The sequence below is a fragment of the Ictidomys tridecemlineatus genome, unplaced genomic scaffold (genome assembly GCF_052094955.1).
Source record: "Ictidomys tridecemlineatus isolate mIctTri1 unplaced genomic scaffold, mIctTri1.hap1 Scaffold_510, whole genome shotgun sequence".
Classification (NCBI taxonomy): Eukaryota; Metazoa; Chordata; class Mammalia; order Rodentia; family Sciuridae; genus Ictidomys; species Ictidomys tridecemlineatus.
This window is the reverse complement of record NW_027523339.1, coordinates 186623-247662: the sequence shown is the minus strand read 5'-3', so window position 1 is coordinate 247662 and position 61040 is coordinate 186623. Positions and strand designations below refer to the sequence as shown.

The following is a 61040-nucleotide window of genomic DNA, read 5'->3' as shown; positions in this document are numbered from 1 at the left end:
AATAAGTGATGTCAGTGATATTGAAAGTTTGTTTCTACAAACAATAAATTCAACAGAAAATATCAAAAACAAAATGGGAAATTCAGCATGTTAAGTGCATACAGAATAAGCATAGTTGTATAATTAGTTGTTTGAATAACCTGTCTTGATTTTGCTAAAAATGATTGAAATTATTTTAATATAGCAAAGTCTCCTAAATATAATAATTATATTTCCTGTGTGGCAGTGGTCAGAAGACATTTTGAAAACAGAATGAAGTTACATTATTATGAACATAACTGATAAATAAAGTCCATTGTGCAGGGATATTTAGAGTTTCATACTCTGTGTGGCAAGGTATAGTTTCACTAAAGTCAATATAAAGAGAAAAGAGAAAGATATGAAGTATTAATTTTCATTTTTGATTCAAAATGTGTCTGAAATTTAATAGCCAAATATAGCTAGAGCAATGCAAGACCTCAATTGCAATAGACATCATGCAGAGGGAGAATTCAATTTTTACCATACAGATTTCATTCAATCAAGAGAACAATGAAACAAAAATGCTGTTCAGAAAAATGCCAAACTGCTTATTGACCAGTGGAATAGAAACTATTGGAACAAAGAGAATGTTATACCTCTAGGACTTATAGAGGTCCCTTTACAAGAAGCAAGTCCAGGATTTTAAGACAATGAAAAGAGATGAAATTATATTATGATATCTTCATTTAAAAATAAGTTTCTTGAGGAAAGAAACACATATATTAATCAATTCCAATTTGACAGGTCAAATGTCTCATTTTACTAGTTGTAAATTAAGACATTACATTTATCATTAGGGTTAAAATGTAGAACTTTTGGGCTGGGGATGTGGCTCCAGCGGTAGCACGCTCGCCTGGCATGCGTGCAGCCCAGGTTCGATTCCTCAGCCCCACATACAAACAAAGATGTTGTCCACTGAAAACTAAAAAAAATAAATAAATATTAAAATTCTCTCTCTCTCTCTCTCTCTCTCTCTCTCTCTCTCTCTCTCTTTAAAAAAATGTAGAACTTTCATATATATACATAAGTGTATTATTTTATCCAAAATTAATGTAATGTTTATCTATAAAAGCTCCAGGTTTAAAAAAAAGGAATAATTCAGTTTTAAAAATTCTTCTTCTTAAAGTGTCTTGAAGCAAGTATAAAGTAAAAAAAAATCAGATGTTCTCTGTCACTGAAGGGTCATTTTCCATTGAAAAGCCTCTTGATTATCAAACTAACTGAAACTTTTAAATAATAATTCAAAAGTATATCTGAAAGTATACAGGGTACTTTTCATGGATGATATTTAGAACCTGAATTGTTCTATTACTGAAAAACTATGTATGATCTGGGAAGAGAGTGGGAGACAGTAAAGTGCATATAGAATAAGCAGAGTTGTATATTTCTTTTCATCTTTTGCTCTGTAAAAGATTTATTTCCAATGCGGCTCACCTTTCCCCTCTTACCTCTTGGCTCCTGTTTTCTCCTTTCTTTCCTCTTCCTTCCTTCTCCTGCCACATTTTGCAGAACTCTCCTCTGCAGTCTCTCTTGGCCTCTCTCCTCTCCATCTACACTTTGTCACTGAGACATTTCAAGAGACTTTTATTTATTTATTTGGCTCAAGTGGTAGCACACTCACCTGGAATGCACAGGGCTCTGGGTTCGATCCTCAGCACCACATAAAAATAAAATAAAGATGTTGTGTCCACCAAAAACTGAAAAATAAATATTAAAAAATTTCTCTCTCTCTCTCTCTCTCTCTCTCTCTCTCTCTCTCTCTCTCTCTCTCTCTCTCTCCCCCCCCCTCTCTCTCTCAAAAAAAAAAAATATTAGTGGGAACATTAGCTGAAACATGAAACTAAAACATCTAAAGTTCACAGCTTTGAAAGCCCCCATTACTATGGCCTCAACCTCTCCTTCAGGTCTGACTCCCAAGCAATGGTCTCTCACTTATTCTCTCGCCACCCTGGAATGCCTACTCTATTTCTGAATGTGCCCTACAATGTCTGAGTAATACATCTTTGCTCATGTAGGTTCTTCTGCCTACACCTATTGCCAAAGTAGAACACAATGATATAGATTTCAGCTCTGTTCACAGCGTCTGTCAGGAAATAATTCCAATCAGATATTGAATAACCCATTTTAATTCAATTCTATAATTGAAATGGGAAAATAATCATATCTGCCAAAAAAAAGAATATATTAATCCATTTTATATACCTATTATGCACCTATTAGTGCACATGGGAATATAAATGTGATGGACTGGATCTTTCCCCCAATAGAGTAACCTCTACTTCAGCAGAAAACAAATATTTAAAAAATATTTTTTTCATACATATTGTTAGAGAAATCATAAGGTAGAAATAACTAACCTCTGCTATGTTGGTCAGAAAGTGATTTCTTTAAAAAAGTCACTTTGACTGCAAGTGTTCCTCACACATGGATGAAAGCCTCTGCTTAGAACAGGGTGGGTCTAGTCATAGAAATAAGCTGGAGCCTAATGAGAAATGGGAGACCCACTGTGAAATATACCACAGCCGAGAATAGGTTTGGATTTTTCTTATGAAACCATTGAGAAGTCTAGGAAGAATTTAAGCATATCAGTGAGAGGATAACTTTCAAGTTTATGAAATATTACTCTGTCTGCCAGGAGGAAACCTAACTATTTATCAAAATATCTGCAAAGGTTTAGATGATAAATAACAGATTATCTACAATGTGTCTAGAGTTTGAAGAACAGATATATCATCCTTTTAAAACTTTTTTTACATTTAATATAAGTATTTTTTATGTTTTTCCAAAGTAATGTATTTGGTATTAACATAGATAGGAAATAAAAATTATTCATTTAAATATGGTTTATCAAATATTTTAATAATTATATATGCTCTCACATAATATTACTAACATTTATTAACAATTGAGAAGGCTTCTGAAAGTGAAATACATACAATGAATGTGCTTATTATTTAGTAATGATTTATTACATTAAATGATCTTTGCAATTGTCACCTTTAGTGTATATTTTATGGGTGTTTTTACTCAAAGAGAATATTAGAACAAATTGTTATCTAATTTACTTGCAGGATATCATTGAACTCTGTTTTCAAGACAGTCATTAGCAGTGATCACTTTTCTCTCACACGTTAGACTCTCACTTCCTGAGAATTAATGAGTGTAATTGATCATGGCAGACTGTTGGCATTTTCTAATGAAAAAGCAAGCTGTATCTTCCCAGAAATGGTTCTGCTCATGCTACCAGCTTGAGATGGGTTAGTTAAGGACAAATGAGGTAAGTCATTGGAAGCCTGTTATGTCTTCCTAATATCCTTCACACTGAAGATAAGTATTCAGAAATACCTCTGCTTATTCTAAGATAGGTTTAAGTTCTGTGGAGTTTTTAAGAAAAAGAAGACAAACTTATAAACACAAATTTGATACAAAAGTAAATATTTATAGTGAAAAGAGAAAGCACAGGAATGAATAGTCAACTAAAATTAGACCAATGATACATAATACAAAATCTAGGGGAAAAAATGTAGTATTGCTTAACACTGACACATCTCTTGATTATTACTTGGATGCATACTCTTTAATTAGCTCTGCATGAGACATTGATTTCTTGCTTTTATTTTCCATTTAAAGAATAGAAAGTTGATTTTTTCTGCCTTTAAATGTGGTTTAAAAAATATTGATAGTGGTATTTGTAAAATATGTGTCATAATTTACACAGTGATATTTGTTTTACTGTTTACAGTCTGGTGCTCTACAAAGTAAGGCTGGCAAATTATATTTTGTATGATTTCCAACATGAAAGAAGAAGTGTGGTTTTTATTTATTTTTTTGTACTTTACCCTCTGCATTTTTAAATATATTACTCAAAGGAATTTTCATTTTGAGGAGGCATCAAAGAGACACATTCCTTTGCTTGAAATTTTGACATGTCTGAATGTTGAAAGAATTTTCTACAAACTAGCTTCTGGTTATGTACACTTGAACTCTGCTACTTTATGTGCCACTGCTCCTATATTTCCAGTGCTTAGTACTACAGGATATGTCTACATGACGATAAAACCTCTGGACTTTGATTTTTATATAATTAAGCCAGTATCAGTCAATAAGTGAGAGGTGGAAAGTTTTTTGATTGTTATAACACATGCAAGACTAAATATAATTTAATGTCTAAAGAAGGACATTAAATTATCTAATTTACAAACTCTACAGCTCTCCAAACTCGAATATTCCAAATCAAAAATCACTTTGGCTGGACCCAAATAATGTCCATTGTTACTCCAAATGAAATAATATGTAATGGGAAAGTCAGAGAAAAAAATGATTATATTTTTAAAAAGAAGTATTTTAAGTTTACAAGAACATATGACCATTTGAACACATTACAAAGGAACTTCTCCTCCACAATATATAGACATTTTATAAGGCAGCTCCTCTCCAGCCTGATTGTGCAATAATTACTCCTTTTCATCAACTCTTTAAGAGGTGGCTATAATTATTCCTTTGCCTCAATTCTTCAAGAGCTGGCCAACTGCCCACCCCAGACACACACACACACACACACACACACACACACACACACACACACACACACACACTGTTGCACTGTTATTAGATCTAGAGTGTTTCACTATTCTTTATGAATGTTTTTTTAAAAGATGCTAATAGGACAGAATATTACAGGGACACAGCCACATCAATGTTTATAGCAGCACAATTCACAATAGCTAAACTGTGGAGCCAACCTAGATGTCCTTCAATGGATGAATGGATAAAAAAAAATGTGGCATTTATGCACAATGGAATATTACTCAGCAATAAAAATGAATACGATTATGGCATTTGCAGGGAAATGGATGACATTAGAGAAGATTATGCTAAGTGAAGTTAGCCAATCCCAAAAAAACAAATGCTGAATGTCTTCTCTGATCTAAGGGGAGTGACTCAAAATGGGGTTGGAAGGGAGAGCAAGAGAGGAAGATTACCTCTAGATGGGGAATAGAGGTTGGAGGGAAAGGAAGGGAGAAGGGGAATAGCATGGATGGTGAAAGGAGACCCTCATCATTATACAAAATACATGTATGAAGATGTGAATTTGGTGTCAACATACCTTATATATAATTAGAGATATGATAAATTATGGTATAATGGTGTATTAAGAATTGTAATGCAAAAATAAATAAATTTAAAAATTTTTTTAAAAGATACTAATTGGAAGCACATTAGATTAATATAGCTCCCATGTTTTAAGTTCCCATGTAAGCATAACAAAGCCTATAAAAACACACAGAACTATAAAATGAAAACTAGAGACTCTAAAAGTTTTGATTAACATGTTATCAAGATACATTTGTGTACACTAATGACATTTCAGCACAGATAAATAGTTCATACTTACACAGAAACTAGAGACTACCAGTTAGAAACCACCAACTAAACCTTAGCTAGGTCTTTGTACTCTAACCCAATCAAATACATTTTCTTCCTCTTTCTTCAGCATGAAAGCTCTTGCTGCCTGTATTGCTGCAGCTGAGACTCTTCTGACTCTGAGCACTGCCCAATTTGAAAATCATTCTTTACTCAAATTCTTTTAAATTTGTTTTGTCTAGAGGTCTTCTTTAAATCTGTTTTTCTCACACTGTGCCCATTCTTCTTAAATCATTCCTTTACTTAAAAATTCTTAGTACCTGGCTACTTGGATTATACCACTTTTGCTCCAAGGAGTCTGATAGACCCTCTCGTCACTTCTTATCTTAAATGTAACTTCCTCACCAAGCCTTTTTCCTACAATTCTGTTGGTATCATTTTTTTTTTTTTTGTATCACGGGATACATTGATTTCTGTTATATTACCTATCCAAATTAATAATGATATACTTATTTGTTTATTATCCAATATTCTCCTGGTTCTAAACAGTGTATACCACATAAATAAGGAGTAAGAAAGGACTTAGAGTAAAGCCCCCTAGTAAGATAAACTCACATGGTCCTCATTCCCCTTAAGATGTGGTCAAGCTCTTCCTTTGAAGGAAGGATAGGAATGGAAGCAAGGGTGAAATGAAGGACTAGCCACAGGAAGTCAGAGACTGACCTTATCTCACTAAATATGTCCCTTGTCCTCCCACTATGGCTTCCAGCTGGTTCTCTCTGGGGTGGGGGAGACACTGACTAACCACAAATTCACTAAAATCATCGTCACTGTTCCAAATCTTCCAACTCAGTCACAAGAACAGTAATTATTTCCATAGATATTTATGGTAGGGTACACACATGTTCCAAACCACAGTTGGGATCAAAATCTTTGTTAGATTCTTTTAGACAGATCATATTGTTAAACTTGAAAATGGTATTCTGGATCTATAAGATGGGGTTTTCTGAATCCCAGTTGCTATTTTAAGGCAGGATTTTATTATATTGAATGAACGAGTGCATGCACTCACAGTAAGAAGTGTTTTTCTATGATCATAAGGGCAAATATTTATGGTTAATAGTAAATGGTAACAAAATAATTTATTAAAAATTAATTTACACTGCGACCGTGTTTTGAGGGAAATGAATATGTTTGAACTTGTGAGCAGAAAATTATCCAATGTTTTAAATTACCTATTCTGTTTTTGGGAGAAATCAAGTTCAACACACTGGGAATTAGACACCATGGAAATACAATGATTGCCTCTATTTTTCTTGCAATTCTCTTTCAAAAATTTTAAAAAGAAGTTTATACGCCTTAACTCATTTGAGCATAAAGACTTTGTGAGGTCAGTCTGTTCCCATGGCGGTAGACTTGGTCAATTTTAATTCTAGCCCTCTTTCTCCTTATTTACTGCATATCACTATGAAGCTCAGAATATCACATGATGTTTGCCATGGAATCCCTGAGGTGCTAGACCAAGTCTTACAGCTGCAGGATAATAAAATACATCTCAAATTTATTTAAGCCTCAGTTTAGTAGGATATTTTTTTGATATTTACAGATAAACATAATCAAGAATGATTCACTGACATAGAGATATTATTTAACAGATGGGTACAAGGCAAGTCAATAGGACTTACAAAAGTTTATACATAGAATAAGTGTTAGCTTGAATACAAATGAGGATTCTCTAAAAAGAAAGAATGAACAAATAAACTACGAGTTTGAAATCCAAGAGAATAACTCAACTTGCATTAAAACTAATATATTGAAATACATGATGATTTATTAGGTTGAACATTTAATAGTAAAAATAGCTAACATAGTCACTTTTTCATATACATTTGCTTATTTTATTCTCAGAATAACTCTACTGCAGGATTGCTATATTATGTTCAACCTACAGGGGGAAAGTTGAGGGTGTAAGATGTTAGTGTTTTTAAGGAAGTAGTTCCAAGTGACACAGACCACAAATGACAGAACTGTCATGCAGATTCAGGTGTCTGGCTCCAGCAGTTATGCTGTTCACCGTGACCTTACGTGATTCCTCACTACTCTGCTTATCATAGCCTTATGATCATCTATGAAACAGATTTTTCATCCTAATTTTAAGATAAAGTAACCAGAGTTTAACTAACTGAAAAATAGAGTTTTGAAGTGTAATAAATAGAGACAACATATTAACACTTACATAGCATTTAAGTGTGCTTCAGGCATGGTCAAAAATAATTTGTAAATGTTAACCCACTTACTTCTCATACTACAACAGCAATTGGTGAGGCTGGAATTATTTGTTAACTCCATTTTACAGAATAGAAAAGTAAAGCACGGAAAAGCTAAGAAACTTGTCCAAAGTAACTTGGCCAGTAAGAAGAGCAGCTGGGATTCCAACTCAGGAAATCCAGCTTCAACTTTTGGCTTTTAAGTGCCTCAATAACAAAGCATATTACTTCTGCTCCACTGTTAAGTAGTAATAGCTAGTAAAATGTATAGAAGAAACAGAAAATATGTATTAAGGAAAGCTTTATGGGAATAGAAACATGAGTTGTATGCTCCTTAAAGAGAAAAGTAAGCAGCAATAACAAGTAAAATATTTACAAAGTCTGGGAATATCATGGTCAAGTAGAAGGGTAATGACATTCAATATGATCAACTATATTTAAAAATCTAATAAGCTCTAACTTACAACTTTGAGATTTTTAAAAAATCCAAAACTGACTAGTTTTTCTTTCACCAATAGTTGCTTCAGTTCTTGACCATTACCAATTTGTTCAATTCAATTCCATGATAAATTCTGTTTTCACTAGGTGTTCTAAACCCTATGAAAATAAAATTTAAAAGCTGTTTCCTCCATTCAAGTACACTGTAATCTAAATTTTTATATTATAAAACTCACCACTGTCATGTTCACAATTTCTCCTTCAATTTTTAGATCTGTCTGATTTCAAAACATTAATAAATAATTCAACAGAGGAGTTCAATAATCATTTAATTTTTAATTAATTGATTAATTTATTTTAATTAGTTGTATATGACATCAAAATACATTTTAATTTATTGTACACAATGCAGCACAACTTTTCATTTCTCTGGTTGTACATGATGTAACATTGCACCACATGTGCAGTCATACGTGTACCTAGGGAATGATGTCCATCCCATTCCACCATCTTTCCTGCCTCCATACCCCTTCCTCCCCTTCTCCCAATAAAAGTTCCTCTGTTTTCCCCATCCCCCGCACCTATTATGGATCAGCATTCATTTATCAGACAGAAGATTCGGCCTTTGGTTTTGGGATTGGCTTAATTCACTCAGCATGATGTTCTCTACTTCCCTTCATTTACCTGAAAATGTGTTAATTTTATTCTCTTTAATGCTTAGTAGTATTCCATTATGTATATATACCACACTTTCCTTATCCATTCATTTATTGAAGGACATCTAGGTTGCTTCCACAGTTTAGCTATTGTGAATTGAGCTGCTAAAAACACTGATGTGTCTGGATTAGTATAGTGTGCTGATTTTAAGTCCTTTGGGTATAGACCAAGGAGTGGGATACCTTGGTCAAATGGTGGTTTCATTCCAAGTTTTCTAAGGAATCTCCATCCTGCTCTCCAGACTGGTTGCACCAATTTGCAGTCCCACCAACAATGTATGAGTTTGCCTTTTTCCCCACATCCTCGTCAACATTTATTGTTGTCTATATTCTTGATAACTGCCATTCTGACTGGCATGAAATGAAATCTCAGAGTAGTTTTGATTTACATTTCTCTAATTACAAGAGGTGTTGAACATTTTTTTTCCTGTATTTGGAGGTTGAATGTATATCTTCTTCTGAGCAGTGTCTGTTCAGCCCATTTGTTGATTGGGTTTTTTGGTTTTTTTGGTGTTAGGTTTTTTGAGTTCTTTATATGCTCTGGAGATTAGTGCTCTATCTGATGTTTGAAGGGTAAAAAATTTTCTTCCCAAATGTAGGCTCTCTTTGCATCTTATTGTTTCTTTTGCTGAGAAGAAGCTACTTACTTTGAGTCCATCCATTTATTAATTCTTGATTTTATTTCTTGCGCTTTAGGAGTCTTGTTAAGGAAGTCAGGGACTAATTTGATATGATGAAGATTTGGGTCTATTTTTTTCTCTATTAAGTTCAGGGTCTCTGGACTACTTCCTAGGTCTTTGATCCACTTTGGTTTTAGTTGTGCATGATGAGAGACAGGAGTTTATTTTCATTTTGCTGCAGATGGATTTCCAGTTTTCCCAGCAATTATGTATTTGGCACCTTTGTCTAGTATAAGATAATTAACTGTATTAATTAACTGTATTAATGTGGGTTTGTCTCTGTGTCTTCTATTCTGTACCATTGGTCTACATGTCTATTTTGGTGCCAATACCATGCTTACCATTTTTGTTACTATAGCTTTGTAGTATAGTTTAAGGTCTGATATTGTGATGCCTCCTTCTTCGCTCTTCTTGCTAAGGATTGCTCTGGCTATTCTGGGTTTCTTATTTTTACAAAATAATTTTATGGTTTTTTTTTTCTGTTTCTATTCAGGATGACAATGGGATTTTAATTGGAATCACATTGAATCTGTATAATGCTTTGGGTATATGGCCAAAATTAACAATATTAATTTTGCCTATCCAAGAGCATGGGAGATCTTTCCATCTTCTAAGGTCTTCTTCAATGTCTTTTTTTAGTGTTTTATAGTTTTCATTGTAGAGATTGTTCACCTCTTTTGTTAAATTGATTCCCAAGTATTCTATTTTTTTTAGGCTACTGTGAATGGGGTAGTTTTCCTAATTTCTCATTCAGAGGATTTACCACTGATATGTAGAAATACTTTTGATTTATGCATACTGACTTTATATTATACTACTTTTCATTAATTGATTCTAGAAGTTTTCTGATGGAGTTTTTGGGATCCTCTAAGTATAGAATCATGTTGTCATCAAATAATGATAGTATTTCGTATTTGTATCCCTTTAATTTCTTTTGTCTAATTGCTCTGGCTAGAGTTTCAAGGAGTATGTTAAATAGAAGTGGTGAAAGAGTGCACCCCTATCTTGTTCCAATTTTTAGAGGGAATGCTTCTAATTTTTCTCCATTTAGAATGATGTTGGTCTTGGGTTTAGCATAGATAGTTTTAGAATAGATAGTTTTTGTTAATATATGTTCTTTCTATCCCTAGTTATTCTAGTATTTTGAACTGAAAGGGTGCTGTATTTTGTCAAATGCTTTCTCTGCCTCATTGATATAATCATATGATTTGTATCTTTAAGTCTATTGATGTGATCAATTATATTTATTGATTTCTGTGTGTTGAACAAACCTTGCATCTCTAGAACAAATCCCACTTCATTATGGTGCACTATTTTTAAACATGTTTTTGTATCCAATTTGCCAGAATTTTATTGAGAATTTTTGCACCAATGTTCATCAGGAATTTTGGTATAAATTTTTCTTTCCTTGATATGTCTCTGCCTGGTTTTAGTATCAGGATTATACTAGCTTAGTAGGATGAGTTTGGAAGGGTTCCTTTCTTATCTATTTTATGAAATAATTTGAGGAATATTGGTATTAATTCTTCTTTGTAGGTCCTGTAGAACTCAGCTGTGAATCCGTCTGGTCCTGATCTTTTCTTGATTGGTAGGCTTTAAATGACATCTTCTGTTTCCTTGCTTGAAATTGATCTGTTTCAATTGTGTATGTCCTCTTGACACAATCTGGGTCAATCATGCCTCTAAAAGTTTGTTGGTATCTTTGAGGTTTTCCATTTTACTGGAGTATGAATTTTCAAAATAATTTTTAATTATCTTCTGTATTTCAATAGTGTCTGTTGTGATAGTTCATTTTTCATCACAAATTTTAGTGATTTTGGTTTTCTCCCTCCTGTTCATTAAAGTGGCTAAGTGTTTGTCAGTTTTATTTATTTTTTCAAAGAAAAAGCTTTATGATTTGGCAATTTTTTTTAGTTGTTTCTTTTGTTTAAATTCCATTGATTTCCAGCCTGATTTAAATTATTTCCTATCTTCTAATACTTTGGGTGTTGGTTTGTTCTTCTTTTTCTAGGGCTTTGAGATGTTAATGGTCAGTTGTTTAATTGTTGACTTTTTCTTTTTTTTTTAAATGAATGATCTTAATGCAATGAACTTTCCTCTTAGCACTGCCTTCATGGTATCCCAGAGATTTTGGTAAGTTGTATCAGAGTACTCATTTACCTTCAAGAACTTTTTTATCTCCTCCCTGATGTATTCTTTTAACCATGAGTCATTCAATAGTGTATTGTTTAGTCTCCAGGTGTTGGACTAGTTTCTCTTTTTAATTTTATCATTGATTTCTAATTTGATTCCATTATAGTCAGAGAGAATGCAAGGTGATATCTCTATTTTAATGTATTTGTTAAGACTTGCTTTGTGGCATAACATATGGTCTATTTTAGTGAACGATCCATGTGCTACTGAGAAGAAAGTATCTTCACTCATTTCTGCATGGAATATTCTATGTATGTCTGTTAAGTCCAAATTATTGATTGATTATTGAGTTCCATTGAGTTTTCGTTTAGTTTTTATTTGGAAAATCTATCCAGTGGTGAGAGAAGTGTATTAATATCACCCAGTATTTGGTTCTTGTAGTCTGTTTGGTTCTTGTAGTTGAGAAGGGTTTGTTTGATATACATAGATGCCCCATTGTTTGGGGCATAGATATTTGTGATTGTTATGTCTTGTTGATGTATGGATCCCTTAAGCAGTATAAAGTGTTCTTCTTTATCTCTTTTCAATACCACTGGTTTGACGTCCACTTTATCTGGAAACCCTTGTTTGTTTTTGTGGTCTATGTGAGTGGTACGTTTTTTTCCAACCCTTTTACCTTCAGTCTGTGGATGTCTTTTTCTGTGAGATGAGTCTCTTGAAGGCAGCATATTGTTGGGTTTTTTTAAAATCCAATCTGTCAATCTATTTCTTTTAATTGATGAGTTTGGGCCATTCACATTCAGGGTTATTATTGAAATATAATTTGTATTCCCAGACATTTTTGATTATTTTTGGTTTTTAACTTGACTTGGTTTCTCCTTTGATTGGCCTTTCTGTTAGTGTAGTTCCTCCCTTTTTTGGTTTTCATTGTTGTTTTTCATTTTCTCCTTCTGGAATATTTTGCTGAGGATGTTCTGCAGTGCAGACTTTTTCACTGTAAATTCTTTTAACTTTTGTATATCATAAAATGTTTTTATTTCATCATCAAATCTGAAGCTTAACTTTGTTGGTTATAAGATTCTTGGTTGGTATCCATTTTCTTTCAGAGTTTAGTATATGTTGTTCCAGGATCTCTGGCTTTGAGGGTCTAGGTAGAAAATCTGCTGAGATACAAATCAGTCTCCCCCCATATGTGATCTGATTTCTCTCTCTTTGGGCATTTAAGATTATATCATTATTCTTTATGCTAGGCATTTTCATTATAATGTGTCTTGGTATAGATCTGTTGTAATTTGTTTACATTTGGTGTCCTGTAGGCCTCTTGTATGTGATTTTTCAATTTATTCTTCATATTTGGAAAATTTTTTAATATTATCTCATTGAAGAGATTGTGCATTCCTTTGTTTTGAATCTCTGTGCCTTCCTCTATACCAATAAATCTTATATTTGGCCTTTTGATGTTATCCCATAATTCTTAGATTTTTCTGTACATGGTTTCTTACCATCTTTACTGTGTGGTCAACTTTTCTTCCTGATTATATACTTTGTCTTCATTATCTGATGTTCTGTCTTCCCAGTGACCTAGATTGTTGGTGATGCTTTATATTGAGTTTTTATGTTATTGTTTCCTTCATTTCAAGGATTCCTGATTGCTCTTTTTTTTATTTTCCAGAATCTCTTTTTCTTGAAGTAATGTTTTGCTACCTGTATTTGCTCCCTTAACTCTTTGTGTGATCAATGGTTGCCTGTATTTGCTCTCTTATTTTTTTTTTTTGGAGTGATTAACTTTTGCCCGTATTTGCTCATGTAAGTCATTCTTTAACTCACAGATAATTTTACTTATGTTTATTCTATACTCCTTCTCTGACATTTCATCAACTGTGATGTCACGGATTCTGTTATTGTAGTATCCTGGTTTGTTTGGGGCACTTTCTTCCCTTGTTTTTTCATATTGCGTATGTGTATTCCTTTCTTACAGCTCAGATCTGAGATACTACAGGTTTTACACTATAATTTTGTACTATCCATGCAGATTATCTGTACCTCACCTTGGTCTTGGGCTTTCAGACCCTTCCAGTGTCCCATGGTGGATGCTACTACAACAAAAGTTGGTGGCAGCAATAGGGGAGGTAACTTGAGATAGCAGTGGAGGTATCCCAAGATGAATGCAACCACTTTCAGAGATGGGGCTAAAAGGGTGAGCATTATACTGGCTTTGGGATGCATGTGCAGAGATGCAGCTGCTTCTACTCCCTGTTGTTGCAAGGAGGAGGCTACTCCATTGCAAGGGCTATGGCAATGGCCTGGGCCTGGGTTCCAGGGTGGATTTGCAGGTCAGTGGAGGAGGTTCTAGTCCTGGGCCTGAGACCCCATGCAGGTCTCAATAGTTGTTTCTTGAGCAACTACTATTTTCCAGACACTGTGACAGATGTAGAGACAGCAGAGTTTTTAAAAATATACTTTTAGTTGTAGATGGACACAAAAAATTATTTATTGATTTATTATCATATTTTTTTAATGTGGTGCTGAGGATCAACCCCAGTGTCTCACATGTGCTAGGCAAGTGCTCTCCCACAACCCCAGGCCCAGGACAGCAGAAATTTGATAGCAAGGAGAAACATATAAAAAAGTAACTACATTGTAATGAGGCAGGCATAGTGAGGTAGCAGAATCTGCAATTTGACATTAGACAAGACAGAATGGAGGGGATGAAATGTAAATGAGAAATTTAGAAAGTAATTTCTAAGGTCTAATATTTAATTCAAGAAATACTAGTGTGACTTTACTATACAACAGTTATTGTGATCAGTGGTGGTGAAAACCCACTCAAAAATTCAGACCTGATTCTATCCTTCCAATGTTTTCAGGCTAACAATCAGCGTAGTATTACAACTAGTAACAGTTGCCAGAGAATAAAGACCTGGGGCAGTAAAGGAAGAGAGGAATGACAGACTGAGGGATAGATCATGGCAAGGTCATCTGGAATATGCAGAGTATATTCAGCCTCTAAATATGCAGCTCCAAAAAGAAGGACCAACTACAAGGAGAAAGAGTCATATCAGAGGGCACGTGGGAATCAATTCCAACACATGAATCCGATAAGATATATATTTTTCGAAAGGTCAGAGATCCAGATAAATCTGGAAAGAGCAAGAATCAGTGCATAGCAAAGATGGCTGAAAAGCACACTGTGCTGATGATTCAGAGGTATTAATTTTCTTTGAAAATAGCAGTTCAGGCCTTCCAGCGATGTCTTACCAAGTTAAAGTAGATTTTTCCTTGGCACTAATAAAGCAAAATGTCAGAACCTATGAGAATGATAGTTTATTTCACTTTACAAAGTCCTCTGCAAATAAAGGCAATGCAAACTGAACCTCATTTGAATTGCTTATATAGAATTTTAAAATGCAGAATTATAGTTCTTTGAATACACTGAAAAGCAAGAAATTATTCGCAATGAAAATGATTTCTTAACACTTTTTAGTAAATTTCAAATTTATGTAGAAGGCTTTTGCTGATAACTTCAACAAACACATTTTGTTTTATAATGTACAATGTTAGACCTTGTATGGATTAGATGATGTTGAGATGTAATTTGATATTTCTTTTCAAGGTGGCTTTGTAGCTTTAAACTTTGAGGAGTCCCTTTTGTTCCCAGGATTCAGCAATAACAAATAAAATACAAAATAGTAAGCTGAACAAATACAGGACTTGCAAAAGGTAAACACCTCTGTAATTAAACATAAAACTACAATATCAGCTTAAATTGTGCATCTACAGTCAGAAGCCTATTAAGGCTAAGAAGCACAATTTTTCTATAGCAGAGAGTAAACATACACCATAGGGGACAGAAGAAATTTGTTAGGCTCAATATATACGAGGAAGATCTAGGCCAGAAAGTCCTCCTATTAATTCTCTTGAATTATATACGTGGGGAGGGAAAAGGACATTGGTAAACCTTCTCAACCAGCTCCCTACCCAGGCTGCCCAAGGATAGCTGTGCTGTACTGACAGAGCAACTGATACTCCATCTGATACTTTAGATAAAATATAAAAACAGCCTCTAGACAATCCTGGACAGTACAGCAAATCAGGCAGATTGTGGAGGATTGTAAACTTTGAAAGGATAACTACATGAAAATATTTTTCCTTTTGTTTTGGCCTTTGATACTGGTGGGAACTTCAAGATCAGCCTTTTGGGATGTACGACCTGCTTACTTTGGTATATCAGGTTGGGTGAGGGAAAGGCAATCTAGGCATGCTCCACTGGGAAGACAAAAACACTAATGAAGCTGAGGTTGTGCACCTGTGTCCCCAAAGACAAAGCATAAACCATTCTAAGACCTACATTTTCTATTTGTCTAACTGGCTAAGAATTTTCCTTACTGCGGAACATATCAACTAAAATTTGTCTACTTGTTTCTATGAAAGTGTAAGCCAAACCAGCCAAGATGTAGGACAGAGGAGGCATCCAGGAATTAGCAGGAAGCAATTTTATTGGCTGCATTCAGACTCAGAGTGGGGCTTTCGCCACAATCAATCAATCCCTCTGAACCAGGAGTTCAGAAAATTTTCGAAATTTGTACCCAGTGTGTAGGGAAAGGGGCTCAGAGGCTCACAATCTGCAGAGTTCACATAAAAGTAGTTTGTTTTTTTTTCCTACTTTCTGGGCACCCAACTCAGGCCAGGTTTTACAAAAATAACCCCCAAGGACCTTTCTATAAAATCAGTGCCTGGGAAAGTGAGACTTTCCCTCCCCTTTTCCCACTAGCTGGTCTCCAAGGACCAAATTCACCATTTACTTTTATCTTTTGGATTATAAAGGACTTTACAAGGATATAACTACAATCATTGGAAATGCAAACGCCTCTGCCTGCGAAGGCCTTGAGTTATTATTTCTTATTGCACTCTGCTTTTGCAAACATAACCCTCACCCCCTCTTCCAAAGTCTTTTGCAGAAATTCTTGTTGATAGTCTAAGAACAATTATAGTGAGCATCTCTGGAGAAGCTTAATTAGATTTTCTCTGGAGGAGGGATGCCTCTACAGAGATACTCTAGATCTTTGGACTTACAGCAATAGCCTAGATGAATTTGAACCTCTTGACCTAACCAGGTTTTTTCTGACACAGCAAATGGATAAAATATTAAGCAGTGTGATTGAATGAGGTCAGTAAAACAAATTTATAAATGAAACAGAACCTAGCCCACAGTCTTAGAGTATATAGACATCAAGTATCCAGGGAAAGAGAGAAAGAGAGAGAGGGAGGAGAGAGAGAGAGAGAGAGAGAGAGAGAGAGAGAGAGAGAGAGAGAGAGAGAGAGAGACTGAGATGTATGACCAAAGCTCTAAGTAGGAAACAACAAAGAAACTGAAAGAGAAAAGTGATGCAAGAAGGCAAAAATCTTCAACTGTACTAAAACTATTGCTTGTATCAAGTGAAAGAATGGCAAAAAGGACCCACTGAACCTGGATGGAAAGATCATTAGCATCATCTACAAAATGGCTGCCTCACAGAAAGACAAATATCACATGATACTAATCATGTGGAATCTAAAAAGTTAATCTTGAGGGTAGAATGGTAGGTACCCAGGTACCCGAGGTTTCCCAGTAGGAGACTGGTTGAAGGGATGGACAAAGGCTAATTAACAGCTTCTAAGTTTATGGAAAAATAGGCATTCTGGGGTCCTGTTGCACAGTGGTGTGAATGTAGGTAACAATAATGCATTGTACATTCCAAAAAGCTAGAAGAAAAGGTTTTGAAAGTTTTCACCACCAAGAAATTATAGCTGTTTGATACAATAGGTAGGTTGAACCTCTTTTAGCACTATGCAACCTACACATGCATCAAAACATAAATGGCACACCATTAATATGTATAAATTTAAGTTTACATATATTAACTAAAAACAAAAGAACAATTATCTTTAAACAGAGGCTCCAGAAGTGAATGAATAGTGAAAGAAATGTGAGGAAGTTTTGGAGATGAAAATTGTAGGCAAGTGTTTTAGAAAGTTGGGATGACATTGATGACAGATAGTATTTAGAGGAGAACCTGAAATGGAAAAAAGTGCTATTTGTTTTTCCAAAGATAGGAGAGATACTAAAAAATATATATCACATAGGAGAAAGGGTGACCACAAACCCAAAGATTTTAGAAAAATAATGCAATAAAAATAGTTTACATTTACTAAGTTCTTAATATGGACCAAATAGTATTCCTCGGTTCTTTTCATCTATTCTTCAATCTTTTTCATTTTAACACTCCTCTATTAGAGGAAAATGAATCAGAATGTTTAAGAAACTTGATCATGATTTAAACTTGAATATGCTGCCTCATTAGTTTGTAAGCATAATCCTTAGGATGTTTCTCTTTATGAGAAACACAGCAACTAATGTTGAAACACTGACACACTCATAAAAAATTCAAAAATAAGACACTTTGAGTTCTGTCAACAGTTAGCTTCTTCTAAAAATTTCAGCCCCTCAGTAAAATAGATGTAATAAAAATAAATTTTAGAAAAATCAATCAAAATTTGTTATAGGCAAAATAATTGCTTCTCCAGAAAATTCAGTGTAATCCATTAAAAAGTCACTAATAAATTATGGATATAAAATTAAGAATCATGATCATCTATCAAAATTCTACAGAAAAACAATATGCTGTCCATAATGGTAAACAAGACAAAAAAACTAATATTGCTGATGGTCATATTTTAATATCAAAATCACCTTCACATTTTTTCTATTTTGAATTTCAAGATGAATAATAATAGTAAGTACTGATACATGATAATGCTATTATTGAAAATGGAAGAAACACTGTGCTAAATGAAGAAAACCAGCCTCAGAAAATCAAGGATTAAAAGTTTTCTCTCATTTTTGAAAGTTAGAACATAACAAGGAAAATAAAGATGGCACTAAGATAAATATATGGAGATTATCAGTGAAGTAGAAGAGGATAACTAGGGGAAGGGAATAGGAATGGGAAAGCACAGGAAACCAGCTATTCATTCTTTTGGCTGTTTAATAAGTATGGAGATACAGTAATACATTCCACTCCTAAATACACTAAGTAAAGAAGGAAAAATTTAAAAAAAAATTGATAAGTCAGTCAAGTAATTTTCTCTAGTCTCATTTACAGTCAAAATAATTGAGAGGTATGAATGCATCTGAGAGAAGGTGCTTCAAAATTTATTTGAACTGAACTTTTTATAATTTGAACCTTAACATAGTTAATGCTTAAGTCTAACAAGAATGAAATAATACTAAACAATGATAAATGCTTAATATGATTTTTGACAATTTCCTAACCAGTTTGAGAAATTGGGAAATTATTTTAACCATTTGTATTTAGAGTAATACAGTGTATGTTATTATTGAATTAGAAAAGATCAAAATAGAATTTTGTATAATTGTACCCATGTCCCCCAAATTAGATGACAATAAAATCAGAATTTGAAATGAAACTAGATTCTCCATTTCTGCTGGCTGGCCATATCTGCATAAGCTATAGCTAAGGACCAAGTGGCAGTTTCTAACAGTGGGCCACATCCTTCAGTGTTTCGGCAGCCCCCAGCAGCTCACCAATAATCTGTTCTTTCTAGGTTCTTGTGTTGTGGATTTGAAGACTGAAATGCACAGACAAGGATGAGTAATTTTAAGAGTAGGATTTATTCAAGTGTGAATAGAAGCAGAATTCTCACAGGACAAGAGATCCAAGAGGGGCTGCTTCTTGAGTGTGCTAGTCTGGAAGGGTTGGTATAGCACTTAGGCCAATGCTATTTGTGTTAATCAGGGTTTGGAAATATATTAATGTCATTGGCCCAAATTTATGCTAATCATGATTTCGAAAAGTACTAATGCTATTGGTTAACCCCTGAGTCCCAACTTCTATTCTGGTCTGCCCCACTTCCTTTTTTCCTAGCTTGCCTGCAATCCTACTTTCAAAGGAGGTTGAGGTCAGGGGATGGTGGATGCGTAGGAGTTCAGAGCTACAGTGCTGTGTGCAGCAAGCAGCAAGCGTCTACACTGGGCAGGCCACCAACGGGTGACAGGTTAGTGGGCTCTGGCTTACCTCAACCCTGGCTCACTGTGCCTCAGGTACAGGGCAGCAAGGAGTGCTCTGGGAGGCCATAGTCTGCCTCTACTCAATGTCCATGCTTCACCTGCCCCTGGAGCTGCTCGGCCACTCAGCCACTCTGACAGAGAGCTTGCTTCAACAAATCTCCTGCTAGACTGAGAATTCAGCGGGGTAAGTAACTATATCTAATAGTGTAGGGTAAATTTAGAGTTATATCACACATATTTTTTAGAATAGTCTTTGTTTTAGTCAGCTTTTTCACGGTGGTGCCTAAAAGACCCAACCAGAACAAATTTAAAGGAAGGAAAGTATATTTGGGGGCTCACAGTTTTACAGGTCTCAGTCCATGCACAGCAGGCTACATTCCTCAGGGCTTGAGGTGAAGCATAACATCATGGAGGAAGAGTGTGGCCAAGCAGCTCATATGATGATCAGTAAGCAGAGAGAGACTCCACCAGATACAAACACATACCACAAGAACTTTCCCAATGCCTGCCTCCTCCAGCCCTGCCCAGACAGCCTTTAGTTAATCCTGTCAGGGAATTAATTCAGTGATTGGGCTAAGGCTCTCACAACCCAATGATTTCTCTCCTAAACCTTATTGTCTTGTGTCATACATGAGCTTTGGGGAGACATATTACTTCCAAATGATAACAGTTTTATTGACAGATAATTGACCAAATAAAACTTGTATATATTTTAAATACCCAAATTGGTAAATTTTAACATAAAGCTCTATGTATTTTTTTCAAGTGTTTTAGTTTTTTTAGGAAAGTGTGTATTACTCTGGTCCTCTTATTCTATCTTGGCTAGAAATAAGAGTTTCACAAATTTTCTTTTGCAAAAGTTTCAAGAGATATTATTAGTATTTTCCTTTCTTCCTAGATTGTGACTTATAATAATACTGAGTTTATGTGTTATAATTACAGATCATGATTTTACACTGATATATAAAAAGAAAAATGAATCTCTTAAAAAATAACAAAATTTCTTTGGTAGCTCACTTCTATACTGGTTAGTACCTGCTAAGTTTTCAAAGTCAGAAAAAAGATATAATTAGGGAAAGGTAATGGTTGCTAAAACAAAAATGAGTCTGAAATTTCTTAAAACTTAAAAGTGACAAATGTTTTTGGAAGCAGAAATACTATTACCCTGATTTAATTATTATGCAGTGTATATGCGAGTTTGTGTGCATGTGTGTGTGTGGAGAGAGAGAGAGCGAGAGAGGGAGAGAGAGAGAGAATTACCATATTATATCCAAGAAGAATGTGAAAATATTATGTCAACTTTAAAAAAACACCAAAGTAAATAGCTCTACTTATATCAAATTACTATAATATCTTTCCTTTTATGTTAACTTCAAATTACATCCATACATGAACTCATTATCACTTCTCTGAGCTGATAAAAACCACACTAAGAAAACTGTAGATCCTGTTTCCCCATTCCATAGTAAGCATAAAACTGAACGCATATAATTGATATGTCCTCATATATTTTCTTGCCATGTCAATGAAGTCATACATTATTTACTGAAAATGTATTAGTAAGAAAAACCAATGATGTTTTTCATGTTAAAATATGTCTTATAAAATGTCTGGTATTTAAAACTTGTTTCACACTAAAGAATATAATATCATTAAGTAAAAAAATGTGAAACAGATGATAAAAGTAGATAATAATTTGGTACATGCAATAGATAAAGTGTCAAGTTACCCAAGAACTTATATTATTAGATTATTCCTGTGAGCTATGTAGCTTAATAACCTAAAAGTATAAAAACAATAATGTTTTTAGTAGAAGATACCTATTTTCTGTATTTCTAATAATTCTCACAACAGGCTTTATTTGTACTCTACCTCCAGGAAATGTTTTCTATTTTTTATTCTAGGCCTATTGTCCCACTGGTTATACATTAAACAATGAAAATATATATATCGAAGCAAAAAAAATGGTATAAGTTTCTTTGAAATTTTTTCCTGAAATTTCACAGATTGTAACCAAAACTTTGGATAAAGACATAAAACATAAATAATATATAACCAATATAAAATTGGAAGGCACTGGGCTGGACATATATATGAACATGTAGAAAAAGCCATATGTCCTCTAAAAAGTTCTTGTACTCTTTTATACACTAATGTAATTTACTTGTATAAAAAATTATGTAAAATTTGAAAGCATATTTAATTTCATTTGTTTTTTTAAAGCATTAAAAAAGTCACTGCTACTTTTTTTGTTCTCTTTTGTGAATACATATGCCATCCTTATTGATCACAAAATCTAAGACTGTCAAAATACACCCATAAAAATCTGGAAGAAATTTATGTACAATATGAAATGGTAAGATTAAGATAAAAATTTCCTAAGAATTAGGAGAGTTAAACATGCATTAATTAATGAATTTGAATATGTACATTATTTCATGGTGAGCTTGCTTCTTGGGGAAGCAAAAAATACTCCAGTAAATAATTAAAATATGAACCTATTTTTGAAAAAATTCTCACCTAAAAATGCATCAGTGTGAACTTCTGTTTGATATACATTACAACTGTATCAGAAAATCTCTATAAAATATAGATAAACCTACTGATATTATTCTGATGGAGTACACATACAGTAGATTCCATGGCTCAATGCCGAATATCATTGTAAGGAATCATTCACACTAAAAAGGATTAGGAGTAGACAAGACTTAGAATGATGCTAAATAAGTAAAAGAAAAAAGAAAAAAATTAAAAAGCCAGGTATTGAAAAAAATGAAGCATACAAGAGGGAAATTAAATTAAGGCCAGAATATAGGGAGTCTCCAAAAAATATGCAATAATAATTCCAGGTCACAGGCCAACACACCCATCACACTCAGCAAGTATTTCAATGATGTTAAAGCATGGCTGGTCTCCCTATTTCCTAAATGTATAAATGCTACATCATTATAATAGTCAGTAAGCACTGAATCCAGTGCTCTGTGTCAGGTAACACAAGATCTTTTCTGGTGCAGTAACATACTTAGATTGACCATCATCTAAATATTGAATCACCAAACATTTGCTCATCTTCCAAATATGAATTCCCATCACATTATAAGAGAGTTAACAATAAGGTACATAATTTTATGACAATAAAATAAAGGGGGATACAATATACTTTAGAGCATTTTTTTAAAGTCTACAATTTGATCTTAAATTTGCCTAGAAATGTAAAATCATACCCACTCCCTTCCCCTCCTACCCGGCCCTATCTAGAGTTAGTCTGTTCCTCCTATGATCCCCAACCCACCATGAATCAGCCTCCTAATATCAGAGAAAACATTCAGCATTTGTTTTTTTGGTATTGGCTAACTTCACTTAGCATTATCTTCTCTAACTCCATTCATTTACCTGCAAATGCCATGATTTTATTCTCTTTTAGAGCACTAATCTCTAGGGTATATAAAGAACTCAAAAAGCTAAGCACCAACATAATAATAATAATAATAAAAAATAACCCAATCAATAAATGGGCCAAGGAACTGAACAGACACTTCTCAGAAGATGATATACAATCAATCAACAAATATATGAAAACATGTTCATCATCATTAGCAATTAGAGAAATGCAAATCAAAACTACTCTAAGATTTCATCTCAGTTGTCAGATTGGCAGTTATTATGAAGACAAACAACAATAAGTGTGCTCTATATGTGGAATAAGAATTGTAATGCATTCCACTGTCATATATAAATAAAAAATATTAAAAAATAAAATAATTTACCAAAAAATACACAGATAAAAATAAATTGCATAAGGGCACCAAAAAATGTAAAATCATTAAAAAAATTTTATAAAGAACAATGTAGAAGGTCTTACTGTGCCTGATTTCACAGCATATACTGTAAGAGCAATCAAGACTGTGTGGAAAATGAGAAAAGTGACACATAGATCAATAGAACATTGAACCCTAGACAATTCAATAAATATATCAATTGGGTTCCAAATGAAAAAATAAATAAATAGTAATTATATCATATATTATACACAAGAATTTACACAAAATGAATCATATAATAATATATCTTATATAAAAATATAATACCTAAAGCTTTCATTTGCTAGAGAAAATTATCAAAGAAAAATTTTGCAAACTTTAGATGGTTAGACAGAAAGCAACAGCAATAAATATAAACTTAATAATATACATAATTTTTACTTCACCAAAATTTAAAAGTTATTCATCTAAAGATACCAGTAAGAAAATGAAATGGCAAAATACAAAATAAAGGAAAATATTCACAAAACATAAATTAGAAATAAATTGAAAGAACACTTAAAATTAAATAATAAAAAGATACAGTACAAATTTTTAAAAATAGGCAAAAGAGTTTAATACTTACAAGAGTATATAAATGGCTTGTGGAGATAATGTAGTCTTCATCATCATGTCTTTAGGGACATGAATCCAAATCACATTGAGATACCATTTCATACCCAGAAGAATGTGAAAAATAAAAACAAACAATTAAACAAACAGGAAATTGAAGAGCCAGTGGGATCCTATCACATAGTTTATAGGATTGTCAAATGCCACACAGACTTCTTACAAATGTTCATCACAGCTCTATTTTAAATAAAAACTATAAATAATCCAATGTCCAACAATATATGAACAAATAAACATGTAGTGATATAGTTATTGAACAAAACAGCAGTTAACATATAAATGTGGAAAAAGTTCAAACCATTATGGTAAGTGAAAGAAGCCAGGCTAAAAAAAAAAAAAAAAAATATATATATATATCAAACGAACAGGCCAAAAGCAAGATAAAACAGAAGTCAGGGGAGTACATGTTTTATAAATATATTTGTATAAAATTCCAGAGAATAAATATTTCAGCCCATTCAGACTGCTTTAACAGAACTCCATGATGAGACTGGTTTATAAACAGTAGAAATTTATTTCTCTCAATTCTGAAGTCTGGGAAGTCCAAGATCAAGGTACTGGCAGAACAGGAGTATAGTGACCTCTGATAGATAGATAGATAGATAGATAGATAGATAGATAGATAGATAGATAGATAGATAGATAGAGATAGACAGATATATACATATGGAAGACAGAGGCTTTGCTGTGTCTTCACATAGTGAAGGGGCCAAAGAGCTTTCTTGGCACCAATTCCACTAATCAGGTCTCTGCCCTCAGGTTCTAATGATCTCCCCAAATACTCTACCTCCTAATACTATCACCTTGGGGCTTAGGATTTAAACATATAATTGTAGGTGAACATGAACATTCAGATCATAGAAACAAACTAATTTATAGTGACAGAAAGCAGATAAGATATGGGAGTACAAGAGGCACTAATTATGAAGGGGCAAGAGAAGAGTAGAGAAATGGAAATGTTTTGTATTCTAACTGTGGTGATAGTTTCTCAGGTGTGCATGCATATGTTAAAAGTGATAAAACTGTACACTTTTGGTATGTGAAGTTTAGTGACCTTCAAGTACATAAATAAATAAGAGAGAAATTACATTTATTTTGTGGTAGTGGTTAATAGTGAAGAAGATATTTCTAGGAAAAATTGCCTAAATCTGATTTATTACGGCTGATTTTTCCTATAACTTGTATCTCAGAACAACTATTCCTAAAAATTACAGCATATTGAATAATTTTATGCCTCTTTACAAGATTGGGAAGATAACTTACAAAATTGAAGGAGTAATTTTTACCAGATTCTCAATAGAATTTCACCAATGCATCCATATTTAAGCTCGTTTTATCGCTTTTCTAGTAAAAAGAACTAGTAATATTTTCAGCATTATAGGAATGATGCTATTTTTTTAATCCCTATTGTTTTCCAAAATTATTAAAAGCAACTGAATTGTATAATTCACATTGGTGAAGAGGAAAATACATTTTGTCAACATATCTTTTATCTGACTGAGAAATTAGGAAATTATTCTGGAAAGATAGATTCAGTAAAATTTTAAGGGCTTTCAACACATGTCATGGTATAGTTCATGTTTTACCACTGAAAGTTTTGAACAGAACAATAACTTGACCTGGGCTTTTCTTTGAGAAGATTGATCTGGCAGTGGCTTGTGAGAGGATTGTTCTTCATAGAACATTCCTGATGGAATAATAAGTTAAGTGCCAAATTGTCAGGGTCAAACTAGTTAGAAGTATGTTACGGTTTGGATATAAATTGTTCTCCCAGAGCTCCCATGTTAATGTTCAGAGGTGATACATGAGAGCTGTAACCTGATCAGTCCATCCTAGTTTGAATGGACTGGATGGTATCTGCAGGCACATGGGGCAGGACAGGAGGAGGTGTATCACTGGAGGCATGCCTGGAAAGGTTCTTCTTCCTTTAGTCCCTTTCTCTCTTCCCACTCTCTGCTTTCTGACTGCCATGGAATGGAGCAGTGTTCCTTTAACACACCCTTCTTTCATGATGATCTGTCTCACCTTGGACCTAAAACAATGGATCTGACTGAACATGAATTAAATCTTTGAAACCATGAACCAAAGTAAAAATTTTCTCCCCCAAGTTGTTCTTGTTGGATATTTTGGTCACAGCAATGAAAAGCTGACCAACAGCAAAATAGCAGTAATAATAATTATATTTAAATTTGGCAGGGTTTATTTAGAGAGGTTAAAACAATGTTACAATGTTGATTATGGGGCAAAATGCAAAGTAAAAAAAAATATAGAAAATTAACATTATTTTCCAGGTCTGAGAGAAGAGTGTCTCCTTTATAGAAATCAAGAGAAAATTCAACCAATCATATTGGTTGAAAGAGTGCAGTCTTAAGTATTCCAGTGTTCAGATTAAGGTTAATTTAGAGAGTCCAAAGATTTTTTTAAGAGAATGTGAGTAGCATTTGTCATTTGGTGGCTGCCCAGTATCTAAATTCCCTCTGTATAAAAGGAAAGGACATTTTTGTTTTACACAAAAATTCTACACAAAAATTCAAATACTGGTTCTCGCATACTCCTTGACTCTACACCTCAGAGACTTCTTTTAAATTTAAACAAACAAATGTTCCTGCTTAGGGAAGTAGTCTGAAGGAGACATCACAAAGAAGCTAGGAGAGCTAAAGTCTCATGCCCCTACCAATACCCAGTGTCTTTGCTCACTGGTGGAAGAGATAGCGTGCACCCAAGTGTGGCTTGATCATTGGCACCATGGAAAACTCACTGGTCTTATGGATAATCTTGAAAATTTTTCCTTTGTTCCTGAATGAAATTAAGAAAAGAAAAATCATATTGAGACATCATTCGTTCAATATAAATTGTATTCATTTAAACTACATAATTCAGTAATTTTTTAATATATTTACAGGTGGCCACTGTCACCATAATTTAATTTTAAAGCAGTTTCATCACCCAGATAGTAACTTTGTGTCTATTAGCAGTCAACTCTGACATCCCTACAAGCAACTGGTAATTTTCTTTCTGTATCTACCGATTTGCCTATTCTGGACACTCATACAAACAAAATAAGGTGCTGCTTGATTCTTTGGAAGTAGCTTATTTCACTTAGCATGGTGTTTTCAAGGTTCATCCATGTAGGAGCATATATTAATATATTGCTTCTTTTTATTGCTGAATATTATATGACAATATTCTTTCAATTGTTATTGGATATTTGGGTTGTTTTAACCTTTTGGTTATTATAAATAATGCTATAATTTATGAACACTCATATGTATATTTTGATGTGTTCACATTTCCCTTGCTCTTGGCTATGTAGGAGTGGAATTGTTGGGTATACACGGTAACTACAGGTTGAGCTTTTTTTTTTATTGTTTGGCTTAATAGATTGTACTTCCCTCTAGATTCATAAAAGTATAATTGACAAAAATATTTATGATGTACAATATGTTTATAGTATAATATATTTAAAATGATTAAACCCAGTTAATTAACATATCCATCAACTCGCACACTTATTTTTTTGTGGTGATAACATCTAAGATATAATCTCAGCAATTTTCAAGTTTACATTATTGTTGATTATTAACATTATGCTGTACAATAGATCTCCATAATTTACTTGTGTTGTAAAAATTAAAGTTCTGTGGCCTTTAACATGCCTATCTCTCTCTCTCATCAGTTCCCAGCCTGGAAACCACTATTCTACTTTCTGCTTCCAAGTTTGACTCTTAGATTTTACTTTTAAGTAAGATCCTGCAGTATATGCATTTCTACACTTGTTTTATTTTGTTTGGTATAATGTCCTCCAGATTTGTCCATGCTGACACAAATGACAATATTTTCTTCTTTTGTCGGACTGACTAGTATTCCATTGCATATTTTCAACACTTTTTTCTTTATTCATCCATCAAAGGACACTTAGGAACTCTAAGGCTGTTTTCCAAATAGCTACATCATTTTACATTCTCAGCAGTGATGTATGAACATTCCATTTTCTCCACATTCTTACCAGCACATTTTATAACGTCTTTTTTATTATAGCCATCCCAATGAGTATTGAAGAGATTTTTTTGTAGTTTTGCTTACCTTTCTGATGACAATCATATGGAGACTCTTATTTGTGCTTATTGGCCATTTGTATATATTCCTTAGAGAAATGTCTTTTCACATTATTTGACAATTTTAAAAAATTAAGCTTTTTATTATTGAGTTCTAAGAGTTTTTCCTGCTTAACTTTTGAATTATGTTATTAGTCTTCTCATCAATTCTTTGTGTGACCTGGTGTTCTTCCAAGAAATTACTTCTCTGCTTAATTTGAGCATAACTGTTACCTGCTACTTGCAAACAAGAAACAGAGATGAACAATTTTTTTCCCCAAACAAAATGAAGATTTGGCTTAATAAAAATATATGAGATGAGTGAGCATATATAAAATTTAAAGGAATAACAAATGAGTGACAAGTGGGGGAACAAATAATGATTGTGTATTTTTAAAATTTGCTTTGATGGTGGGGGAAAGAGAGAAATAAGACAGTAACTTGAAGCCTTAGGAAGCTTATTTATTCAAAGAAAAAAAATTGAAGAGAAGAAGATATAGAATATGGAGTAGGTAAATAGTGAAGAGGATAAATTATGTTTTGAAAGAAAGGAGGAGGAATCACTTTCCTTAAACAAAAAGTAGTAATAATGACTTAGTGGAGGAAACTAAAGAGGCTGTGAGGCAGAGACAGGACATTCTAAAAGGGCCTTCATTCAGCAGGCGTCTGTGACATTCTGGAGAAGCAGAAGTAATGTTAAGCTAGGACCAGGATCATGTTTAATGGGAATGTCCAGGGAATGGGAGGAACAGCCCAGGTGGGAACAAGGTAAAGAATCAAAGAGAGTTAAGCTGATTAGCATTTCCCACGAAAATGACATGTTAGTTGCAGTGATGGTGAGCTCATTTTTATTCTTCCATGCAATTCTATGAATTCCGCTTTTCTTTCTCTCTCTGCCTCACTTAATAAAAATGCATCATAAGGGAATAAAGGCTTCAACAAACACTCAAACACATGGAGTGTTAAATATGTATGAATCACTGCCCTGGCTTGTTCTTTTGAAGTTGTTCCTTTGTGTGCTTTTCTTTTTCTTATTTTATGGTATCCTCTGCAGAATCTAAGCACTATGATGCAAACTGAAGTATTTCCCTTCTTTGGTATTGAAATGTAGTTCTCTAAAATGCCCAATGTAATCTTAAAATTTTAAAAAATCTATCAAATCTCTGAATTAAGCAAGCCTAAAGTGACTTCCATAAGCAATTTATAGGATTCTTCTGTATCTTTCAAAATAGATATCTCACTTGACCCCTTAATCATTGATGAATTGTTCTAGTATTATACTAAAAGAATCTTTTTCTTACAATGTTGATCAAACAAAAAAACCCTTGTAAACAAAGGTCAAGTTATTGATTTTTCTTTTCCATACTCTATTTGCCTATTTCTTTTTTATTTTGGCATAATAAAATTCACATAGGAAAGGTCTAAAATGATATGGTAAGTTAGAGATAGTGATCCTAAAATCCTGCATTTAAATCACAATAGTGATACTTATACTAATGAATAGAAGACATACCATTTAATCATCCTTGTAAAATTCCTCTGCCTGCCTTATTAGTGGGCCCTCTCTTGTTTCTGTTTTCATCCGTTTATTTTAGTGTATGAAATTAAAGCCATGCATATAAATAAAAATTTCCTGGATAGACAAAAGCTGCATAAGCTCTAAAAGATGTAGATCAGGACAGTTCTGAAAGTGAAAAAAATACTACCTTTTCACATTTCTGTGAAGTTGGGGAGTTTATATCCTACTGAACTCTTCAGCTGAAGTAGCACTCCAGGGGATTTCAAATCAGTTCAAAGTTATATAGTAAAGAGAAAAGAAAAAGAGAAATGAGTGAAATTCCTTCAGTTCCATTTCATTGTTTAGCATTTCAAAGTTTCCTTCTATTCTCTTGATTAAAGCCTTGGTTTCATTGGGTTTGTGGATTTGTCTGAAGCCAAGAATGTGTCCAAATTCACAGCAAGCATTTATATATCCAAAATTAAATCAAGAAGCTTAATTGAGAAATCTCCTGCCAATTGAAAACCAACTTAAAGTCTATTCAAATTTAGAGATTATCTATAAATAACCAGTCACATTTTAACTGGCACATGGAGATGAGTAGCCCCCAAAGGTTCTGAGAATTTGTAAACTTGGCAGTTCTCACTCAGGCCCAAGTTATTTGACCTTCAGTTATCATTTTTTCCTTTTGGATCTTCACATCATGTACTCTAAAATAAGATGGAAAACGTAATAAAATTTGATATTTTTTGAAGATTCTGTTTTACTCCTCTAAAGATATTTTAAAACATATACTTCTTTATTTATATGAAATATAGCATTTACTAAGTATCATCTATACTAGGTACATATAATGATAATATGTAATGCTTATTATGTGCATGTGGTTGTAGTGATATACAAAAGTATATTTATATGCATATACATATATACACATAATATTTCCTATTTTTATAACTACACACAGCATATAGTCATTTTACCAGAAAATAGTAATGTTCTATAATTTACAAATTTTATTCTTATATCTGACAAAGAATTATCACTGTCTTTATATAAAGAAACAGTTTTTCCACACTGTAATTCTTTATGGTAAGTCATTTAAACTGAACTCTTTTGCTTACTACTATGCTTTTTTTTTTCTTTTTTTTTTTTTTTATTGATTGTTCAAAACATTACAGAGCTCAAGACATATCATCTTTCATACATTCGACTCAATTGGGTTTTGAACTCCCCAAATACATAATACAGACTCACTTCTGTTACATACTCACATTTTTACATAATGGCATATTAGTGACTGTTGTATTCTGCTACCTTTCCTATCCCCTACTATCCCCCCTCCCCTCCCCTCCCCTCCCATCTTCCCTCTCTACCTCCTCTGCTGTTGTTCAATTCTCTCCCCTTTTTTTCCCCCCACCCCCTTGCCCCTCATGACCTCTTATAATTTTGTGTATCACTGAAGGTCTCCTACCATTTCCATATGTTTTCCCTTCCCTCTTCCTTTCTCTCCCCCCATTCGTCAACCCCCCTACCCATCTGCAGCCAAAAGGAAACCTGTCTAGCTAGAGCTGGGGGAGGGGCAAGCAGGAAAAATCCAAAGGACAGAGTGCCTGGGATCCCAATTGCCAACTGTGGGACCCCAGAGATCCAGGCCCACTGATTCGTGCGGCCTGCCCTGCAGCTACAGAAGGTGTGGCGCCCCAGGGAAGCGATTAATCAGCAAGCAGGGAGAGGCTCGGCTGCGATCAGGTGGAATCCCACCAGCCAAGCCCGCACTGACCCCCGGGCTGAGTATGGGAGTTTAGACAGGGAAGGAAGTGGTACAGTCCCATCCCCCACAGCGGACACTCCCCCAAGGCAATCAGCAGTCAGCATTTTTTTTTTCTTAATAGGCACTAAAATTTACTTCCCATTATTATATGAAGTTCCATTTGCACATTGTAACATACACAATTAAAATCTCCCCAAATTCTAATTTGTCAAAGAGCCGGAAAGTATTTCCACTTTTCATCATTTTTCTATTCTTCACCTAGATAAGAATTTTAGACAGAAGTTGAGCAGTGTGCATACTGCAAAGCCCCAATCTGGAGATTAGGATAAAATTTAAAACAAAGTATTTAATAGAATAGTTGCTTTTCTCAATTTCCTATTCTTTAACACTGAGTGAATATTTATTCTAATATTATTTACTATTGTTCACATATGATAAAACTGATCTTAAGAAAAATCAGAATTAGTGGGGCTGGGATGTGGCTCAGGCTTAGAATGCTCGCCTAGCACGTGCAAGGCCCTGGGTTCGACCCTCAACACGGCATAAAATAATAAAATACATAAAATAAAGTTTAATAAAAAAAATTTAATAAAAGAAAAATCGGAATGAGGTTAGCCCATGAAATATTTTAAGGTGCCTAGCCAAGTATCTTTCTACCATATTACAATAATTTCATTCATATTTTATTTTGTACCAGTAAACATTCAAAATTAGTCCATACATTAGTTAGTATTTTCTATTCAAAAGGAAATAACATGTGTTAAGATTTATTATTTATGTCAACCTAATGTAAATGACACTGCTGCATTCTTCTAGAATGTCAACTAGTTATAGTTCAATTTTTTCATCCCCCCCAATTTTTAAATTTTTCCTTGTGGGACCTTAGATATTTCAGAATGTGACTCGGGGAGCTCATATCTCTACTTATATTTTCTTCTAATATTTGCTTGAGGCATTAATAAAATCTGAACTAAAAGATGAAGCATACATTTGAAATCTAATGCATATTGCTAATGAAGGAAGAATAAAACATCCAGGCAAGAGATATGCAATGGAGGGACTGGAGAAGAAATAATACCATAAAATTGCTCAATAGAATAATTTACAGAACAATGAGGAAATGGAGAAAGGGTACTGGAAACAATCTTGGACATGCAATTCATACTTTATAAATTTTCTTATTTTTTATTTATATCTGACAAGTTATCAAATAATATTTCTGTGTCACTCTCCAGATTAAAGTTATGCTCACTACAGTGCAAGAATGACTTCTAGTTTTTATTACAAAAACATATAACTTGCAAATTAGGAAAACCACTCCACTATCACAAACTGACCCTTTAAAATTAGCATGGAGATGGGCAATAATGCAGCACACCTTTTAGTTAGCCAAAAGTTTAACTCAGTTACTCTGAATGCTAAGAATATTTCACTGAGTCCTACTGAAATGTAGAATTAGCTATGACAGTGACTAAATTACTGTCAATGTCATCACAGCAATTTGTATTGTGCTTTTACTTATCTAGTGGGAAAATAAGAATAGAAAGTACTTTAAAATTATTTATGCTCTAAATTCATGATGGATTTATTCAGGAGTGTTTGTTGAATATTTAATATTGATTGCAAGAAGGGCAAATTTGAATCAAGCAACAAAAATGAGAAAGATTTTTGTTTGTTTCCACCAAGAAATTTTTAAACCATGGACAGAAATAAACAACAAGTAATCTTAATGTGCTATATGATTTATATTATCATTATTTCCTCTAAATTTTGGAGTAAAAAAGATAGCAACCTTTAATTAATTAATGATAACATGGTAAGTACTAAAAATCATGGCTCATTTGATCAGATTCCAGTTTGTTCACGATTTCAAGATCATGATTATAGGTTGTGTATTGGTGTCACATCTGGAAAATTGATTTGAATATCTAAATGTGGAGGGAATGAGGAATTCTATATTTTATAAAGCAAAGAGAGGATGTGATACCTAGGTTTTTGCTTTGGGTTTTTAACTTTTCAATTAGTCATTAAGTCATTAAGAGGTGAGTATCTTATATTCAATATCATGAATAATAATAAGGTAATATATAGTTTGGGATAATTCTGTCTACTGGAAATATGTGACAATGCCTGCATACATTTTTAATTTTTACAACTGGGAAATATTACAGCCATCTAATGAGTTAAGACCAGTGGTGATAATAAACATCCTACAAATCACAGGATATCCTTGAATAACAAAAAATTATCTTTTCATATTTACCTGAATTAACATTTTCTATTTGAAATGTATACTGCTCTAGTTTAAGACCAAATTTTAAGAAACTCATGAGAGTATATTAATTGTGCTTCTGTTGAGAAAATCTGTGCTAGTTAAATTTAGCACTAAGCCTAGTTTTTCATTTGTGATATGATTAATTTAACTAGCAATGTACTTGAAATTGTAAACCTATTATATGGTTAAGTCTAAGGGTGGGGAGAGAAAAAGAAAGAAAAGTTTTCTCTAGGATAAGAAATTTTCCATTTATATTAATAATATTGTACCTCAAAGAGAAAATTCTTCATGGGAAGTTTCCTATAACCAGTAAAGTGGGGGGAAAAGTAAAATATCCTGCATTTGTGCACATCTATAATCCCAGCAACTTGGGAGGCTGAAGCAAGAAGACCATAAGTTCTAGGCCAGCCTTAACAATTTAGTGAGACTCTAAGAAACTTAGCAAGGTCCTGGCTCAAAATAAAAAATATATAAAAATAAATAAATAAATAAATAAATAAGATCTGGGATGTAGCTCAGTGGTAGAACATCCCTTGGTTCAATCCACAGTACTCAAAACGAAAAAAAACAAAAACCTTAAGGCTTGCTTAACAGGTTGTTCTGTGTAAAAGGTGGATATTAGACATGAACTTAAAGCAGATGGTTGCAGCACACACTGTTTTGTGTCCATGCCTAAAGGACCAACGTGAGGGTAGTTTTTGTCATGGTTTGAACTTTGAGCAATGCACCTGGTTGTTCCTATTGCCTAGAAGGAGAAATAGCCAGACATAAAATTCTATAGTGATTCATGAGCTGTGGTCAAATGGTTTTGCTAGATGGCAAGGTACTTGGATGGACTCTGATTGACAAATTGGCTGCAAGGGAAGAGGCATTGAAAAAGAGGTTTCTAAATAGCAAAATAATAGGAAAGCTTTTACAATCTGAAAGACCATCCAAGAGTACACATGGGAATGGAGGATTTTTGGAATCAAATGAATATATGACCAGTTCTTCAAATGCCAGTCAACCACTTTTCTAGTCTCTCTGGCCATTCTTAAATAAATTTATGAACAAATGTGTCCTATTGTTAGAAATAGATGTATCCATGGGTTAAACAACATGAGCTTAAACTTGACAAGGCCATTTTGACTGTATGCACTACTGACTGCTTAATCTACCAGCATCAGGTTCACTATTGAGTCCTCCCTGTGGCACCATTCCCTGGGGAATCAGCCAACTGCCTTGTGACAGGTTGATTATATTGGACAGCTTTCATTATGGAACGAATATTGCTTTATTCTTGGGATATAGCTTTGCTTTCCATGCATGCAATGCTTTGGCCAAAATGACTGACCATCTGTGGACTTAAAGACTACCCCATTCTCCATTATGGTATTCCATGTAGCATTCAAATGTTCATGCTCATTGAATGCATTGATCTTACCATATCTCCTTTCATCCTGAAGTAGCTGGCTTACCAGAATAATAAAACGCCCTTTTGAAGACTCAATTACAATTCAAGATAGGTGGAGATACCTTATGGGGCAGGGAATATGTATATACTTTAACTCTGCATTCAATGTAGCTAAGATTTGTGGGTCCAGGATTTAAGAGTAGATATGGCCACTGCTATCTACTATCCACCACATCACTATTATCTCTTGTGATTCACTAGCAAAATTATGCTTTCTTATTCCTATCACCTTAGGCTTTACTAGTCTTGTGGTGTTACTTTCAAAAGAAGAAATGCTTCATCAGGAAAATCTACAATAATTCCACTGAACTGGAAATTAGGACTTCCACCTGGACATTAGCCTCCTTATACCTTTGAATCAACAGGCAAAGAAGAGGGTTACTCTGTTCTCAGGTGTGATTGATCCTTATTGACAAGGGGGAATTGTACTACTGCTACACAATGACGACAAGAAAGACTCTGTTTGGAATACAAGAAATTCCTTATGAAATGCTCTAATGTTAACACAACCTATCATTAAAATAATGAGAAAAGAGCACTTGGGGAGGAATTGATTAAAATATTCATCATCTCAACTGGGATGTTGGCTGAACAATAATGTACACATATCCAAACCTATCAAATTGTGCATTGAAAATTGCTGAATTTTATTTTGTATGAATTTTACCTCAATTTAATAAAAAAAATTCAATCTGACAAAAAATTTCTGTAAATAGTGTCGAAAGATAAAGAACAGATTGGGAGAACATATTTGTAATACATCTACCCAATCAGGAATTTGTGCTGCCACCGTAAAAACAAAAACAGAAGTCTTAAAAGCAAACTTATTTACCTATTTTTTCATTCAATAGTTTTTTAGCATATGTCATACACTACACAAAACCTCTATTCTAGAGTTATTTCAGTGGAAAAAAACAAAATTGGAAAGCAGAAACACACACAAAAAAGTATGAACAACAACCTGCCTTTATAAAGCTTAGTTAAGACAGAGTATTAAACAAATTTAATACTTCTATGATTTTAATTATGATATGGCTCAGAGCCATGTTTGGCTTATCCAGAGAGACCATATAGGCTTTTATGGAATACATTTTAGTATTAGCCTCATTCAGAGCTTAAGTTTTTTATATTCCTACTCTTTTTCCCCTTTTTTTGATCTATTTTTAACTTACTTGAACTCATATATGTGATAAATAAATCAGAAATAAACAAATGTAATACAATGATAAAATGGCAGTTTCTGATTTGGTTTCATTTAAAGTTCCCAAAATCGACAATATTATACTAAGCAGCCACCCTGACGTCTCTGAATGACACAGATCAGCATTATGCACAAATTGCAAACAATGTATTATAAACAACTGCTGTCATCATTCATAACTCTAACTCTCGTAATAAAAGAATAAAATTGTCAAGGTAAGAAAAGAGGTCTGTGGATCACTTAAAAATGTGCCATATAACTATAAGTTTCCTCAGCACCAAGGAGGGGATTATTTTGAGAAATTATATAAAATGCTTAAGTGTTGGGAGCTGGCGACCGCACCCTGAAAATGGCGCTGGTTTCCTGCTTCTGCTTCTTTAGCAGTTAGAGTTGTTAGAGGTAAACAACTCCTTGTAAGGCTGAGGGGCTGGGCTCTGGCCTGCTTCCACTGCGCTGTACCTATTAGACTTTTCCACGTGGTGCTAGTTCATTGGCGGGGCTGGGTACTTAAGCCAGGGCAGACCAACCGCTAGAGCTTTTTCCTGTTTTCTTATCATGCTTCAAGGGTCCTGAATAAACTGCTGAAAGAAGAATCCTATGTCATGTTTCCCTTGCTGGCGAGGGGTCGCGACACTTAAGTATTTTTTTCTCTGCATTATGGGGAAGGACTATTTTCCCTAACCCCATATCTCATGCCAAGTGAAGAGGTGTTAGGAAATTATTCTAACAGCTTGCTATGTGTCCTAAGGAACCTGACAGGGCAAACAGGCTGGATTTTGTTGGATGTGAGTGAGAATGAAAGGCTTGGACAGGATCACCTGCTTAACAGTAGAGTTCACAGAAGGATACCACTGTCATATTAAGCTACTACCTTAGTGCATGTTCTCCAGCGGTATGTTTTCTATGGATTGAACATGAACTCTGTAGAAGGGAGGAAGTCTTTTTAAAAAACTGCAAAAAATAAAAAATAAAAAAAAAATGCTAGAAGCTAATAAAACTGGGCAGCAGGAAGAGACATAAAGGATAGAGAGAACTTTACTTGCTACCACGGTCATATTTTGATGCTGGTGTGCTCTGGCCAGTGTTCAAATACTGAATGCTTTATCATATTGTGCTTTTATAGATTCCCAAGAGTTCCAAGAGACCCTCCCATTGAGAACAACTAAACTACAGAAAATAAGGAAAAAGCCATTCCACCTGCCAGTTAGCTGCCTGCCCCCCTCAGCTCTGCACCCCACACCACTCTGCAAGCCTCCCTCCATGTATATTTCAAGACTGATGCATGATGCCCACTTTGAATGGGGTCCTCTCTAAAATTATATCAGACCACCTTTTGGACTCATGCCTTTTATGACCTTTTATATGAAAAATCCAGTTTTGTAGCTACCCCCAGTGAAATCATATAAAATTGTTCTAGCAATGAAAGAAAAGATATCACACATATTATTTTGTTCCTATCTTTTGGACTCTCAGCTGAGACTGAAGCAGAAAGAAATCAATTTTTAAATTATGTTAATAAACAAACAAATCTGAATAAAGTGTCAGTACAAAAGTGACTTAACATCAGAGGGACTATGAAAGAATAAGCAATAAAACATTGATATAGGGGAAAAGGAAATATGGTAATGAAGCATGATTTAATAATTAGAGTTGGGGTACTAAAGGAAATGATGGTAGAATTTTTATATGAATCTATAAGTACCATGAGAATAGAACAGAAGATAATAGTAAAAGTCATTCTCACCCTGCAAAAGTGGGAAAGGAAAATGACCAAGATTTGGTATGAATATTGCCATATATACACCAAGATGGCTTGAAAAACTTCATCACTTACACAATCTCTGCAGAGAGCAGGGAAGAACTCTCAAACAGGTCTGACATGACTTGAGAAAACAGAAGGAAGACTGGTCTGGTTCTTTACTGTCACAAAGTAGGTTGAGTATCACATGCTTGAGTGGAACTTGTGTATTCTAAATCTCCTCAAGGCACCCAAGAAAGAAGCACTCAGGCTTTCTTGTTGGCTTACTTATGTGTGACACATAAGAAGAAGGAGACAGAATGAGGGTTAAAAACTACCAGCAAAGATTTAAAAAGGGCTCAGTTTTCTTACCATAGATATATTTTAATAATTTATAAAAACAAGATAATTCTAAATCCTTACTAAAAGTCAGAAATCCTGAGAGACACAGAGCACGTACTATTCAGACAGAGCAAGATTTTCAACAGAAATTTTATTTGGCAGCCAGGGATCAGTGAGATGAAGCTTTTGAAATGTGGAGGAAAATTATTTTCAAGTTATTAAATCAGCTGTTAGAGAAGAACAAAAGTAATATAGAGACAGTCAAATTAAAAGAATTTATCTTCCATACTGATTTTTTCTTAGGAAACTATCAGCACATGTATTTTTATTAATTAAACAAATAAAAAAATATATATTTTTTTTTAGTCCTGAGGGTCAAAACATCCAACTAGAACTTGAAGGAAAAAATGTTCCAAGAAACAAAAAGAAAGACGGAGAGAAGAAAGAAAGGAGAAGAGGAAAAGAAAGGAAGGAAGGAGGAAGAGATGGACAAAGATTGATGTGTGTGATCCTTTTCAAGTCATATTGGAATATATAGAAGGAAATAGTGATATTCTAAAAAATTTAAGGAAAGGAAAATCTTTTAAAAATGTGATTATTGCAGACTATTTTACAATAGTGAATACTCCATATAGTCTCACAGCAATATAAATATTGATCATCTATTGACAGATTATAATGTGCTTATAATGGAAAAATGGGAGTGTAGTAAGAGAATTCCAAGTCCTCAGCTAACATATCCATATCACATTGCCAGTACACAGTAAAAGTAACATATTAGTATTATATTTATTAATATAAATATAACAAAATATTGATGGTATCACTAAGAAGCCAGAGACAGATATATTACTTTTCATTCTCCCACACACAAAAATTGCAGAGAACTATTCACAAATCAAAATAATCTAGAGGTCTCAAGAGCCATTGAAAATATGTAGCAAGGGGCTGGGGATGTGGCTCAAGCGGTAGCGCGCTTGCCTGCCATGCGTGCGACCCGGGTTCGATCCTCAGCACCACATACCAACAAAGATGTTGTGTCCGCCGAGAACTAAAAAATAAATATTAAAAAAAAACTCTCTCTCTCTCTCTCCTCTGTCACTCTCTCTTTAAAAAAAAAAAAGAAAGAAAATATGTAGCAAAAAAGTAAAGATAAATTAATTAAAGGAAAGAAAAGAGAGGGCATCAGGATATTCATTTAGAAAAGATTGCTAGAGATTGCTACTTGAAATGTCAGGAGTTTTGCATGAACTAAGAAAGAAGGAAGGCAGAAGCTATCAGTATCATTCTCAACTATGTGATAGAAACCAAAATAATCCTAACTGACTTTCTCTACAGGAGACACAAGTATCTTCTGACTCCTGACTCATAAGGGAATCCCAGAGAAGGAAACATAGCTGTACACCCCTGCCCTTTAAGAAGTAACTGCTCTTCAGTCACTTGAAAGAAGGAGCAACTATCTCTCACAATCTGTCATGTGTCCTGAACTCACATCTTTGGCACTAATTAGAGTGTCCAAGTTTTAAACACCAGCTCTGTAACTGCCTTGGGCTTTCCTATGTCTTGGACCCAAAAGCCATCACCATACGAAACAAGTTTGTAATTGTATTTCAGACTCTGAGCCAAACCTTTACTGTGTCTGTCCATTCTCTGGGCTCCTGTTCAGCCCAACTTCAGAGTCACTCTAACTCTGTGCTTACCTATGATCCTACTCTCGCGTACACAGGCTGTTTCATAAGCATTGGTATCCTCCTTCCTATGATGAATACAGCAGAAATGATGCCAACACCCCAGGCAAGAGTTACCTCCACAGCCCTGAATCCCAGAGATGTAGACCTTCCATTCATTCCCAGGCTCAAAATTCAGCTCTGTGCCTGCTTCACAAGCACCATTCATTAGACACCAATGCCACTGCCAAAAATCCATTTGCCAGACCCAGTTTCAAGAGGAATCCCCTCAATCACAACATCTCTGGTAAGAGAAAAATGGATTAAAAGGATCTTAGTGGGCATCACCACTGAAGAGCCCAGTAATAATCACTACTACTGTAGATATTCATAGCATTATTCAGTGAATAGCTTTATAATGTTTGTTGTTACTCAACAACTCAGCTTATGGAGCTGCACCGGAAACCAAAATACTGGTACCTTTACTAGGGACAAAACAATTACAATTCATTGAGCAAGTGCCCCTTCCCTACTGCAATAGGGGAAAAGTCTTTGTACAATAAAAAGAGAGGTAAATGCTTCACCAAATTGATATCAGTGTGAAACAATAAAAGACATAAAAACAAGGAATTATAGCACCAAAAAAAAGGAACATAATCTCTCAGTATCTACATCGACCCCTTCAAATGGAAATATATGAACTACTTAACAAAGTATTCAAATAATTGTTTTAAGCTCGATGAAATTCATATGAAATTCATAAATATAGAGAAACAATGTAATGAAATCAGGAAAACAACTAAGAAGTGAAAAATTTAATGGAGATTGAAATTACTATGAAATCTAAAAGTAATTCTAAAGATGAAAAATATAATGAACAATATGAAAAATATAAGAGAAAACACTAATAGAATATTTTTCAAGCAGAAGAACCTGTAAATGTGAAGATTGTTTGAAAAAATATTATCAGAGTACAAAAAAGCATAAAAAGGAATGAATGCTTATAATATTTATGGAACAGAATCAAAAGAGAAAATATTCCCATTTCAAAGACCAGTTTCATTATGAGGTATTTAACAATATTGAATCCATTCTGATTTGGTTGGTTCTATTTGGGTGTAGTGCAAGAAATCAATCATAAACATTTTAACATAAACTTTTTAAACATATAATATACTCAAAGTGCTGAAGGGGGGAAAATAAAACCTGCAACTAAGAATACTATACTTGGCACAGGTGTTGCTCAGAAATGGAAAGAGAAAGATTTTTCAGGAACAATAGAAGCTGAGAGAGCTTATCACTCTCAAATCTATCCATACAAAATGCTTTTGGTTAAATTTCCAGCACTGAAAAAATAAATAAAATAAAATAAATAAAATGCAAAATGCAGTTCTTCATCCTGAAAGAAAAGCATGTTAATTATTAGCACAAAACATATGAAAACATAAAAGAGTATATAACTCACTGGTAAAAGTTAGAAAAAGTTAAACACAGAAATTTTAATGCTATACTGATAGTATAAATCATTTATATCTTTAATAAAAGTTGAAAGGCAAAACTGTAATAAATAAAAATAGCTGCATTACTTTATTAAGAGAAATATATAATGATGTAAACTGTGACATCAAAAAATAGTGGGCTGGAATAAAAAGTGTAGTTATTTTATGCAATCAAAATTGAAGTGCTATTAGTTTTAAGATGCCTTGTTATAACTATAAAATGTTTTACATAAGCCTATGGTAACCAAAAATAAAAAACTACAGTAGAAAGAAAGAAAGGACCTGTAATACAATCAGAGAACAATTAACAAAACAGCAATATTGTTTTTACTTATCAATTGCTTGAAATATAAATTAATTCAATTCTCTAATCAGAAGACATAGAGTTGCTGAATGGATAAACAAAATACGGCCTAAGTATTTGCTGCAGTCTGGCTGAGCAAAATAACCGGGGGTGGGAAGGGGGTGGGGGGGTGACAAGCAACTTGTGAAGTTTGATACAGCGGGAGCTGTGGTGAGCCATTTCTGTGAACTGTGGCCGCCATTACAAGATGGCGCTGATAAGCGCTGTGGCCTGTGATAAGCAACTCCTTGTTTTGGGAGAGTTGGCACATTGCTGTAAACACCCTATGAGAAAGGTCCACGTGGCAGTTGTGCATTGGGGCTTGATGTGCTTTATCAAGGCTGGGGCGCTTGGGTGTAGTAGTAGCAGTAGGAGTAGTAGCAGTAGTAGTAGTAGTAGTAGTAGTAGTAGTAGTAGTAGTAGTACAGAGAAGCTTCCAGAGACACATAATTAAAGGCCTGAATAAACTGCTGAAAGAAGAATCCTGTGTCGTGTCCTCATTGCTGGCGAGGGGTCGCGGCAGTTGGTGGCCCGGACGGGGAACACCTCCTCGGACCCAGGATCCAGAACTTTCAGCAGTCAGGGTGGTGCACCGGTAAGTTCCCAGGTAAAATGGGAATCCGCAAATGAAAGCGGGGCGCTCCTCGGTAATTAAAGAGAGAGTGGGGGAAAAAATAATAAAATAAGACGCTCCTCTGTAGATAAAGAGAGAGTGGCGAAAAAATAATATATAAGACGCTCCTCTGTAAATAAGGAGAGAGCAGGGTTTTGTATTTTCACTTTCTTAATACTGCTTGGAACAGTATGGGTGCTACTTCCTCAAGCCCAATTTTGCTGGCCTTGGACGGGTTACTGCGTTCCAAGGGACTTAAAGTGAAGCGGAGCACATTACAGAGGTTTTTAGAAGAGACTGACTCTGTAGCTCCTTGGTTTGCTTTTTCAGGGAGTCTCACGATTCCCAGTTGGGACAAATTAGGGAAAGATCTGGATTTCGCTTACAAACAAGGAACTTTAAAGGGCGGTACCATTCTGCTTTGGAAATTAGTGAGGGGGTGCATAATGGATGGTAAATGCCAGAAAGCTGTGAGCGAGGGTCAGGCCGTTCTTGAGCAATTGCATGAAGAAAAATCGGAGGGGTCACATAGCGAGGTAGCAGAAAGTATTAGGAGTAAGAGTGGTGAACAGACAAGGGAGTCTGAAGTTAAACAGAGGAGAAGGCTCTATCCGGACTTGACTGAGTTAAAAACTCCCAAGGACACAAGTAGCTCGGACAGTTCTGAGGAATTGGACAAGTTATTACAACAATTACATAATAGTAAGATAAAAAAGAAAAAATGGGAAACAACAGATGTAAAAGCCTGCTGTGAGAAGGGTAATAAATCCAGTTCTGGGGAGGAAGTTGAGAACCTAGAGGAGGGCTCCATACCTGATGTTCCACCCATAGATCCACCCATTGCTCTGCCCCCCGTACGTGGGAGGAGTCCAAGGCTCCGGGAGGACTTTTCATTCTCAAGTTTGGAGAACAGTCAATACAGATCTCAGACTTTGTTGCTAGGATGGTGGATGCTGCAGGAAAAATTTTTGGCGATCTCGATAGAGCCATGCCCTTGATTAAACAATTGGTCTTTGAACAGTGTACTAAAGAATGTAAGGCAGCTATTACTCCTTATAAAAACAAAGGCATAGAGGCTTGGATGAAAGTCTGTAGAGAGATAGGTGGGCCATTAACTAATGCAGGCCTTGCTGCTGCTGCAGCAGTTACGGCTGGAGTAGCCATGGCCAGCCAGGTGCAAACTGCTGCCACTATTAATAATGTTATTCAACAAACTTCCACCATACTCGAATCTCAAAATAAAATTAACCAACATATTTTGTCAGGGATTTTAGCTGCTAAACAAAGAATAGATATACTTCAAGCTCAGAGAGAAGACTTGTCTGACCTGGTACTTTTGGGTTGCATTGACCAATGTGCGCATTTGTGTATAACCTCTGTCAGATTTAATGATTCCAGGAATGCTTCCCGCATCATCGGTGACTATTTGGCTGAGAATTGGTCCATGGCGGTGGAAGACATGATCCAGTCTCAACTGACTCAGATAGCTGTCTTGAATAACACCCGTGTTGATCCCGTGACTTTGGGTCAATTCACTAATTGGATATCTTCTGCTTTTTCCTTTTTTAAAGAGTGGGTGGGAGTAAGCATTTGGGGGCAGTATGTTGCTTTGGTGTGATTCTTTGTTTGTGGCTTCCCTGTCGTCTCAAGGCCCACAATGCTCAGGACAAGGCAATGCTCGTCCAAGCTCTTGCTGCTTTAGAAAATGGCAACTCGCCTCAGGTCTGGCTTGCGCAGCTTAAGCAGTAAATCTTTGACATGGTCGTTGCACCCCAAGTTATTCTAACATTGCACTGGGTTCGACATGTCCTTCTTTTGTCTTTCTTCTAGTGTTGGAAAGCCCTTGCACTCTGCAGGCCTTGCTGCCATTGCACGCAGATGGGTTTCCACACTAGTGCCTTTGACATGGTCATTGCACCCCAAGTTATTCTAACATTGCACTGGGTTCGACATGTCCTTCTTTTGTCTTTCTTCTAGTGCTGGAAAGCCCTTGCACTCTGCAGGTCTTGCTGCCATTGCACGCAGAAGGGTTTCCACACTGGTCTTTAACTATGGCTTTAAAGCCCGTGCCTTTCTCTCAGGGTGTCACCATCTTATTTGTGGTTGTCCTACAGAGGTAGTCCCAGCTACCCCCTTATGTTCACCATCGTCACGATACAGGATGCAAGGCAAGGCACTGCACTTGAGTGATCCTACAGTGGACCTCAAGGAGAGCATGTCCTATTGCATGCGGGTTGGACGTCCACGCCCTGTCCCACGAAAAAAGGCGTCGGCTGATATGGAGTCAGATCCAGGGAAGGGCCCCCCTAGGGCTGAGCCATACTATGCAGCCACTTCTGCACAGTGGGATAGGACCTCTACTCTCGCCTGTATTGTCTTAGTAAAACAAAAAGGGGGAACTGTGGTGAGCCATTTCTGTGAACTGTGGCCGCCATTACAAGATGGCGCCGTGGCCTGTGATAAGCAACTCCTTGTTTTGGGAGAGTTGGCACGTTGCTGTAAACACCCTATGAGAAAGGTCCACGTGGCAGTTGTGCATTGGGGCTTGATGTACTTTATCAAGGCTGGGGCGCTTGGGTGTAGTAGTAGCAGTAGGAGTAGTAGCAGTAGCAGTAGTAGTAGTAGTAGTAGTAGTAGTAGTAGAGAGAAGCTTCCAGAGACACATAATTAAAGGCCTGAATAAACTGCTGAAAGAAGAATCCTGTGTCGTGTCCTCCTTGCTGGCGAGGGGTCGCGGCAGGGAGCCACTTTATTATGGGACAGAGAAGTATATATACCCAACTAATTACACACAGCTTAACTTAATTAACAAACGATACAGCAGTCAACCAATAAGGAATCCTCATCATCTTAATTATTACACACAGCTTAACTTAACTGACATAATCTAGACACAGTAGTCAGTCATTAAGAAATCTCCATCATCTTAATGGCTCGCTGGTGTTACATGATATAGAATCAATATAGAGCTTGATTTTAATAAAATTGAAAGCCATTCCTGGTGAGAGATTCATATAAAATAAGGATAACAATGAATGTTATTAACTTTCCAGATTGTATAAGAAAATCCATGCTTAATAGTGTGAATTTGGAATGTTCTATTAAAATTAAGGCTATGACCCTGAGTGATGGCACACACCTGTAATCCTTGCCTCTCTGGAGGCTGAGGAAGGAACATTGCAAGTTCAAAGCCAGCTTCAGCAAAAGCAAGGTACTAAACAGTGCAGTGAAAGTCTGTTTCTAAATAAAATACAAAAGAGAGATGTATGTGGATTAGTGGTCGAGTGCCCCTGAGTTCAATCCTCAGTACCAAAATAAACAAATAAATAAATAGATAAATAAATAAAACTGACTATGTTCCAAAAAACTGCATAAAACAAAAGTTAATTATGTATAAGATATTGAAATCTAATAATGTATAAGATATTGAAAATCTAATCTAATATTGAAAATCTAATATGTAATCTTGTTTACAGCTAATATGACTACCAAGAATATTTAAGATTCTATTAAAGCCTATATGAACTACTAAGAAAATTTTAGGAAGGTGAATTCACTATTATAAAATATATATAGCTCTTTTATACTTTAGTAAAAGTCAATTAGAAAATCTCATCAAAAAGATACTCTACAAACCCTCAGAAAGGCTAGGAAATTTGTTATAAAATCCTCAGGCAAAATTTCAGCACACCCCTCCCTCACTCTTGAAGAAGATGAAAAATACTTATTCTTTATTTATTTATGAATAAATAAATGTTGGGGTGCAGCGGAGCGACGGAGGGGAGAAACCACACAAGAGACTCACTTCATGCAATCGCAGGGGGGAAGTTTATTGAGGATCCTGTTCCAGCGCGCTGGGACTCTGTGCTCACTCAAGAAGGGAGAGCGGCTCAGAGCCCAGAGCGGAGGTCAGGTGGAGCTTAAGTACACTTTTTGGAGAGGGTGGGGGGCTTTGCAGGCATCAGAACAAATCATCATAAGGCGCGGGAAAATTGAACAACAATTCTGAAACATGATTAGTACATACATTGGCGGGAACAATTTAGGCAGAGATGATTGGTCATTTCTAAGTGGGGTATACATTTAAACTGATTGGTTCTGGGGCCTAGATGCGTACGTGTCATGCTACCTAGAGCCCTTAGCTATTAATCAACCAGGGAATCAATGGAGACATTTACTGGGCAGTTCCCTCATTGTTCTAACAACTTTACAGGGATTACAAGTTCCGGGGATAGCAGAGGAATTGTAACAATAGACTTGTATGATTGTAACAATTGTCTTTTACTTTTTAACCCAATCCCTGCACTTTGGAAACTTTAGGATGCCTGGTCTTTTACATTTTAACTCAGGCTCTGCGGCTTAGAATCAGCTTGGAAATTTTACCTTTACATAAAGACCAGTTAAATGTCTCAGAAATTTGGTTGTGTGAAAGTATAAATACTCAAATTTTATATTTGATCTGGCATCAGTTTAAATAACTAAAAATTTCAAGTTTGATGATTTAGTTTCAAATTTAAAATGAAAGAAAAACATGAAAAAATGGATATTTCATCTTTATAACTTTAAATAAGAGAAATGAGAGGTGTCCTGCCTATCTAAACCTTATTTGTTTATTATGCATTTTTTCTACCTACCAGGCACTGTGCAAGAGATTGGTAAAATCATGCAAATCAAAAAGAAAAATATTTCACCTCCCCTGGAACACAAAATGTTACTAATCTAGAAGAAATATTAAAAGAAACATTGAAGATCCTGAGTAAGAACTTTTAAAAATATATTGTATAAGTAAGACATAATGAATACATAAAAGAAATTAATCTGGAAAATATTTGTGAAATATATGAGATAAAGAGAGTGTGTGTGTGTGCATGTATTACACCTGAATTTATAAGAAAAACATTGCATCTCTAATAGATGATAAAGAAATACAAAAAATGAAGAAGTACAAAAGAAGAGATGGAAATGATAGATAACAAACAAACATGCTTTCTTTTAGAAACCAATTTATCTGCAGCCCTTCCTGGCTTAAGTCAAGAGTATATGTTATACTGCTCTGCAAACATCCTGTTACCTGCATGAGAAATGCAGGCCCAAAAGGCTCCTCACTGCCGATTAGAACGTAAGTTACCCTGAAGGGGGGTAAATTTTGTGACCTCTAAATAAACCAGATTCCAGGACTCAAAAAGAAAAGATAATTAGAAGGAAAGTCCCCGAACTATAAAATCTGTAAGAAAAAGTTCCAGTTAGAACCAGTTAGCACATGCCAAGGTGACTCAGAATAGCCTTGTATCTTTGACACATCATTTTAATAGTAAAATGTCCCCTCACGGGCTAAGATCATGTAAAATTGGGAATTAAAAAGTCTGGTGCAATACAGTCAGTCAGAAGTCAAGAGGTGGATCTGGTAGGAACTCTGAAGTCTTTCTCAGTAGCACCAATAAAATCAAAGGACAGGAGACCAGCACTATCCCTTTTCCCTTTCCCCTCTGAGAAGACTCATTCTCACCTTGGATAGTGAATTCTTTTTCCCTTTTCCAGTTTCTTATAATAAAATCATACCTGCTACTACGTGCAAGGTGTTTGAATTCTTTTCAGCATGATTGCAAGCATCAGTGAGAAAAGACATCCTTGGTGGCTTCAGCTCCATGAATGGCCTTGCGCTGTAACAGAATCAAATTCCAGAAAGTACTAGGACATCATATAGAAAGAAGGTCAGACTTTCTCATGGTAACAGATACAAATAGGCATTTACTAAATAATAATTTTCAAAAATCATATTGTAAAGGTAAAATTTCTAAGCTGACTCTAAGCTGCAAGAGTCTGAGTTAAAGTGTAAAAGACTGGGGATTGTAAGGTTTCTAAATTGAAAGGCTTGGGCTAAAAATAATAATAATAGGCCAGGTATTGTTAAAATTCCTCGGCTACCCCCAGAACCTGTAATCTCTGTAGCTGTTAGAACAATACCTGAACTGCCCAGCAAATATTTCCATTGATTCCCTGGTTGTTTATTAGCTAAGGGCTCCAAATAGCTCAGACGTAAGCATCCAGGCCACAAAACCAATCAGTTTAAATGTGTACCCCACTCAGGGGTGACCAATCACCTCTGCCCAGACTGTTCCCGCCAATAGATGTACTAATCATGGCTCAGGGTTGTTGTTCAATTTTCCCGTGCCTCAAGATGTTTGTTCTGATGTATGCAAAGCCCCCCACCCTCTCCAAAAAGTGTACTTAAGCTCTGCTTGACCTCTGCTCTGGGCTCTGGGCTGCTCTCCCTTCCTGAGTGAGCCTTGAGCCCCAGCATGCTGGTTCAATAAAACTTCCCCCTGCAGTTGCATGAAGCTGGTCTCTTGTGTGGTCTCTCCCTCCGATGCTCCGCCAGACCCTTACAATATTAATGCTGGAAAGCATGTAATGAGTGCCAATCACTGTTATTGGCTTTCAAAATCAGCATAGCATTATCAGAGAGCAATTTCAGTATTCCTCCAATGCAATGATATATTTATATTTTTTTCTATTAACTCTGTTTTTCTGAACATAATCTAAATTACACAGAAAGTTATATGCCTACAGATGTTCAATGAAGGATTATTCTAACAAATAAAATGCAAGTTATAAAGGGTCATATATGCACAGGAAGGAATATTATGTATTTCAAATGTTGCCTCTGAAATCACCCTTATAGATAATTGTTCTATTAAATACAAATGTCAAAACCCAAATTGGACATACTCAATGATTATAGCAATTAAAAAATAACAAAAGTGGGGTTGGGATTGTGGCTCAGCGGTAGAACGCTCGCCTAGCATGGACAGGACCTGGGTTCGATTCTTAGCACCACATGAAAATAAAGGCATTGTGTTGTGTCCATCTACAAAAAAAAAAAAAAAAAAGATTCTCTCTCTCTTTCTCTTTCTCTCTCTCAAAAAAAAAAAATAACAAAAGTAAAAAATAATACAGTGGTGAGGAAAGTATTTCAAGTTAGAAAATTGTGATTTTATTCTTTTTTCAATTTCTAATTACTATTAAATATGTTTATGTTACTTATAGAAAGAAAAAAAATTACAAAACCTATGCATCAGGTATCTTTGTCTATATTTTGCCTGTTCTTTAGTAGGATTTTAAGATATAAAACTCCAGAAGAGTATACAATTCAATAAATTATTGCATCCCTGCCACTTAAGTGCCTACTGTTTTGGAGACTACCTACCTCTTCCTCTTTGTTTTATTTACCATTTTAAAAATAATGTTTCCCTGCTTGAAAACTTGTAAAATCACTAACCATTTAATGGAGAAATTGATGATCTGGTATCATTGTAAATGAAGGGGGGCAGAGGGATGCAGAAGGAGGAGGAGGAAGAGGATGAAGAGAAAGGAAAAGAAGAAGGAGGAAGGCAGGACAAAAGGATGGAAGGATATGTTGTACTTTAAAATCAGTGATTTCAGTTTGGAGAGAATTTCTGTGGTACAGTCCTTGTCCCTCATCTGATCTCTCATCTCTATCAGGTTTGTAATCCTGGCAGTATCCTGTTTTTAGCTTGAGTGCTTGTGGCAATTCACAACTGTGATGAATTGATTGGAGTTGCCTGCAGTCCCAAGCATTTATTGATTCTGTTTCTTAAAAGTGCCTGTTCCAATTATTTACCTTTATTAGGCTTTTCTTTCTTATAATACTGATGTAAAATTTCTTGTCATTTCAATAAGAACAATGATATAGTATTTTTATATAATATTGTAGTTTACAAACTTTAACTTCAACAGGTATGATATTTTATCAGGAAAAACTCTTGGCATAAACTGGGTAGGCAATGCACCTGTAATCCCAGCTGCTCGGGAGGCTGAGGTAGGAGGATCAAGAGTTCAAAGCCAGCCTCAGCAACAGTGAGGCGCTAAGCAACTCAGAGAGACCCTCTCTCTAATAAGATACAAAAGCATTGGGCTGGGGATATGTATCAGCGGTTTAGAGCCCCTGAGTTCAAACAAACAAACAAACAAAAACTCCTGGTGTAATTTTGTGTTCTTTTTTTCTGATAAGAGAAAAATGAATGAATTATAAACTAATTAATTTAATTAATTTAGGTATACTGAAGAACAAGAAATACATTAGAATTTTGTGCAATATTGCAGTGTATTGTGAATGGCTGATAACTTCTTTTTAATATCTATATAAAATGATAGAACAATAATAGGTTATGCATTTTTAATAATATTTTGAATGGGGACATGGAGATTTAGCAGAAAGTAGCTATGATTTGGAATGGAGTTAAGACACTTCTTGTTCAACTCCCTAAACTGCATTTTATATGTTCAACATACTTAATCCATATGCATTTTCTCTCTCTCTCTCTCTCTCTCTCTCTCTCACACACACACACACACACACAAACACACACACACACACACATTTCATTGTCTGCTGCTAACATTACCTTCGCAGATGAAAATATCTGTAAAATAAAATAGAGCACTGACCAAGAGACTCTCTTCTACCTTAAGGAAATATCAAGCAAGATACCTATTTAGGCATCAAAATTATATTTGTTCTCTTGTTTGAAACTACTGTTTCTTGAAGTCCTGATTTTGTGTAGTTAACTTAATTCCCAGAGTTCTAGCTTTCTAAAAGTCCAGGGTATTGCTTTATAGCACACAGTTGTATAATTTTTTTTATACCAGGGAGTACAAGCTTGAGAAAGAAGATTAATATCCCTCTAAAGAATTCCAATTAGCTGAGCAACATCATTTATGAACAGTGGCATGGTTAACTTATGAATTATTAAGTTTCATATTGAGGATAATTTGAAAAGAAGTTGCAAAAAACAAAAATTATTGCAGACATATTTTTAGTATTCCAAGAAAAATCATCATATCCTACAGCAGATGAATTGGGTGTAAGTAGTTTAACCAATTTAATCAGGATTTCTAAAAAAAGATAAAACTCTAGTCTAATCATATGAGAAGAAGAATTGCATGTCTAGTTTTTGTCCATTGGTAGAATTTATATCTTAGATTTTCTTCTTTGATATATTTGTGGCAAAGAACACTCAATTCAAAATGAAAATGAGTAAAATTATATAGTGCCTCACTTGGACCTTCACACTGAATTTTTTTTTTTATCTTCTGATGAACATATACAGGTGACAGTATTACCACCACTGTAATTTGATCAGATAAAAATAAATCAGGTATGAAAAACATAAAAATATTTGCAAGATGTTACAAAGTGTTTTAACCATTAATCTATAAAGTACTATTTCCAATAGATAAAATTTTATATAATAGATAATCCTAAAAGAGGAAACAAAAAAGAAATAAGCATATAAAAATTCAAATGAAATAAAAATCAAATAAACAAAAATTAAATGAATGTGTAACATCGTTTGTTTCCTCCTAAATTTGCAAACATTGAAAGAATGATAATCTAGTATTTTTGAGAGTGTATGAAGAGAAACTGCTGGTAGTTATTTCAAAGGATTTTAACATCAGAAACATGTCTTTTTTAAAAATCCAAACTTCCAACATTTAGCCCATGAAAATAACTAGAAATACACAAGAGTGATTTCTTATGTGTTTTTCAGTGTGTGAACATTTCATATTCCTTTTCTTTCTGTGATCAGAAGGTCATTCTCTATTGTTTTCCCTTGTGATATTTTTTCTCTCTCTTTAATATTAAACATTGAAAGACCTCTAGGACTTTAAAAGGTCAGGCATATGTTTATCACTGTGAATTTCTTGTCAGATCATACATTATGAAACATTTTTTTTTCTTTTGCTTAGTGAGGTTGTAGGATGTGGATTTCTCTTCATCCTAAAATCCTCTCAAGAAATTTGGTGGGATTATGCATCTCTTTTGAGATCCTTGCTCTAGAATATTTTTATTATTATTATTTTTCAAGCTCATGAAAGGAAATAGAAACATAACTATTTAAATGTATTTACTTGCTTTTAAGATTTAAATTAATTTTCAATTTCCATTTAAGAAAGAAATATTTTTGGTTTTAATCATAAGGAAATTCTTTCTGTATCCAATTGATCACTGGACCTAACCAATGAGAAGATAGACATACTTATGACACAACAGAACTTTCATTATGTAACCTTAGATATAATATTGGTTTACTTCAAAGAAAGCACTCTATCCATCCCACTCACATTGTAGTATGGCAGACATAGCACCTGTCTGCTTCATGAGCATCTGAGGCAGAAGCAGTGACTCCTCAGATTTTATCCACAGGATATCACATACAGTCATATCATAGTTCCTAGTGCCTGCTATGCTGGTTAAAATATATGGAATATGGATTGATTATTTTTGTTGTTGTTCAGCGAATCACACATAGTGGTTGTTTAAGAAACATGTGTGTCTCAGGTACAGCTTAGTGGTAGAGCTTAACATGCACAAGGCCCTCAGACTGATCTCCACAACCTTCCTCTCCCCACACCAAAAAGGAAAACAAAGATATAAATTATATGATAAACAAACAAAGATAAATGATTGATAGGCTTTATGTCAACTCCACTTTAACTGTTAATGTCATAAACATGAATTTTCCTAAGCTCCTTTCTCATCTTCTTCAATCAGAAAATACAGTTATTTTGATTCTAATAATAACACCAATTGGTTAGTAGTTTACTGCACAATTATAAGCACTGTGCATTTTACTAAACATCATAAATGCATTATCTCATTTCATTTTTACCATAGCCTTATGAAAAAATTTTTATTAATATCTACATTTTATACATGAAGGAAGTACGTTTTACTTTAACTAATGGACACAGAGATCAACAGGTATTAGCGACCCAGCAGGAAAATCATCCAGCATATTTAATTCCAAAGGTTGTCTACTTAACCTCTTCCCAAAACTGTTTCCTATATAGTATATTTCCTAATTTCATCTTTTCCTCCATTTTCATCACATGAGATGCCATCCCTTATCATTTTTCCTCAAGACCATTGCCATTCATTATTAAGGATCATATCCTAAAATGCAAAATGATCACAGTACTCCTACTATTATTATGTAGCAAGGGGTATTCAGCCAATCCTAAAATCTGTATTTCTACTTTGGCAAATAAGATCTTTTATTTTCTACAAGTAACTCACATTCCTAGTCTCTTTTCTTATACTTAACCTACATCCTACACTTCTATCTAGACTTAAAATATCCAAAGCATGCCATATTCTTATTATAGTTCTGTAAGGTACACATTACTATCATTTTCACACAGGAAAGGATATTGAAAAACCAATAGGCTCAATGCATTACCCAAGTCTCCTTAAAATTGAGTAGTAGGAACATAAATTTAAACAAGGAAAATGTTGATTCCCAGAACTAATGTCCAAACCAGAATACCACAATGCAACTATTAATAAATAAAGCTGAGATTTTTTTCAACTTATCCTGTTTTAATTGCATTATTCAGAATGAATATTGGAACAATATTCAGATATGTAGCAATAAATAAGATGACCACATCTTACCTGTAGGATTATGTTTCTAATACTATAGAAATTTTAATTACCAGATACTTTGAATGATTATGTGTTTGTATTTACAATAAATGACAACAAGGTCATATTTAACAAAGATGCTCTATTTCTGCTTTACTTTATTTTCTATTTATAATTAAAGCAAATCTAATTAGAAAATATTTTAATAAGAAAGGAACAAAAAGATACATTAGTTAACAGACTTATAACCAAGAATATTATCTCTTTGGAAGAAATTAAAACAACTTCTTGATATCTTCTGCATTTTAGCAATCTGAAACTTAACTAATGCTGCAAATATCCTGGATAGTTTTTCAAACCACAGCTTATGTTATTGTTCATTATTAGTTTCCTTGGGTATCAACTTAAAAAATGTATTTTGTCTAGCAAAATATATTTGTTCTCATTATTATAGCTATATCATATTTTTTGTATATTGTATTTGAAATCTGATCCTGATGCACAAGTTTCTGGGTTTGATCCTCAGCACTGCAAATAAATAAATGAGTAAATAAAATAAAATAGAATTGTGAAGTCTTTATAAATGGTCAGTTAAGAGATGCTGTGTAAAGAAACGATGCAGTCAAGATGTTTATTTTATAAAATAATGGGTTAAAATGGTTGATACATTCTCTTTGTATGTAATAACACAATAAGAGAAAATACCCAAGAAATCACACTAAAAATGGACATAATCTCAGTTATCATTTTCAAGAGAAATTCACTAATTTTATGATTCTTCTTCCAGTAACTAAATGAAGGCAGCATGTGTAATTACATGATAGAAATGATGTAATGATTAATGGGTTGAAAGGAATAGGAGAATGTGACTCATCAATGAAGATGCATTTTAAGGAAAGAGCAAAAGGTGGATTGAATAAGGGGCTATAACTTAATAATTGTCATTTCTGAAGCTTACCAAAAGAAAAAAAAAACTTTACAATGGGGGGAGGGATAAAATTATAAAAGTGGTTTCTCATGAAGTCAGTGAGCCTAAGCTCAAAACAAATATTTTGAATGGGGAGGGGTGGGAAGGGGGAAGAATGAATGTGAAAAGGATGTAAGAAGGTACTGAGTCAATAAATAAAGAATGAAAGAAGGACAAATTCCTAATATAATAGACTCCTTATTCAAACTCATTTTGGAAGGTATTTTCTGGTTGTGTTTTCCCTAGGACCAATTTTGAAGTTCACCTGTGATCTGAGGAGTATGATGATACTTCAACATTGTTTGCTTAAATGTGTGTGTGTATGTGTGTGTGTGTGTGTGTGTGTGTGTGTGTGTGTGTGTGTGTGTGTGAGAGAGAGAGAGAGAGAGAGAGAGAGAGAGAGAGAGAGAGAGAGAGTGTCTCTGTGTGTGAGTGTGTTTCCCAGTGCTGGGGATCGAATCCAGAGCCTCTAGTCCAGTATGCTAGACAAATGTTCTACAACTGATATACACTCCTAGTCCCACATATACTATTTTATTCAACCCTATTCACAACCATAGTTTCAAGAGGGAAGAAGAATATGGAACAGTAATAAAAATGCTCAACTTCCTTGGCTATCAAGGAAATGGAATTTAAAACCACAATGATATATCATTTCACTCATTAGAATTACAGTTATTAAAAAGACAAAAAGGTAACAAATTCTGGCAATGATGTAATGATGTAGAGAAAAACTCAGTATGCTTTTCTTCCCTTTTTCCATCCATCTTCCCTCCCTCTCAATCTCCTTCTATTTCACTCATCAGTGATCTTCCCTATACATTTGTGATATCTGATCCCCCACTTTTTTCTCCAATTTTCTCTAAATTATGTATATGAGAGAAAACATTTGACCCTTGAAGTTTTCTGAGTCTGTCAGTCCCATTACCATTTTTTATTGTGAAACTAAGTTGTAGTGGCTGGTCCAGATCTTGTGATCCTACAACCTGGGTCTCCTGAGTCATTTGGATAATGGTCATGCACCACTGCTTTTGACTAATAAAAAATGTTTTAAAAAATGCTTGAGATGGAAATGTCAACTACCTTTATTTGATCATTATACATTTTATTTATTGAATTATCACACTGCACACCATAGTTTTATAAAATATAAAACAAGTAAAATAAAAACTGTTCAAATTAATTTTAAAGATGAATTGTCCCCCATTTAAAATTTAGCAAAAAAAAAATCATTTTCTTTGACCCCACCTTAGGTATTTTGTGACTTGAATAAGTTTCTGATATTGTTCCTCCAAACCATTATTAATTAGCATTTTGCTGAACAAAATATTGCAAACCTGAGCATAGTCATTTAGTAACTAAAATTATACTAGCAGTTTACACTGTAAATTTACTATGAATACATTTTAACTACTCTAAAATTAATTCTGTTTTTTCCATTTTCTTTACAGATGTAATTCCTTACCCACTTTTTATTTGTGATAAACTCACACAAATCAACAATAAACTTCATAATGGCTTAAAAATGGACACAATGCATGTTAGTAGTGGAACAAATAAAACATTTAGATGAGTCAATGCCACAATGGGTTGTAGACCCTCTATTCAATACTGCACTCTTACTATCTTGCCGAACTATTCTCCATAATGTATTTTCTCTTTAGAATATATCATATTCTAACATACAATATGATTTATGTACTTGGATTTTTTTATTTTGCTGACTTCCTCACTACCTATTATAGAACATATTCGAGGGACTTATTTGTTGAATTAATGGATTTTTATCTACAGTAGATAAACCAAGATTTTATTAAATGTGCCCATTTCTTTTATATTTTTGGGCCATGCTGTGGAATGAATGTCTATGTCTTCTCAAATTCATTAATCATATGCATTAATCCTTAATGAATATGATTTGTGAGACAAAGTGGGTCAGATTAAGTCAGGAGGGTGGGGGCCTTATGCTGGATTGATGAATTTATAATTAGAGAAATCTTTCTAATCTTTCAAATCTTTGTCTTTCTCTGAAATTTTGACTCTCCTCTCTCACCCCTGCTGCTGCCCAGGATTACTACAGGGGAAAGGTCATGTGAGGTACAGGGAGGGGTTGGGAGTCTACCAGCCAGGAAGAAAACTCATCAGATATGGAAATCTTGATTTTTCCAGAACTGTAAGAAAACAATTCTGTTGTTTAAGTCACACAGTCTATGGTATTAGCATCCCAAGCAGACTAACACAGACATAAGGTCCAAAATAGTTAGGGAACTATATGTGCTTGATAAGTAAAATTCATTATGCTGAAGATACTTCTTTGAAAAAAGTCTTGATGATCTCTTAGTAAATGTATGTTCTGAACAATTATTATTACATGAACAATGATTATGTAAGAAATTTTTAGCAATAAACAAAATAAATATTTTCTCTATTTTTTACAAAGACAGTGAGTCAAAATTAAAGGAAATAATTTGTATTCACATCTTAAATTTTATTGCATATACTTATAACTAATTAGATATTTCTAGATAAAAATGTAATTTCTAATTCATAAAAATGCAATTTCTAACTTATCATGCCATTTTTAATGATTTTCATTCAAGAACCTGATTCCATTTTTTCCAATGTTAATATATAATTAGAAAATAATTGCTTAAATTTACTATTTTCAAAAAACCAAACTCCATTAACAAGAAAAAAAGAAATATGCCAGATTGCCCAACATATTCCAAAAATATATTCTGAGTTTTATTTATTTATGTTTACGTAAATTTAGCATATAAATACTTTGAGATTTTGTGTAAATATAAAAATTGAAACTTCCTTTTTAAAAAGTATGTACTACACATAGATATGAGCATTAAAATAATTGAATCCCCACAGGGTGTAGGAAAGAATACCAAATGAAAATTCTTTAAAAATACAAACTGGAAAAATCCATTTTCCCTAAATGACATGCAGTTTAAATTTATTTTATTATAAACAAGCAGATTGTTAGCCTTTGGACATGATTAAATATTGTTTCAAAATATAAAATATATTCTGGGTGGCAAATTTGAATGCTTCATAGAATCAAATGACTGTACCTCCTTCTTATTTGTTTTTGTTTTATAAAGAATTTGGGGGATAGATTTCATCATCATGAGATCAAAAGATATCCCAGCTTGAAGTTGAAATTAAATATAGAGTAAAATTAATCTTTCTACCATGGTATTATCTACTCTGGTTTAATTGTTATGATACTTATTGAAACTGTGGGTTTTATTCCTGGTCCTTCCCTTTCTGAACCATCTAGGATATCACTTCTTCATCCTTGTAAAGTTAAATGTAGCTGTGCAATTTTCTATGGCCAATGAAATACATGTGAAATATTTGTGGGTCACTACCAAAGTGAGAGCATATGATTTACTAAAACCCCTTTCCACTTCCTGAGCAACTAGCTGCATTCCAGATAAAGGATTCTCCATCATTCTGCATTTCTGAGTAAGGTTAGCAGAGCAAAGCTTTCTACTGACTCTCAACAGACAATGTACAATGTGAGAAATAAACCTTTTTTTTTTTTTAAGGTATAAACCACTGATATTGGGGATTTTTATTGAAGCATATTTTAATGTGTCCTGAATAGTACAGAAATTATTACAGTGTGTATTGCTGTTTAAAAAAATAGAGTAGGCAATCATAACTTAAAGTTTAGTTTTCTAGAGGCAAGAAAAGTGTCATGGTATAAGAGAGGATGATCATCAAATCCTTTCAACTGAACTCTGCAAAAATTATTGTAACACTGGAAACCATCCTGGGGTTTGAATCATCAAGAAATAATTGAAGGAACTAAGTACTATGATAATCACTGAGAAAACAATAGTAAAAAAGACACAGTACTTGGTCACAAAAAAAAACAGTAAGTTGAAATCTTATAAGGAAAAGGGAAGTATAAAAGGCATTTTCAATATAGTAAAAAATGGATGAATACGGCACAATAGGAACACATCTGAAAAACAGAGCTTGATCCAAAATGGGAGGTCAGGTAATATTTCTGAGAGATGTTAACATTTTAATGAAATGAGATGTTATACTGAATGGAGTGTGTGTGTGTCTTTGTGCTGTAGTATTAGTAGTAGTATTCGGAGGAGGAGGAGGAGTAGGAGTAGGAGTAACACAGCAGCAGTAGTAGAGATGGTATTGAGGTAAGATTAGGCACGGATATTCATTCTATTGTGGAATCATGAAATCAAGGTGCCATACACAATGGGCCAGAGAGGGAAGAGGACATTTATTCCTTGAGAAAAGCATAAGAAATAAGACTTGAAAGACCATGATGCCCTATTATAAGTGTGTTTTGAAGCTATCTTTTTTAAAAATATTTTTTAGTTTTAGGTGGACACAATATCTTTATTTTTATGTGGTGTAGAGGATCGAACCTGGTGCCTCATGCATGCTAGGCAAGCACTCTACCACTGAGCCACAACTCCAGCCCTGAAGCTATCTTATTAATATTGGAAGTTGTTTCAAAATGTTAAGTGAGGAGTGATAGAATCAGATTTGTATTGATAACCACTTCTGCATTGGGTAGTGAACTGGAATAGAGAAAAGTAAAGACACTGGGATTAGTATGAAAGGTACTTTTTATGTAAATATTTTTCAGGAAAGAGTCCATTTTCAAGAGATGCTGATCTATTGAGACTATTCCAATTTATATTTGTCAACTAAAAGGCATGTGGATTCAAGTGAATTGCCTTAGTCTTAATTACATGTTTTTTTCTCCTAGGACTGATTATTCCTTCTATTTAGGGTTTATTCAAAATTAATTCCATGGGGTCCAAAAGAGTCTAGTTAATAATTAATACTAAATATATAAAATTGAGAATAAATATATAGCCTATGTCCAGTGAGTTTGGATGAGTTCTAGTATAATTGTGTTTATTTGATGGAATTTTAAGCAAACAACCTCCCTGACTCCACACCCACATTCCAATTCTGCACTTTACCCAAACTCAGCAAGTTACTCCCCTTTGTCTCAGTTTACTCCCTTGCATTGTTTCTGTGGGCAGTTTTCTCTCCCAATGAATTTTAATATTTGAGAGCAGTCTAATTTTTATGTTCCACATCACAAATACTTGAACATAGTAATTCTAAGTAAGTGTTGTATAAACATATAGGAAAAGGAAAACATATCATTTTTAGCCTATTTGACAATTTTGTTGATGATTCAGACCCCAGAATGTTTTAATCTGTTCAGGTTACTTAAAGGGAGTATTTTACACTGAGTAATTTATAAACAATGGGAATTTATCACTTACAGTTCCAGAGGTTAGGAAATCCACCACCAAGGTACCAGAAGATTAGGTTTCCAGAAAGGGTTGCCCCTGCTTATAGAAAGTGTCTTCTTTGTGCATTCTCACATGATGGACTGAATGGACAAGATCCCTCCACCCTCTCTACATGGGGACTAATCTCATTTGTGAGGGTCTTTGTGACCTCATTGTTTTTCCCACAGCCCTGCTTCTTACTACAATATAATACGGTACTAATAAGCAAAATTGGTATTTTCAAAACCACTTGTGATTAAAATGAATGCCTAGTTTGCATTTTAAAACATACTGCTTCTCTGAATGAAATACCTAAATTTTTATTGTGTGGTAGTAAGCAAGACCTGAAGCCACAAGCCTCTGCTTGTGCAAACATTATTTTGAGCTAAGCCCATCTCAATGGGATGTAACATGGCACTATAAAAACAAAATACTGTCACAGAATTGTAACACCATTGAAATACATTACACTGTATAAAATCATTCTCTGGTTTTATTAAATGTAAACAAAAAGTAATGAACTGAGATAAAGTCAGACAAAGAGAAAAAACTACCTGTGCAAATCCAAAAGCAGAAAGGGAATGAAACTGCTTGGAACAATTTGGGGATAAAATAGCTATTATTAACAGGCTCCTAAAATCAATATTGTTATTTTTCCTCCTGATAAGACCATTCACATTGACCACTATTTTAGGAAGACTCTA

The 61040-nt window shown here is 34.4% G+C and overlaps 1 long non-coding RNA gene across 1 annotated transcript; it reads right to left on the bottom strand.

Annotated features, from left to right (window-relative positions):
- Positions 1-1505: 1505 nt before the first annotated feature.
- LOC144373853 (uncharacterized) lies at positions 1506-24450 on the bottom strand. Its single transcript, XR_013433391.1, has 4 exons — positions 24074-24450; positions 2379-2503; positions 1643-1718; positions 1506-1584 (listed from the first exon to the last, which is right to left on the bottom strand). It is a non-coding gene; the product is annotated as an uncharacterized LOC144373853 (long non-coding RNA).
- Positions 24451-61040: the final 36590 nt, after the last annotated feature.